Source organism: Denticeps clupeoides, chromosome 8 (assembly GCF_900700375.1).
Source record: "Denticeps clupeoides chromosome 8, fDenClu1.1, whole genome shotgun sequence".
Taxonomy (NCBI): domain Eukaryota; kingdom Metazoa; phylum Chordata; class Actinopteri; order Clupeiformes; family Denticipitidae; genus Denticeps; species Denticeps clupeoides.
The window spans coordinates 527,225-588,172 of record NC_041714.1 but is presented as its reverse complement, the minus strand read 5'-3'; the positions used below and the strand labels follow the sequence as shown (position 1 = coordinate 588,172).

Sequence of the window (60,948 nt, the reverse complement as noted above, 5' to 3'; positions counted from 1 at the left end):
TGTTTGTTCTCTCTGAGAAACTGAATCAAGCACACAGACTGGCAGAAGAGATCAACAGATAAATCCTGGTTCCTGTCAACTGCTAAATGAGGACTTAGCATGAAACAAACCAGAGGATCACCACAGCCACCACCACCGTAACAACTAAGGGTCAAGTGTGGGGGGTGTCAACTGTAGGGCTTGTCAAAGCCCATTGAGAAATACTGTATGTGATTTTGGGCTATATAAGAAATAAATGTTGTTGACGTGAACTACAACACTGTACACATTAGCAGGCCTACACTTTAGTAGACATAATTTACTTCTGACTCAGAAAAATTAATGAGAGATCCATTCACAACTGAGGGTCAGTTCAAAGGTATCCAAAATCTGTACATTTATTAATGAGCATTACTGTTCAAGAATAAATCCAATGGTAGGATTTGTAATTTTGCCTAACATAAGTATTGCGTTGGTGTTTCGTTCAATTATGGCAAAAAAGAAAGGCCTATTCATGGTGACTTTCAAGGGAATCCTGCCATCCTGGGTCTTGTTTGGCGCTTGGGAGCCTTCTTCAGACATCTCAAAGACCACCTTATTGAATACCTGTAGAAATTGATTTATGATCAGAGGTGTACCTGTTGCATTAGCATGCATTACAAAGGGAATTTGCAGGTCGCTATGGAAGGAGACAGGGACAAATTAATAAACCACCCAACTGGCCTACTAATGCTTACCTTATCTACAGTAATGTTTTCCTTGCTGGTGAGTCTCTGGAACTTGGCGTCTGCTCCAAGCAAGATATTTTCAACCCGCATGTCAGAGAGAACAGCCTTCAGGTCATTCACGGCTGTCAGTGAAAACTTAGGCAGGGAAAGTTCCAAGACCCTGTACACAACAACCAGACACACAGAACACGTGGAAGCATACGTCCAGGGACGTAACACGACACACAGTTGTATCTATCAGCTACTTGTATCTATAAGCTACTTTTAGGTCATGTTCTCCCATATTCAGTTAGCCAGTAATTCTAGCACCTTATACAAGCAACTTCTGCAGTTCCATGTAGATGTCATATGAAAATACATGTTTAATTTGGGTTCCTTTCACCTTCCTTTGGACTTACCTTTCATGCAGATTCTGGTACCAGTTTGAGATGACTGAATTCAAGAGCTGACTTTCTACCTTGTGGAGACTGGATCCTTTGTCAGGAAGCACAAGCAGCATGTAGAAGTGTTTGCTCAGGTCAAGTTTGACCACAGTGCACCTCATTGCCTTGTCATTGAGGTACTTGTATTCTCCTGTGTGAGTCATCATGGGCACTGAGACTGTTGCATTCTCATCAAGCCAAAACTGCTGCAAGTAACTTTCATCTGGCTGAAAAGCTGTCCTCCAGTTACCTGGAAAAGGGTTAGCATCAGTGTCAGTGAAGAACCATGTTATTACCAGCTAAGCTGACCACGCAAATGGGTAAATCTGTTCAGACCTTTAAAATGAACTGAACTGGCAAACAAGAAATCGGTTGATGAATTCAAGCTCTTGAATATTTCTTTATTGCTGCCATCTGATGTTTCCTGGATAAAAGAGTTCACTTGTGCTTCTGCATCTTTTGGCTTGGAGAAGTCCACTGCTCTGACATAGACTGCATCAGAGAATTCCTGTGTCCCACGGACAAAATTCTTGGAAATGTCAATGTTCTGGCTAATGAAGCTCCACACCAGAGTCCTCAGTTCATCTTGTGGCCCTGGCCCATCAAGAGTTATAGAGTTGATTTCCCAGAGGGTCCGGAGCACCTTATGTCCATCGATGAGGTAGACACAGTCCTCTCTCTCAGTGTCTTTATTCAGCCCCAGTAGTCTCTGGTACTGGACTGCCGTTTTCTTAGAGGTGCCGAGGTAGAGGGTTGTAAGAGTACCAAAGATGTTGATAGGGGAGAATAGTGTGTTGGTATCCTTCTGTTTCAGTGTCAGAAATCTGTACATGTGCAGTCCCAGGGAGTTCTGAAGCACAGCCAAAACCTGTGTATGTTCCGTGCTGTTCACAAGGCCTTCGCTCACAATGATGTCACGTGTGTCAGGCTCGGTGGATTCCCGGATCCCAACAGGTGTGACCACCTCAAGCTTTTGCGACTCTGTCGATTGGATTGCTTCACAGCTTACATTCTCTGCAGCAAAGAGGTTAAATGGGTGCACGTACACCCGATTTGCCCTGGAAATTGCAAACCAGGAACTCAAAAGAAGGACGAGGGACAACTCACGCATCTTCAGGAACACTCTGCACATATCTTCTACTGCAAAAACCTAGCATTAGTTCAGGGGAAAAAGCATAGTTACTTTGTGGCCCTTTATCTATGGCTTGTTATGAAATGATATTCAGATATGAACAATACTTTCAGATTGAGGATTAATTTCAAATGAGAGTGTATATTAACATGCAATTCCCAGATTACACTGGTCGTTTTGAGTCCTAAGATTATTATGTTGCTATATGGAGTTGTTGTCATGTGACAATGATGAGGGGGTTGAAATGTACTTTATCCCTCGTATTGAACATTGACCACTGGATGTGGGTTCTGCAAACATTTCAAGTTTCCTTAAATGAATCTGTTTAATGATTACAGATTGGTCATTGTCGATGTTTTCCAGTTATGTCTGGGATTTTAAAACTGACCCACTGAGAAGGTGTTTAATTTATGGTAAAAAATATAATCTGGTTTGATTTTAATGGTAATGTCAAGCAGAATGATCATTTACTGCTTTGTTTTCTTTTTTTATTACTTTACTTTTGAGTCTGTCTCCACCACGAATTCTGAGCATTTGACAAACAATTTCACAAATAAAATATTTATTAGAATTTACCATACTATTAAAGTATATTTCCTGCCTAAGCTGGATGAGAAGAACAAATAGTAATTAAATTATGGTGCATCTGACTCCTGCACATTCTGAGAGAGAAAACCTCTTTGTAAAATTGTGATTGCAGTATTGATTTGATATTTAGCTTTTTATTATATATGAATTATGTTATATGATAATTGTGCAACACAAGCTATTGTTAACTGTATACAATATACATGCCTATGCACAGTGGAGCCATTTAATTGTATAGATTTATATAAACTATAGTTTCACCACAAAATTTGTATTTGAGAATGAGGATTTTGAATTGACAAAAATAAATAAGTAAAATCTGTCTTGTCAAAATTATACTTTTTCCTCACAGCAGATTTGTAAAAATAATCCCTAATCCTACAGAGGCACAGGGGTGCTTCTTTCAAACCTACCTGCAAGTCAAAGAGTATAAATTCTCATTATCACCTGACTGAGACAGCGCAATGGCCTACTTACCCTGAGGCAAGCCGAATCTACTGGAACTGGTCTTGCAATCTTGTCTTCAGAAATCCAATGGACTCTCACAGGTTACACATTAACACAACATTGATTTTTTTTGTGATGAATGACTTGCCTGCTAATAAACAGATGAGACAGGATGTGTCCAGGAAACAGAGAATTTCCAGATTTATCCAGATGTATGTTGTAACAGAGGACAGTGCTCTTTATAGTGGTGTGTTTGTCTCAGGGAGCGTGAGGAGTGAGAATGCCAGATATCATCCGTTTATATTCATATATTAAATGTATATTTACTTTATGGCAACAGTTGGGAGCACAAAAGAAATGATCGTAGTTCAACCAAATAATTGCCATAGTTTTTCATGTAAACCTCCAGGGGGCGCACGTTGTAAGTCGCTCTGGATAAGGGCGTTTGCCAAATGCCTTAAATGTAAAATGTAAATGCAAGCAGGTAGAAGGGAAAGGCAGTGTAGTCTACATTTTTGTAGTGGGTATTCTGTGCTTATTTTATTTTTTGCATATTTAACTTTGCAAAAATTCTCAGACGCTTGTATTTGAACTGGATAAATGTACAGCAACCATAATAGAGCTGCAGGAATTGTATTGAAAACATGGATACAGCATATATTCAAAACATGTTCAAATACTAAGACGTAAAGAAGTATATTAATTGTTCAAATACAGATTGAACCAAATGAATGTGTAGATCTATAAAATGTTCCAAAAGCGTTTGTTCTCGGGCTGCTTAGGTTTCACTTGTCGTCTTGTCTGTGTTGCAGAGTGGTGCTTTCATAACCACATTGTTACATATTTCCTATGCTCAAAAATATTAACAGGAAGGCCCATTTATATTTATCATCATGAGATGACTAACATTTGACAGTAACAGAGAAGACCTGCCAATTTGTTGAACGTGAGATCCCACTTCTTGTGCAGCTTCCAGAAGTTCTCTGGAGTTTTTACTGGACTGGCTGTATAGATTGTGAATCTTTTCCATGAAAGCTTTAAAATGATTTACAGACAAAACTTTGTCTACCTTGCAGTCAGCCTGGTTGCAACACCTGAGTTCCTGCCCAACATAACACTAGCTCCATCAGAAACAAATGCAATCCAGTTTTTTTTTTTAGCCACTCTTCACTGAAGCCTGTAGTGTCCAAACAAGTTAGTAAAGCTTTTTCTATACTTTCTGCAGTTTGGCTCTCCAACTCGAACAGCTCCAGGAATACAAATTCAGGTGTGGCTCCATCAATTGAGGCCTTTACACTGACAATCATAGCAGATTTGTGACTGGCAGATGTAGCCTCATCAATAAGAACAGATAGTTTGTTTGAAGAAGACACAATGCTGTTCACAATTTTTGTCTGCATTTCCGTTGCAACATGTTCAACAATTTTTGTGCAACTATACCTGGAGTGTAGACTAGTGCCCAAGTTCACACCATTTTTTTCCTGAAGTTATACGGTCAAATGTCTGCCAAGCATAACTTACTTTACTCAACTTTTAAACTCTCTAACTTCAAAATACTATGTACAAATAATCAAATTTAGTTTTATATAAATTATATAATTCATTAAATCTACACAAAACATCACAGACATGCACTTTTTTTTTTCTTCTAACATCTGCTTTACCTAGCTTTCTTTCCCTCCATCCTAACCAAGGGTGTCTGTTTTGGAACTCTCTAGCCTGACTCTCACTCCACACGGCTGGCCAGGAGCTCACATCTAAAAAAAAAAAAAAATACAATGGTTTTACAATACAGCACACCATTCTGCTTATTGTAATTATTTTTATTTATTATAATTTTTTTCACGTTTAATTTAACGTGCTTCTGCGCTGTTAATCGCCTGCTGATTAGAATCATGTGTGTGGAAACAGGCAAAACATTAAAACATGTAGGATAGCTGCTCTATTTTACAGTCTATGGGCTCTCCGGGACCAGGATTCCCTACCCCTAAGCTAGGCTGTGTGATGACATGCTTGAGCTAGCTTTAACAACTTTGTAAACTATCCACTTAAAAAAAGCCACTTGTACTTACCAGTGGCAGGAGTAACGCTGACGTCAGTTTCATTATGTTTGTGTTGAGCCGTCAAGGTGGTGGTGGGTTCTTCTAAGGCTGTCTCTGTTGCTACAGCTGGAGGAGCCGGTTTATAAAAACAATAAAAAAAAGTGTCGCTTGTTTTCTCTTCATCTTCATCCGCTACTTTCTGCGACGCTTCTCCGTGCTCTCTTCCTGAGTGAATTTCATATGTTCCCGCCCACACCTTTCCAGCCAATTACAAATGAGCCGCTGAATACCAGACCAATCGCAGAGCAGTGCGCTGTAGTGTAAGCTCATTGGCTCAGTCTTGGCAACAGGAGGAGAGGTGACGCAGCAGCACTACATATAAAGTAGTGGTAATGGACTGACAAAATTACCAGAATTGAATTCTATTCAGGCATTGTCGTCGAAAAAAATATAATACTGTATCAATTTAGCACGTATAACTTATTTCATGACAGACTTTCAAAATGTATATGTAGGTATGACCAGCCTTTCTGTGCAAGTACTGATTGATAGTTAAAGTTTAACTCAGCTACCGTGGGTAATTGTGGGCAAATTTACAGGCAAGATAACTTCCTGTCAGCCTTTTGAAAGCAAATGACGCAGGTTTCCGACTGAAGGAGGGTTGTCACCCTCAACCTCACAGTCAGAGTAGCTGCTACTCTAGAGTCATGACGGAGGAGGACACGTTTCCAGACTGTAAAGTTTACAAGCCGCTGTGTCCCTTGCAGCGTGGCCGCTCGCAGAGCGACACGTCGGGCTTCAGGTGCAGAATCATGACGCGACTCCGGGCTGCCTGCTCAGGTACACACACGCACACCCAAACACACACCTTACAGACACAGACCCGCACACACGCAGACACACAACATGCGTTTTGATATTTCACTTTGGAAATTTGTATTTAATAGTTAATTTCAGTAGGTGTTGGTGATTTCTGGGTCAGAACAGTGTTTAGATGGGTAGTATTATTTTTATCTAAAAGGTGTAAAACCCTGACATTTCACCAAATTTACTGGAGACAACACAAACACACCGATTTCTAATCAATTACATTTTTTGCTCAATGTTGATGCTAAATCCACACACACAGAGTTGCACTATATTGTGTTGCACTCTGTGTGTAGTTTAACTTTAGCAGTGAGAATGTAATACCACTAAACCGTCTGTGAAGATTCTGTCATCTAGGTGTCTGAAAGTTGAGTCATGGCAACTGGACTTTCTTTAAGGCAGAGACGTTTCATCCACAGAACTTTGTCAATCTGAGGGATGTTGGCTTGTGCCCACAAATTTATCCTCCAGGTTGGTTTCCCCTCTATCCCGCCTTGAATAGGCTTGTTAAGTGGAAAAAAGGCAGGGGGTGGATGTGACAGCCCTGCCCTGGCAGCTCCTCCTTTATTTATTTATCTATCATTAAGCAGGTCATTAAATGTAACCAACCTGGTGGCATGTGAATTGGGCCTGATTGTCCTGGGCCTTGTCCAATCTATTTTGCTGCCCTTCCATCCCCAGGAAAATCAGGCCCAATTCACACGTCCACCAGGTTGACCACATTTAACAACCCGCTTAATGGGGGTAGGAGGAGCTGCCAAGATGGGGTTGTCACCCCCCACCCCCCACCTTTGTTTTACTTAACAAGCTTATTCAAGGCAGATTGACAAAGTTCTGTGGATGCAGAATGAAACGTCTCTACCTTAAAGAAATTCCAGTTGCCATGACTCAACTTTCAGACATACCACTAAACAGATTTTGAAGTCAAAATGTAACACTAATACTGGTTACAGAACACATACTCATTTGTGAAATTCATAATGGTCATTATCTCTTTATTGTCCTCAAACTGATATTTGGGGACATAACATTATCAGGTAGTCTGAAGTAAAATGTGAAACAAAAGCAGTTTTCATGCAGCCTGATCTGTTGATTGTGTAAAACCACTTCCTGGCAGCTCATGCAAGTCCTGTCCACCGCCAGCTTGGTCTTCTGCATATTTCCTTTTTCATACCCTACATTTAAATTTAAAGTGTGATTATGATGCAGTCGGTCCTAAGGCAGTTATTTGGATTCCAATGTACTTGGTATCCATTCTTTTATATAAAAGTGGTTTGAAAAATTGGACCTGGCACTCCCAGTTTCCCTTTATACATAATTTAAACAAGAAATGCATCTGAAAATGACTGTTTGAAAGTAATCTAGTTTGTTACATTGCACTTTTAATTATTAAGTTTGCTGGCTCCTTAAAATACATACATATTGCAAAACATGACCAGAAGGTGGCGGACATGGCTCTGAGTAGCCAAGGTGTATTCAGTTTTCTTCTGCTTGATAGCACCATGAGCTTGCCAGTACTATATATAGAACATGTATATAGGACACACATGGTTGCCAAAACTGCATCTATATGGACATTACTGTTCATATGTAATAAAAAAAAATTTTTTTTGAAGATTGCACATGTGTGGAAGGGTTGGGGAGTGAATGATACCAGGACACTTTTTTTACTAGCACAAATATGCTTTGTCAACTTACTTGTCAACTTAAAGTCAACATATGCAAATCATTAAACACTAAATATTGCAAACAACTGTTTACTGACCCATAGAGCCATCAGATTTTGAAACGCGACTCTAATTGAAGAAACTTATTAACAGTTCTGGTGCGTGTGGCCAGGCGGGGCATGTATATTGTACATCTGGAAAGTATTTTTTTTTCTTCAGAATTCTACACACAACATCCCATAATTACAAACTTGAGGTTTTGGCCAATTTATTAAAATCCAAAAACAGAGAAAGCAAATGTACATAAATATTCACAGCCTTTGCCATGAAGCTCAAATTGAGCTCAGGTTCATCCTGTTTCTCCTGATCATTTCTGCAACTTAGTTGGACTCCACCTGCGGAAAAAACAGTTGATTTTTCAACTGTAAGTAGGCAAGGGACTACTTACCCTGAGGCAAGCAGAAACTACTGCTGGAACTGGTCTTGCATTCTTGTCTTAAAAAATCCAATGGACTCTCACAGATTACACATTAACACTACATAGTTTTTTGGTGAATTTCCAGATTCATCCCGATGCATGTTGTAACAGCTGTCTATATAAGGCCCCACATTTGATTGTTCAACAACAACATTTATTTCTTATTTAGCCCATAATCACATACAGTATGTCTCAATGGGCTTTGACAGGCCCTACAGTTGACACCCCCCACACTTGACCCTTCTGCATACAAGGAAAAACTCCACTAAAAAAACTCTAGGAGGGAGAAAAATGAATATTAGTGCAAGGTTGGTGATTATTTGTCCAACAAGAGAAACAGTCCTACAATTGGAGAGGTGGAAAAGTACAAAGTGTAGTATAGAGCATCTGTCCATGTTTGGATGTACTGGACAGTGCAAAGTAGGTTTTAGTCCAGTTTCTTGGTGTACATTATGTGTCCATTATAATTTTACTGGTCAATTTGAAGATAAAAAAAAGTTTTTTTATTCAAACTCTATACTTTTATTATATCAAAACTTAAAACCTTTGGGTTACTGGCTCCAGAATTAAGCCCATTTAGTTTCCAGTTGTATCCAGATGAGGTAGGTAGGTGGAATGTTTGTCTTTGTGCAATGTTATATGCAAAATAGAGAGAGAGAATTTGTCTTAGTGCATGTGTGTGCAATACATGTGCATGTCTGCGGTGCTGTGATGTACAACAAATATTATAAACACGCCCAAAAGTAAATATATATGCTAATGAATGTAGATTTGTCCATCTGTTGTATTTATTAGTACTACCTTATGTATGGGGAAGGTGTGTTTTGAGATGTAACCTATCAGTGTGTGTGGCGCGCGTAGGAGGGAGGGATGAGGATGGATGGATTACATGAGATCTTGGTGTATTTGCTCTCTTGCTACTTAGCATGCCTCATCACTCTCTATGCTTAACACAAATAATTACAAATAATGTACGTTCTAATAAACGCTAATGTTAGTTAGCAATCATAAAAATACGATACCTTGTAGGATTTAGGTGCTGTAGTATTGACAAAGTACTTTTATGGTAAGCCAGGTCCGTTTTACAGTGTATATACTGCACTACGTTGTCCACGCAGCATAAAAAGGTCCCCCACTTCAGACATTTTATGCCTTTTACGCACACCGGTATCTTTATTTTCCGCCAATAAATCGCGCATCCTTAAATCTTTGAAATGCGCATCAGTTCAAACAGTCCGTGTAGAACAATGATAACGGTGCTGCGCAGCTCCACACTGTGTAGTTCCGTGGGCATGATAAAACAATAGATGGACTTTGGTGACTAATTAAACAAAGCCTCGAGGCAAAGAATTTTCCTCGAATATTTTTTGTAATCGAATCATTCAAGTTATTCGAATAATCGTTTCAGCCCTAATCCCAACAACATTCTCTAACCTGGCAAGGAGAATAGTGTGATCGATAGTGTCAAATGCTGCACTCAGATCAAGCAGGTCAAGCAGCGAGATGCGTCCCTGATCAGAGGCCAACAGCAGGTCATTAACCACTTTAACCAGCACTGTCTCAGTGCTATGATGAGATTTAAATCCCGATTGATATACTTCATGGATATTGTTGCTGTCTAGGTATACGACGTTTTCTAATATTTTTGACAATCGGAAGGTTGGATATTGGTCTATAATTTGAAAGCTGACTGCGATCAAGATCGGGCTTTTTAATCAGGGGTCTGATGACTGCTGTCTTGAATGAACTTGGTACGTGGCCGGTGATAAGCAACAAGTTAATCATTTTGAGGATAGGATTTAGAATATCGGGTGCTAATTGTTTAAGGAACCTTGTAGGAAGAGGATCCAAAGCGAAATTACATTGATTTGACGACGAGATTAGTTTAATTAGTTCATGCTCTTTAATAAGGTTGAAGCGTTCTAATCGGTGGTCCGCTATTTGAAGATTATTTTCCGTAGAAATATCGACGGAGCTGTTTGTTGTGCTTTTAATTTTCTCTATTCAAAGAAATTCATAAAATCGTTGCTACTATGATGATATTGAGTGGTAGTATCCATTTCTGTCTTATTCCTGGTTAGTTTGGCTATAGTGTTAAAAAGGAATCTGGGATTAACCACCAGGACTCTTCATAGAGCTGGCTTGGCACCTACACTGAGCAATTGGGGGAGAAGAGACTTAGTCAGGGAGGTGATCAAGAACCTGGTGGTCACTCTGTCAGAGCTCCAGATGTTGTTTGTAGACAAAAGAGAACCTTCTAGAAGGACAACCATTTCGGCAGCATTTCACCAATCAGGCCTGTATGGTAGAGTGGCCAGACGGAAGCCACATGGCAATTTGCTTAAAGCCATCTGAAGGAACTCATAGGCAATGAGAAACAAAATTCTCAGGGCTGATGAGACCAAGAGTGAAACCGTGTGAATGCCAGGCATCGCGTTTGGAGGAAACCAGACACCTCTCATTACCAGGCCAATACTATCCCTACAGTGAAGCACGGTGGTGGCAGCATCATACTGTGGGGATTTTTTTCAGCTGCAGGAACTGGGGGACTGGTCAGGATATAGGGAAAGATGACTGCAGCAGGCACATGTGTGTGTACAGACCCATCCTGGATGAAAGTCTGCTCCATTATTTTCAGAGTAATCTTGAAAGTTCAAACAAAAAAATACATTTGGCCATTATAAAATCCTGTATTAAAGTTCTTGTTTGGAGGCTGATGTGAACACAGGGATGCATAGCTTCGTTAGCAAGCTTAGCCTAGCTTAGCTAAGGTTAAGACTTACAAAACAGGATTTTATAATGGGCAAATATATTCAAAACAATTCTCCAGCCTTACCTATGAAATGTAATCCCCCGGGATCTGGTTTGGAGCGTACAGCGGTTTGTACAGCCCCAAGCAGCACAAGAGTGAGGCATTTTTATGCACTTCTCTCCATAGACATGTAGATGCTTCACTCCACAGCAGAGCCTATCACAATATGGCAGCGACGTTGACGTACGATGCAGCTCGTCATGCGGCATCTACCCAAATGTCTATGTGAGTCACGAATCTGAGGTCTCCATTGAATCGAATCGAAAGTCATGTGACCAAACACGTCACATTCAACTGAAGTGAGACTTCAGTCAGCTCGCAAACTTTGAGAGAATGAGTGATATGTTGCCGATTCAATCAATGTACTAATCATTTAAATCGCAGTTTTTTCATTCATGTAATCACACAGACTGACATCGCAATTACAATTGCGATTAGATTAATCGTGCAGCTATACATGGAACGGTCTGTTTTATTTTCTGTTCTGTTCAAAAGCATTTTCAATATACAGTTGTCATTTTGCTGAGGTTTGTAGCAGATGTGAAATGCACCCTTAAGACAAGCTGTATTGTGTGGTGGGTAGAACAAATCTCCCTGCACTTGTGTGATTTACTTTAGTTGAGTCATACGCTGCACTGGGACTGGTAGCTTGTATTGAGCTCCACTTGTATTTTGCTTTCACTATTGAACAGTAATAGTAAGGTAGGTGTGACCTCATGTATTATTACTGAACACATTCATTCAACTAGGCATAGCTAAATTACCAGACATTAATACTTTTTTTTTCTTTCAAGATTTGTATTAGTCATGTGCAAAGCTATACCAGTACAACACACAGTGAAATGCTTTAGGACTCTTGCTAGAAATAAAGATGAATTTAATGTATGAAATGTCGTAGGGTTACCAGACATTCCTCTGAATTTTTTTTTATTTTTATTTTTTTAGACCTGGAAATTGTTTCTGGCTGGGTTTTTAGAATTGTCTGGGTTTTCAACATAAATATTCACTTCCACTTGCACTAGTAGATCAGTTTCCCTTCACTTGCGCTAGTTGAAGCATCACTAGCATCTCTAAGTCTGAACATTCTAGAATGCTAAAACAAGGAATGGGCCATGAACTGAAGGGAGCAGGGTGGGGCACATAGTGACAGTAGCACTGAGATCAGACCTGAGGACTGACTTTCAATTTATACAGAAGCGAGGAGAAGAGTTTGAGAAATGCTGATCTATCAAGTTGAGATCAGGTGCTGTCAGGCCAGTCAAGTTCCTACAAACCAAACTTGCTCATCCATGTCATTATGTACCTTTCTTTGTGCAGAGACCAGTGGTGCTTTGCTCCACCGTATCTGCAATTTGCATTACACTTGCTGATGTAAGGCTTGGATGCAGCTGCTTGGCCATGGAAACCCATTCCATAAACACTCTACGCACTGTCCTTGAGTTAATCTGAAGAGTTCTGGAAGTCTGGAACCATTGACTGCTTAAAGTCAGCGACTTATGCTCACTGTGTACCTCAGCATGCCTTGACCCTGCTCTGTGGATTTATATGGCCTACCACTTTGCGGCTGTTGTTCCCAATTACTTGTACTTTATAATACCACTAACGGTTGATGGTAATATGAACTATTGAGGAAAGGACTTACTTCACCTGTCACATTACCCTGATGGAACTCAGTGAGCTCCTGAGAATAACTCATTCTTTCACTATTGTTTGTACAAGCAGGCCGCATGAGCTTTTCTACACCTGATTTGACAGCATTTCAAATCTATTATTTGGAGGTGTGTCCCAATACTTTTGGCAATATAATTGTAACCAAGTAAAGTTTTACTATTAAACATGAAAAAGTTTGAATTATTTGAAATGGTTATATGGTTAAGTCAACAGCAGCTAAATAATAATTCAGAACAAATAATATACATTGAATGAATGCCTTAAAAATAGATATTCAGATGAAATGAAGTAGCCTACTCACATAACAATGTGGACATTAAAGGCGTGAAATAAATGCAGCGTTTTAAGGCAGTCATAAGAAATTATCATGGGAAATTTCTCTATAGACTACAAAAGCTTCCACTGTTATTTGCTTTCTTTGAGTTCTAGATTATAACAAGCCGTATAAATCACATCAGTGTTTTTTAGTCCAGGTCTGAGATTTATATGTGATATTATGTTCTAGATAATCAATTACAACATTAAAAATAATTAGGTAATAAACTTTTTGGGTGGCCCAAACAAATTTTCCTTGTCAGTAGAGAACAAATTTGTTGAATATATGAGAAGCAGATGGTTGAACTGCAACCTGTGAGTAACTGTCAAATTACCAAAGCAACCAGATGGGGCAGTTGTGGCCTAGCGGTTAAGGAATCGGCCCCGTAATCAGAAGGTTGCCGGTTCGAATCCCGATCCGCCAAGGTGCCACTGAGGTGCCACTGAGCAAAGCATCGTCCCCACACACTGCTCCCCGGGTGCCTGTCATGGCTGCCCACTGCTCACTCAGGGTGATGGGTTAAATGCAGAGGACAAATTTCACTGTGTGCACCGTGTGCTGTGCTGCTGTGTATCACATGTGACAATCACTTCATTTCATATGGCATACAGGATGTATCCTCTTAACCCTAAAATGCCAGAACCAAGGGTTTTGTTCTGTTTTTTCCATTCTGAGTTACCATCAGGAAATGCCAGTTTGATGTACATATCAAAAACCAGTGATGAAAACTTGGCACTCGTCCCCCACTCTACAAATTGCGTGATTAGGCAGTGCCGACATGCTGAGAACTGGTCGTCTTCTCCAGCAGTGCTCCCAGAATAGAAAGATGTTAAAGCTCTTGCATTGTTATTCTGGAAGGCTTGGTTTGGAATAGTGATGGTTTAAATGGTGCTTGTGTGGTTGGTGTCTAATTACCATTGGCTGTCTAATGACATGAGCCCTGCAGCACAGCTATTTGTAAACTGTTACACTTTCATAACAGCAGCATTGTTCACCTTTTTCCACATTTGAAATATTTCTAATTTGCATTGGAATGCAGGCCCTGTCTGTATAGCAGCTCTTTAATATCTTTGAAGGCAAACAGTGGACTTCTCGACTGGTCACTACATCAGGATTCATCCATCAATAGTGTGGAAACCAGCTGTTGCAGAGGAAGCCACATGATCATACAATTGCAATACAGAGAACAGAGGGCTGGAACAGGATAATCACACAAACCCACCTCACCCACAACCACAGTCCCATTTGCTATTTAGCCCAAAAACAAATGGTGTGTGTAAACTGGTGATTCTAAACTAGCTCTAGGGCATGTATGTGTAAGAGAACTTTGTGTGAGTTTTTCTCTATGACTGACAGGGATAGGGGTTGTTCCTGCCTCAAACCCTGCCTGCTCAAGGAATATGGCTAGTTTAGTAATTATGCAGTAGACATCAACACTATTTAGTTTAAATGCCAGTCTTTATATGAAAACAATGTATAGAATAGTTCAGCTTACATCATTGCAATGAGGACATGCTATATGGTGTAATACAACACCTTTTCTTTTAAATCTCTCTGTTTTTGACTCATTTGATTTGTGCCATGAGAGCTGGCTATTTTCAGCTAAACATCAATATGGTGTGGATGACAGTTTCCAGAATAATGTAATAAATCAATAAGCCTGTATTGAGTGTTGTATTACTATTTCCAAATATTATACATTTTTATGAATCCATTAAAACAGAATGCTTTCTCTGGGGGCTTCACATCAGTTGCCCCTACAGCAGGAAATGAAAGAAAAGTACAGAATGTTAGGTGAAGTGCAGTTAGCTGAACACTTTGAGATTCTAAATGCTGCCCTGTTTGGTTGTTTTGTGGTCAGTGGACTGAACGTTACTTCTCCTCTTTCTCCTGTGTTTATTTTAATGTCAGATGAGAGGCTGACAGAGGTTGGTGTTGTCACCATAGAAATGTGGAGGCAGGGGCTGGAACCACAGAGAAGAGCCATGTGCTCCGGTTTCACCTCCGAGCAGTAAGAAGCATCTCTTCTGAATCAGATGGGAGGCGTCGAGTGTGGGTGCAGACATTTAGAAGAGGAGTCTTATTCTTTGATCCCTGATTACCCCTCCTTAGCCTACACTAACAGGGAGGACATGCTGTTTTTCCCCCTTTTCATGCTTGAGTTTTTATATAAGATTGAGGTTTATATAAGATGCTGTTTTTTTGTTGCCTTCAGAAATGCCTCTGATGACTCATTGGTTGGGTTACAGAGTATATTTTTGCCTCTAAATGTGTTTATTCTCCCCACCCCCAGATCAAATGCTGTCTATGGGGGATGGACGAGCAACATAATAATGCTGTGTTTTTTAAAAGATAAGTGATGCTACCCTGTAATTTTTTAACAATAAGCCATCGTAAATTTAACTGATGTTGTTGTAAAAGCTGTTAAAAGTAGCAGCTCTCATTGCTCCCGGAAATATCAGGTTGACCTTTTCTTTTTTGTTAACCTAATAGTCAAATGGTAAACCATCTCTGTTAAACAGTTCCATCTGTGCTCTTCAGTGTGGCTCCAATGGCCCTGTTTTGGCAATCAGTGTTGCTCTCAGACATGAATGCTGGACTTTGGTGCCTTTTTTCATGAGCCCAGTGGAAAAACTGCTGTCCAGTCTGCATGTTAAAATCCCACTTCTAAATGGAGCACATGACCTCTGATAAATTCAACCAATTATGAGTGTTCCAATATATAAGATGGATCTATGCAGGTATTTTTTGGTGAAGAGCAGGTCTGGCTAGTCACATTGAAGTGATGTGAAAGTAAACATGAAGTTATCGTCATTGTGAAACACTGCAGCACAGCACATGGTGACCCAATGAAATGTGTCCTCTACTTTTAACAGGCAACCTTCCGATTATGGGTCTGCTTCCTTACCCGCTAGGCCACCACAGCCACTTCTTTGTAATGTTTTTAATATGACCATAAAACATCTCACTAATGTGATAGAGAACTGCAGGAGGTTCTTGACCCTAAACAAAGTTTGTTGTTGCTGGAAGGTTGTCATACTTACAATAATTATATGGAACGTTAAGTATAATCACCTGGAGTTAAATTTGAGGTTTAGACCTCAAATTTAACTCTAGGTTGTATGAGTTAAATAAACTAATATTCCACTTCTTTTCAACTTAACATTGAATATATTTGCAGCAATGGGTTCAGGCGAAGAAGTGGTGCTAAATGCACTGGACAGGACTAACTGCTTTCTCTTAGCAGCAGCCATTTATCCAAGGATCTTGGGTAATGCCTGGCAGGAAGTGGTGAAGGACGTTTTGTATATGTATAAAGTATTTGGTTTTGCTGCACATTGCATGTGATATGAAATGTTTGTCCAACGTCTCATCATATATCTTGTTCATAGCTTGCAGCCTCATTTTACTTCCACCCTTTAGCTATTGCAACAGGAAATAAAATTATCTGTGGCAGTGATTCATCCATCTTGATCCTTGGCCAGTTTTAACATCAAGCCTCAGACTGAAAATAAACCAGAACTGTCAGAGAATTTCACCCACGACAAAAGCACCCATCAAAGCCCCATGTTTGTGTCTTTGCCCACAATTAATTTGGTGAATTTTTGATGTGCTGCTTATCTGCACTCACTGTTCAGTCCAGGCAAACTTGGTTTTGCATTTTGATGACTTTTTACAAAATATTAGCTGTATTTACTGTATTCAAACATTTGTAAAAGCTTTAAAGGTTATGGGCCCTACCAAACTGTATATTGTTTGGCGTATGCTCTCGTCTTCTGACTCTGCAGCCTCAGGCTGGAGTGAGGAATGGTTAAAAGCCCCAGTGGACTGGGAGGATCCACTTGATGGGCTCTTGTTGGCTCAATCAGCTACGCTAATGGATGTAATGGTTGTTTGTCAGCCCTGGGATCTGTTGGGCTTCCTGGTGCGGTTTGATGCAGCAAAAAGGAAAGGAATGCTGTCAGAGAAATCTTTCCATGTGGGAGGGCCTAAGAGCTGAGAACGAGAGTGTTAGAGAGCAGGAGGGAGAGAGTGAGAGAGAAAGGAGGGGACCTACTCACTGAAGCTTTTCTTCTCTTTCCTTCAAGTCATGGAACATGCACGTGAGTGTCTCTATTTATGTTTTTGACACTATTTAAGATTGGTGACTTGCTGGCACTTTGGCATGAGCTTTTGTGTCACCAGTAGGCTGGTGAGGTACAGTGTGTGCATGTAATGGTAGGAAGTCACTGTGAAAGTCACTTGGACACAGCTCAGCTGGCTCATGTGTGTTGGTGCTGTCAGATCGAATTGTATTTCTAATGGAAACAGTTTCATCTGCTAAATAAACAACCAACCTGGAAGTGATTCTTCTGGATTATAGTCTGGCTATATTTAGTCCATGTCATGAGATGTGTTCAGTTAAGGTTGCTCTGCTTTCTGGATTTCTCTTTACAGTTTGAAAGATTGCAATAATACATGTTCACTTTGAAAAAAATCAAGCAGAGCCGGTTTCAAATGTGGTTAGTTTATCTGTACGTGCTGACGTGACCTGGACATTAAGATCAGGTTTAGTTATCATGAGTAGATTTAGTTCCATAATAGACAGTGGTTTCTCTATGTTCCTGCATTTGTTTTGAATAGAAACGCAGTATTTGGTTTATTTGCTTAACCGTTGACCACAGGGACCATCATATCTGAAGAGTGTCTTTCCATTTCCTTGTGATGCGCCACATTGATTTGAACTTCATTCAACATCTTGTGCACTTGAACCAGGATGATATTTATATTTTAATCATGTACAGCACTACTTGTAAAATGAAAGCGGTCTAGTGACATTTTTCATTTCTGAAGCATTAAATGACACGTCTAGTGTGCCGGACATTGGTCTGTGGGTGCTTTCAGTGAGCAGAAGCTTGTTCTTAGCGTGGGATGTGAGGCTGTTTCTCTTTCTTTCTCTCTGTCACCAGACTTAGAACCATCAGTCACTGCTTCCCCACACTGTGAAACATAATGCTCTCAATTCTCCCTGCAATGCTCTATTATTAAATGTCCTACATCTCCAAATGAGAGCCATACTGGCCGGGGAGAATACTCCCGCTTCCTGACAGGATGTCAAGTATTGATCGACAAGGTCTTCAATACCTTGCTTTGAGCCATTAGTAGACAATCAGCCCAGCAATTGCAAAAGGATTTTGTCTTAAAACGGGGAAGAGACCAGTTCAGTGTGCCCTGGCCTCATTAGTGCTCTTAAGAATTAAGTTTCTCCACTGTTCATTTTTTTATTAAGTTGACAAGCCTTGCAGTTGTTAGTGGAGTTGTAGGTGGGACCAAAAAAGCCTAAACCTAAATGTTAATTTTTTTGGTAAATAAATTCTGTTTTAATCTCTCAAATTTCTATTTGTAAGCATAAAAAAGAACTGTCTATTTTTATCAGCACATAAGGATTTTGCTATAGGCTTTTGGGGTTAATAAATAAATCAGTAAAGTGAAAGAAGAGCTAAAATGCAAAACTAAAACAATAATTACCTAGCATTTTGTGCTGAGTCGGCCAGTTAATATAATATTATCAAGTCGTGCCCCATGGGACTGAGCGGTATTTGTATTTTGAGAACATCTCAGACTGCTTCCCTTTAGATTATTGTTTGTGTTCTTCAAGTGTAGCAGGCTTGTTGTGGTGTTGTGTTGCTGCCTACCTCCCTGGGATGAGTCACTTTGCAGTGCGGAAAATGCCAAGGCATACTAATGCTGAACTAAAAGTATTTATGACCAAGCTGGGAAATGTTGACTATGTTGGGGTTGAGAGATGTTTCATTTGTGTGTATGTCTTCAGAAAACAGCAAGAATATGGTAGATTTTGAAGAATGTTATTTAAGCTTATTGCACTCGGCTGCAATCAGACGAACAAATTGAAATCATGCTATTTTCTGACCTTTTTAAAAATACTGTTATTGTATTAAAATGTTTTTTTTTAGTAATTGATCCTTGCCCTCAAACCAACCAAAACATTACAATCACCAAAACAACTCTGACCAACTGAGGCTGGGCACCTTTGAAAGTGTCCTGTGGTATCTGGTACTAAGATCATTTTAGATCTAAATTGCGCAGTGGTCCCTCCATGGAAAACACTTCCATTTTAGGTGCACACAACAGATGCTTAATCTGATATTATTCATTAGAAAATGAGACCATCTTCCTTTATTCTGTATAAAATAATGGTCTGACAAAGATTTCAAAGCAGACTGGGGGTTTCAAGATGTGGTGTTTAAGCTCCATCTATCTGGAGACATCTGGCCAGAATCATGGAAGAGTCTTCATGGAAGAGTTGCAGGCAAAAAGCCCCACCTCAAACACTGAAACAAGCAACACAACTTGTGTGCAGAAACATTTCAGCGGGTGCTCTGGACAGGCCTGGAGAGTGGTACAGTAATGAGTGTCTAGAGGCAATAGTGTCTGAAGACAGTAAATGGTAATACTTCCACTTAAGTACATATTTGCCTTCAAATGTACAGTGATTTATTGTGGCTCTTATTTACTGATTAAATCAATCCATTTAGGTGAACGAAATTTGTCAATTCTGATATAGATTTTTTTAATGGAATGCAATTAATTACTCTGCCACTGATAATTATTAAAATGATCATATATGTACATTTACAACATTTATCAGACAACCTAATACAGAACAACTTACAATCATTAGTGACAGGTACAGTCACCCTGGAGACACTCCCGGTTAAGTGTCTTAGGGACTGTGGCTTCAGACCACTTTTATATTTTTAGATCAGATAGTCTTTAGAATCTGAACCTGTAATACTGAGAACTTATGTAAAATACAGGTACAATAGCAGTTAAAATGGAAATGTTTTTTCATCTACTACAGTATTCACAATTGTTTTTGGTTATCATTATATCGTATAATTACTTTAATTGTATATTATGCCATAATTTACAGACTATGCTGTACTTGTCTATAAGCTACAGGTGTCCCTTATGAAACATGAGATATTAATGGAGCAAGATGTTACAGGAAAGATTTTTATAAACATAAAAAAATGCCAGTAATGTCCACAAGAACAGTGCTTTTAACATAACAAAAGTTGTATTCTTCAGTATTGGAACTGAACAGCCTGAAGGTATGCAATTACTTCCTCTCACACTTTCTCTGTAAAAAGACAGGAAAAGCAAAAGTCATTGATACTGTCGCGATCGTCCTCCTGTGCAATCGAGCTTATGTCACATCATATGCTTTTCTTTGTGTCTTTTCCATGATGAGGGTCTTAGAGCACAAAGCACAAAATTGCTGATATGAATTAAGAGTGAGTAAATTTCCCGAAACAGTTTCATTGGTGGATTGTGACCTGTTCTGTAATTTAATTGATCTGATATGACGAGGTTAAATGTGTTGGCAGCATGAAGCTAGTTAGCCTATAAAAATCCATACATCCATTAGCATCATTGTAAAACCTACAGTTCTCAAAGTGGCTTATATGCTGGAATTTGTGTATAAATTTCTACAGTGTGGTCAGGAGAAGAATTATTATATGTATTCCACTGATAATTAAAATGGAATGACAGGTTTTGCATAAAGTATTAGAATAGTCATGTGCCCATATGTGTTGATTAATTTTTCATTTGTACAGCATTGCCATAGGCCTGTTGGTCAGGGATGTGACTAAAGATTTGGGTGAGCCATAGAAGATTGATTGATAAGACCCTTTATTGATGGGGAGTGGGGGGTGGAGAGATCAGGAAGATAGGGGAACAGGTCAGAAACAAAGCAGGGTTCACATTAGGATAGAGGAGAGGGATAAAAAAAAAAGAGATGAATAAAGTGGCTGGTTTCTTCTGAAGAGATTTAAGTTTACCAATAAGATGCATTACTTTTTTTGTACATACCATGTGGTATTTCCTAAATGGAATAAGCTGCAAATATTAATACTTAATATTGATATTAATTCACAGGTTTAAGTATTAATATTAGCACCACCTTCTTCTGCAGTAACAGCTTTAAGCCTTTAGGGGTAGGTATGTCCTTTGCAGGATGTTTGGGCCCATTTTTCAGGGTTTGTTGCCTCGGGTTAGTTGAAATTTCACATTATGTCTTTGCACTGCACATTTTGTAAAAATTAGAGTTACTGTTAATGCAAACCATTGTATTATTGGTGTCCTGATTTCTCACATTGGGAATACAGTGCACAGTAAATGTGCAGGAAAGGGGCACATTCATTCACAGAAATATCTCAAACCACTTGTTTGCATTGGTTTGCAATTGGTTTGCAAAGGCCAGGCAGCTATGAGCAGAAGAGGAAGGGGTGGGGAGATGGGCCTTGTTGAGAACTTGCAGCGCAGCCATAAGGAGAACAATGCCTGAGGTCTCCCGAACAGCTGTTTCCAGCAACTTGCAAAGCCCTTCCTGCCTGAACCCCACCCACCTTTCCTCTGGCGGTGAGGAACCAAACCCTTCATTCTATGAAGTCCAGTTCTGGTGCTTTCCAAGCAGCAAATCACATTCCCACTGTTTCAAGAGGAACAGGAACTGAACCCACATCTCTTTCCTGTAAACTGCTCAGACTGGATGAATAGCACATTTTGTTTTTATGCTTTCCCACGTGTTCGTGATGTATGCTGCTTTTAGTTGAAGTACGAATACGGGTCTGGCGTCGGTGAGACGGTGAGCTCGCGCTGCTGCGTCTGCCGCCGCTGCCGGGGGGAGGAGCTAGAGGCGCTTCCTCTCGTGACCCCTGACTGCAGTCATCTGCATATCGGAATGAGCGGCATCTCCGCGAAACCCCAGCAGAGCTGCTGAGGACGAGGCTCGGCAGCTGAAATGAGCCCGCGGTCGAGCGCATTTGTTGGATCTGGGAAGGAAAGTTGCTCCGTGGGCGCGTGATTGTGGGTTCGGGGGGAAAGGAAATGGGCCAGACGTCCGTCTCCACCTTATCTCAGAACGCGAGCGGTGAGTTCCGACGTTTTTTTTTTTTTAACAGTAATCCATGAAAATCACAAATCACTCGCGAGGCGACCTCTGTTTCCATTTTACTTTGATAAAAAGTTCTGAGGTTTGTCAACTTTTCCACGCGACGCCCTTTTCCCTTTTTTAAATGCTCGCAAATCACTTTTCCCAACTGCATGTATGCCTATAGGTTCAAATATGATGAACTCCCACTCTTCCTTTGCTTATATAACTGTAGTTTCCCCTTTAGGTATAATTTGAATATTGTTCTCAGACCTTCATCACAGCTTTTTCTTGTGCTGTCTAGAGTTGAGGCTGAGGTGACACTTAAGTCAAGTTCAAGTCTCTGTAAACCCATTTCACTGCTTTTCTCATTTATCACTTCTTCAAAATGTATTAACATACGCTGCTCCGCCATGTTCCTGAAGTGGGGAACAGGGCCAAGACAAGCCAAGTCAAATATTTACTTCTTTATTTTAAACAAGCATGCAAGACATATCCGACTTTTGTGTCAGAGAATGTTTGGTAAGTGTCACTTTCTACTTGTGTCTCAAATCATATAATCTTAGGTTTTTCTTATTTATTGCATATTCAATGCAGTATTTTAGAGTACAATGCCTATCTGAATTGGCACATACACATGGCATTAAAACAGGGACCTTAAAACTATGGCCCTGAATTGTTGAACTCTCCCATATCATTATTATTAAATTTATGTCATGGGAGTTCTGTCACTTGCCACATGAAGCAGACATGATTCATAGTTTATAGGCAGACATATTTTTTGGGGTCTCAGGGGAAATACGTTTCTTTCTAGGTAAATGAAACTTTATTAGCAAGTTCGATTGAGTTTCTGAATTCCAGGAGTATTTGAAGCGATTCGCACAACCTTACCAGCAGCACCCCCACCGAAACATTGTGTTGATAATGCATGAAAAGAGACGATGAGAACATCTGGGCAGTATGAGTCATGGATGTCTGTCAGTGGCCCAGGGCAGTTTGTTCAGTGGACCTGGTGTGTACCGAGGTGTGTATTGGCATATGCGTGCATATGCTGCATATGTGTGACATGGGAACAGGTTTTGTTTTGTTAGGGCTGTCACTTGACCCTTAATTGATAATTGTTTTTTTAAGAGTAAGCCCAAACATTGTTTAATGACTGCCTACTCATATATACCTTATGTATTCTGCCAAATACTTGGTGAATCTAAATAGCATACAAATTAGATTATTCAAATGATGTATCTTGTTTTTCATGCGCAGGTATATGTAGAGGTGGGTTGTGTGCATAACCACAGCTGACCACATTCTGCCTATGAGTTTATTTAGCAGAAAAACATCAACATCCAATTGCTGGGATGAAACTGCGGCATATTGTGTGGGGTGATGGTTACACAGGTAGTTTTGGTAAATTTGGTAAATGTTCCACTTGTGGGACTAATAAAGGATCATATTATCTTATCAAACAGTTAAATAGAGGAAGAGGTGCAAACTTTGCACTAGTCATTGTATTAGTGATAAAATCTTATATTACTATTTACGGTGATGAACAGAAACAATGCTAACATTTATGCAAAGATATTCACAGTCAGTTGAAAATGGAATCAGGCAATTATGTAACCATATGAGTGGCCATTTGCTGTTGATATATATCAATCAAAAAGTGAAAACACTACTGTTACTTCTGTAGCTATGTTTGGAATCCATTGTAGTTATTTGGTTCACTGAGCCTGGCATGGAACTGATACTCCCTAGCTGTTTATACAGTTTTAATTTCAGAATCAACTGGCTGAATTTTCTTGTAGTGCTAGTCAGGCTTGTGTTTTGATATATAAACTCTGTGATATATATATAAAGCTGTGTTAAGTATTTTAAATTTAAACTCCTTTAGCTGTTTTTTTTCCGTTGTCTTCTAGTCCTAGGAAGGGTGTTCTAGTTTCCTGTGGCCCAGTGATTTCCTTTATTCTGTGCTGCTTTCTTCACCACCACAGCAGTTCCTGTTGAAGATCTCCTACTGCATTTGTTTCATGCTGTCTTTGTGAGCATTCTCTGCTGTCAGATGGGTTCTGACAGCTCTGAGTTGTACATTGTCGTTCTAACGTCAGAACAACGTTTTTCAAACAGGCCTTCTTTCCTTTGCTTGTGTGAGGTGTTCTGGATTTGCTCAACAGATGTCAGTGCGACTGTCAGGCTCATTCACATTTGGAGCTCTAATTCAAGTTGTCAGTGAATTCATAAGTGCAGGCTGTAGTGGGTGATTTCATTTGTGGTACTCAGGGCTGCCATTTTCTGCTGTTCTAGAGTTCTTGTGTATGCTGCACGTTTTCCTGCTTTTAGCTAATCAACTATCAAGTGTGTATAATATAAGGAAGTGAAAGTGTGCGATGAGAACTTAGACGTGCAGATAGTAGATGATCATCGATAACAAGACTCCTCATTACAATAACAAAGATATTATTTGTATTTTACAAACCGTATGCATTATTTACTGATTTACGGTTTACCAGCTAGCAGGGGACTGTCTTGTCACACCACTGTTTACCTCAAGAGGCGAAGATCTTTTTGCTTTCTTTTGCAATTACAGGGAATAGTGGAGTTTTCCTTGTTTCTTATTATGAGGGTGGGTACTCCAGTCAAATACTCAGTTTTGGCATATAGGTTTAGTATATATTTTATTGTAACAAATCTAACACTGTACCACTTTTAATTATCTGAGTTGTGAAAGATTATTAGTTTTCAGATATATTTAATGTATTACCACTTCATTTAACGTAAATGCATAAATTGATTGTCAGGTGAGCTTAAAATTGGCCTGCTGATCCTCGTTACATTTAGAGCATTTATGAGACACCCTTATCAAATCAACAGATGCCCTTGCCACTTATAAATCAGTAGTGGGACAGGGACAGTCCCCCTGGAGTGTCTGGCTCAGGGACACAATGGTAGTCAGTGGAGTTTGAACCTTGGACTTTGTGGTCCTCTGTTTCACAGGCGAGTGTGTTACCCACTAGGCTACTACCACTAGACAATGATACATTATTTTTTTGCACTAGTGCAACTATTATGTATCTAATTAAAATTTTAATACAAAGATATCACTGAAATAAACAAATCACAATTTTATGGTGTACCTAATCACTTAGTGCTGTAATCTTATTTCGATTTTTTTACATCTGAGGCCCATTAATAAATTGCTTGTGTTAGGTTGTTGTCTTCCTCCCTGCAACCATTTTGCTGGCCATTTTTTTTTTCAGATCAGCCCCAACCCTGCAGAGCATCCTTCTACATGAGGGAAATTTATTTATACATTTGTTCGAAGCCAGTGTGGACAGTCCTATGAAATCATGTGGAAAGTTGGTCATAGTTAGACTGCAGGGCTAATTCTCAGGCCAGTGGTAAGCAGGCCATGGTCTCCAGGTTTGTTCCATAGCATGCAGCCTCTAATGAAATCCATCAAATGACTGCAAGCATGTTTGCCAGATCTTGTTTATTACGTAACTGTGCAACCTTATTTTCCTGTACTCTATATTCACAGTGTTCACTCTACTCGGCTAAATTTGGGAATGTGTTTTTTTTTTTTTTTTTTCGCTGTTGGGAAGTGAAAGTTGCTGGGGCTGTAAAACTGTTGAATTTTATCAATGTGACTTTTTGTATTACAATGTTTCAGGAAGTCAGAGGGAAGTCATTTTGTAGGTGTTGTTCTTAGAAAATCTAAATGAGGGGAAAAATAAACCAGAAAAGATAATGTGAGGAAGAACAGTGTTCTTTGTCTTGTCCACACTCCTACAGAAGGTCTAGACTGAAGCAGACTGAATTCATAACTGAATCAAGCTGAAATAAAATGCCAGGTATGTGGCATGTGGCCAGCCGGACGTTGACAACTGTACATTTAAAAGGTTGTTTTTTATTGCTGTTCTTGTTTCTGAGGTTTTTTTTCTTCTCAAGCTCAAGTAGTAAAATTTCAAATAACTGTAGGGGTAAACATGCTGAGTGTGCGGCCATACCCTTATTAGGTACACAATGTTTGTGTGAAGTTAGACCAGCTACAGTCACATTCAGTCCAAATCCAGTAAAATGTTTTCCAGAATACATTGAATTTGGATTTGTTTGACCAGGTGGAGACCAGCACTAATATCTTCTGGGGGCTCACCATGTCCAAAGAGTTGCTACAGCGGATCCCAAATTTGGTATCCCCTTTTAGCATTTCTGAAACATGTACTATCACTGTGGCAATAACTATGATGAAATTGACCAAATTTGATAATGTGCTGGAAAACATGTATGTTATAGCATGTAATGGGGAAGAAGCTTAGGACATGTACTTTAGTATACTCCTGCATCATGTACAGCATATTTAATGGATATTCTTGAACAGATAAGATGAATATTAACTCGAGGAAATGGGAGGCGACTGACAATATGGCTGTTTAAGGGGTTATCCAACACATAATTCACTGTTAATGTAAATGAAGCCATTGGTGTCCTAAGTGTGGTCTACATACAGTATGATGCTACTGTATGAATTTGAATTCCTGTTGTACATCATAATTTGCTTTGTCTTTTTAGCTTGATAAGCTTTGTCTGTTTAGGGAACTGTTTGAGGAACTCAACATATTTTACATTCCCATTGGTATTCACCCCAAGTTTAGTTTGGTTCAATAGTTATTTTGCCTGTTTTATTGATATCCCAGAGTCACTGATCACTACCTCACTTTCAGTCACTGAAAAAGAGTAGAAGCTGAGTAAGCATGAAACTCAGATTTTTATAGGAATGACCAGAGATTTAACGGCAAGGACAACAGTTAGCCGCATTGAAAGTGAAAAGGTGAACGTAAAGTAACTTTCATTGTACTATACAGCAAGCACAGCACACGGTGACACAATGAAATGTGTCCTCTGCATTTAACAATCACCCTTAGTGATCACTGGCCATGAAAGGCACCTGGGGACCAGTGTGTGGGGACAGTACGTGCTCAGTGGAACATTGTGAACTCTACCACTGAACCACCAATGCTGTTGAGATTCATAATGGAGCGTGGTGCCATAGTAATGGAGTAATGCTATCTACACACAGACACAATGAAGGTGGTTTTAATGTGTTTGTCTGTTGTTCTTTATAGTGGATGGACTGGAAAAATCCTGTCTGGCCAATTGTGATGGAGTTGTGGGGGGAACGCAGGGACCCCAACTGAAACAGAAGGGTAAGCTGTCGACCCTGGGAAAGATCTTCAAGCCCTGGAAATGGCGAAAAAAGAGAACAAGTGACAAATTTCAAGATCTCTCCCGAGGTAAGTATTTTGATAAGGGATCCACTGATTTATCAGATTCTATAAAGATACCAGATACCAGTAGCTGCTGTTTGGTATATATCCAATCCCATACTAGTATTTAATTAATGTTTGTGTAGCAAGCATTAAATTCTTCCATACTGATGACATTTTATCGGTAGCTCCCTCCATGCTCACAATACATGTAATTGCATCTGAGCATAATACATGTAGGCATAATCAAGACCAGGCACAGACACATAAAAACATGAAGATCCAGCAATTTAACAGAATAGATTGGCATCATAGACTGGCACAGTGTTACTGATGCCCAATCCAGGTATTTGAGTCATTGTTTGATCTACGTCCGATACTTGTTTAAGGACAGTGAAAAAATAAAAGTGAATTGATTCCCATTGTGAAACACTGCAGCACAGCACAACAAAATGTGTCCTCTGCTTTTAACCCATCACCCTTGGTGAGCCACGAAAGGCACCCGGGAAGCCATCTGTGGGGACGGTTTGGGGATTCGAGTTATGAATAACCTTGCAATTACTGGTCTTCCTTACCCAATGTACATTTTATGGAAGTGCTGTATAAAGGGGGACATTGGGAAAAGACATACAGTAGGCTATTCTGTAAAGGTTTTAGGCAGGTGTGGATTTTTTCCCCCCAGAAATTACAGTGTTATTTTCATTAATTAACATAATGCAGTGTATGAACAGAAGAGGAATCTAATTCAAATAGATATTTATCTTAAAAGTGCACTTTTGGGGGGCAGGGGAGGGGGGTGACCAATCTCCTGGCCTTCTTAAAAAAAAATTGCCAAATATTTCATATTTGTACTCATCAGTCCAGAGCACATGCTGCTGATTTTCTGTACCCAAGTTCCTATGTTTTCATGAATAGTCAAAGTCACTTTGCTTTGTTTACATGTCAGCTTGATATGTCTTTCATCTGGGCCAGTAGATTTGCTTGGCCTGCCACTGTATGTATAATTTCCAGTATTGCCGTTTTCTTTAAAGGAGATTGAACCGCATATCTTGAAACCCCCCTTTGTCTGGGAAAGATCTTGCTGATGCTATAGATCCACTTTGTTTCTTGCTGCTATGTTTATACCATGCCATGGTGTGTGTACTGTGTCATGAAACTTGTACAGCCCCACCTTGGTAGCAGAGTTTAGCTTTTGAGTTTGAGAAGCCTCCTACACAATTGTGTTTCATCAGATATCTGAAATTGTTGAATATTGTTTGCACTTGTTTGGTATAATTGATTGACCATAATCCTACAAAATCCTGGCATTTGTGCAAGTGTACCTAAGAAATTATGCTATTTGATTTGAATTTTGAAATTTGTGTTATTTCAATTTTTGCAGTCTTTGAAAAAAGTAGATTGCACAGTACTGTATATAATTTTTCTTCTTTAAAATTTTTTAGATTATGTGTTTGTATATTTCTATACACATATTTGGATCTTTGTCCCTTCTTTCTGTTCAGCATGCTCTGTAATTTTGAAAAGGCTTTTGATATATACCCATATATACCCATCAATCTACCCCTGATCCCTAAGTCATGCTTTAGGTAGATAGGACATGTCTGGCACAAAGACAGTATTTGTTTCTTTGTATCTTAGACTGTGTAGTTGCTATTTTTACCCCTGACGTTTTTAATTTAACCTTATTACTTGTATGCAATTTTACATTTGTCTTTGCTATCAATGTGTGTTGTCTTCTGTGAAACAGTTCCATGACTGACAAATACAATTGTTAAATAATTAAGTTTGCTCATTGCAGTAAATAACATTAATCAGAAGCTGGTTCTGCCTTTTTTGAATATGGAAAACATGAATTAGGTATATAAAAATGAAATATGGTCAGTCCAAAAACAAACATTTTGGACATTTTCAACTTAACTGATGTTGTTGGATCTGTATATCTCTGTATAATGGACGTACTCTAAGGTAAATCAGCACCATTAATTTATTTAGGCAGTGATTTGTTAACTGTGGTCTTACTCAGAGGTGGAAAATGTACTGAAAAAATTTAATTAAGTAAAAGTAGCTTTACTTTTACTTGAGTAGAATTTTCCCATCTTAAAATCTACTTGAGTAAAAGTAAAAAAAAACTTAATTTAAAAATTACTTTGAGTACTTTACTTTACTTTACTTTACTTTATTTAGCAGACGCTTTTATCCAAAGCGACTTACAATAGGAAGACACCAGCAATTCTCGTTCGGCCTGAGTAAAAGTTACTTAGTTACTTTCAATTACTAAATGCAGAGGACACATTTCACTGTGTGCTGTGCTGCTGTGTATCACATGTGACAATCACTTCACTTTACTTTATATCAGTTGTCTTTACAGACTGTAAAGCTCTTGTTCAGCTCTTGTTTGAGCAATGTAATGTATGGAATACACAGGCAAAAAGCATATACAGTGCATCCGGAAAGTATTCACGGCACACTTATTCCAAATTGGATTGAATACATTTTTTTCCACAGAATTTTTCACACAACACCCCATAACCACAATGTGAAAAAAAGTTTACTAGGAAAATTCATTAAAAGCCTCATAGTGAGGCTTAAAAAAAACAACAAATTACTCACAAAAAATACTCTATTACAGTAACGTGAGTAAATGTAATTCGTTATTTTCCACCTCTGGTGGTGGTGGGGGACGGGGGCAGTAATTGACAATGAAAAATCCACTAACTCTGGATCTGCTGGAAAACAAGTCTGATCCACCACAGGACTTGAAGGATCTGTTGCTCGTGTCTTGGTGCTGGAAACCACAGCAAACCTTCAGAGGTCTAGTGGAGTCCATGCCTAAATGGGTCAGAATTACACTACACTGTATCAGGAACAGGCTTGAGGTGTGTGTGCGCTTGGTGTGTTTTCCTGTATTGTCATACCCTGTTGCACAGGACAGCAGCAACATGTTCATCAGTGTACTCTAATTTACATTCTGCATTTAGCTATGCATCCATAATGCCTTCGAGCAGCTGCTGCTGGTGCGAGATTGATGTCTTCTGTCCTCTCGAATTGGGGCCTGGGGACAGAGCGAGTGTCTGGTGATTGGGATTAACTGCTGTGTTTCTGCCAATAGTTCTGGAGCGGAAAATTTCCACAAGGCAGAGCCGTGAAGAGTTGATAAGAAAGGGTGTTCTTATTCCAGATCAAGGTTTGTTTTGTTGAACACTATTTGGGTTTTGCTTCACACTATGTGTATTTAAAATGTTATTTTGAAGTGGCCTGGTCATATCCATTCAGAGACAAATTCTGTTCATTTACTGTGTCTTTGTCTACTTAGTGACTGTGGGAATTTGATACTTTTTACACGAGAAAAAAAAAAATCCAAATCAGCAATTTCCCTTCACTTACTAACTGGTTAACCTGAATTTAATAAAGCCTCTAAGGAGATGTGCTGGCAATCACAATACTGACTTTATCATCCCTTTGACAATCAGACAAATTAAGGACATTCTGATAAAAGATTATTGCGCCAACAATGTTACAAAAATTCTCTCTGAGTGAATCTGATGTTCAAACTAGGATCTTGCTTAAATGTTGTCGTGTCAAAAATGTGATGTGTGAAATATTCAGAAAATGTAATCCATAACTTCTTATGGATTTTATTTATTTATTTATTTTGCCTCAGATGATCCAGCAGCCACTGAGATTCTGAATGGCCATGCTGTGCCCAGTATCGTACCAGAGGAAGTCAAAGTGGACATTGAGTCACTAGAGGCGAGTGCTGAGGACAAGAGTGAACAATCAACAGAAAGTGATGACAAAACAAGTAAGTTCCTCTGCTTTTTATTTATTTAAAAAATGTGATTCACAGTACCCCTTAATGTCCTTACTGAATCACTTGTCACATAATGACAGACATATGAAGGCACCCAATTGTAATAAATGCATTTAACCATGCTTCTCATGCTGCTGGTGATGTCAGTGCTGCAACGATGGCGGTTACCATGACCTTGTGACATTCATTTCATGCTCTGTCTAGTCTCCTTAATACATTTTCAGCAGAGGGCCTACAATCATCCACCTCCATCCATACACTGGGATATTAAGAATCTAAATCCCTTTCTCCAAGAGCATTAAACAAGAGGCCATTCCTTTACTTAGCGTTCCCAGACCTCTCAACTCCTGTGTGTCTGGGATCAGCATAAACTTGTCTATTGATGCTTTTTAAAGAGCCAATGTGCTCATCAGAAACCTGCTCACTTCAGAGATGTGAGAGGCTGAAAGCTTTTGTTGGATGGGCTCATGCATCACAGTGGCAGGCTCTTTCAGGCATATCCTGAGGAAGTCTGCATCTTTAATGAAGGCTGCAGGAGGAAATAGAATTGCAACATTCCTTCAATGACTTAGCTGAATCACAGTCCATCTGATGCTTATCTGTTACGGCACCCTCTTTTACCTATTACTGTCTGCTACAGGTTTGATTGGTCTAATAATAGCCTGTTGTTTTCATTCCTAATGACCTGAAAGGGTATTGAAGTTAATCTTATAATCAATGCATTGTGATGCAGAAGTTGATTCTGCATCAATGCAGTGCAGAACCTGATCAATTATATTATAATGATGTTGCTTGGTGATTTTCTGGTGGCGGTATAAAAACCCACATTAAAAAGTAGTACCTGTAGTGACTGTGGTGCCAGCGCCTACGTTACAGTCCCAGTTATCTTGCAATCATTAGGATCAAAGCGAGTGAGTTTTCTTTCTGCCCCTTCTAAACACACATGAAGCGTGAATGGAGGAAAAGTCAATCTTATCAGTCTCTGAGTGTTCAGAGATCTATAACGCGACATTACTTGGAGTATAGAAATCCACGCCTGTTTTTTTAAGAAGACTTGATCCAATGAGCAGAAAAGGGGGCTGTGTTCAGTTGCACTCACCTGACTCCACCAACATCTGAACCAGGTGTTTTTTCTGGTGTTTGTGAAGTCAGGTGAGCATGGACTGAACAACAACAGTTTTTCTGCTTATAGTATAAAATCAAAGCATCCACACAGGTGAACGAGACCTTACACATGTATTTACACATGTATCCACTTGAGAATCTATACTCCAACAAATAGATGGAAGTTTATGGCCATAAATAAATAAATATATGTGTTTCTTCTTAATTCTGTAAGTTGCTCACCTCCCCTGTCTAATTAGCATGTTTCAGGAAATATCTCTGTTATCTCGCATTCTCTTGGTAATTTTTTTTTATTTATATATAAAGTAAATGCTATACATTTTCATGGAAATTATCTGCCATTGCTTTAATTTAGCAGGTATCATGCAGCAGGTATTCCTTTTCCAGGTTTTTTTTTTTTTTAAATAACCTTGCTTTTTGCCTCTTCGCTATGGTTGAGGGTACTCTGCTCACCTATGTACTCCCCATAGAAAAGAATGAGCCTAAACCTGACCCAAAAGGGATCCGACCGAGAGCATGGGAGACTCTCACAGTAAAATGCTCAAATGCTGCTCCTCCCAAATCACCTGGTGGGGCAGTGGGTGCAGCTGGCAAGAAGGATATGCTGTCAGCCACTAAAAAGTTGCCCAAAACCACAAAACAAGCTTCTACCGTTCAACCCAAGCAAAATCCTCGAAACAGTAATGCCCGTGGTAATGGTGAGTACCAGTGGCATTGACTGGACCAGCTTATGGCTGCATGTGGTTGTCAGTGCATGAACCTTGACCGTTAAACCTTCATTTCCTTTTGGTCTTGAGTAGTGGTCTGGATTTTCTTGCCCATAGTTTTAGCAAAACCTGCTTATTATTTATTTGTACATATGGTGCAGTTCAGGCATGACGTTCAAGATTTTCAATTCAATCAGTAAATCATTCAGTGAAAACCTTAATGCATTAATAATGGACATCAGCAAATCGATAATATAACTACCTCTCTGCTTTTGTGAAGGCTTGGTCTGTGCATTCTGCTTTTCCTTTTTACAAATACAACCAATCACTCAATCTTTACCTTCTTGTCTCACTTTATTTTTGCAGAGTTCTTCTTTCATTGTTATGCATGTGTGCGTAGAGAATATTGGCTAAGTGATCTGTTGTGCTGAGAATATAAAGAAATTAGCATCAGCATGTTTCTTTCCACTGTTTTATTTACCTTGTTGTCTTAGCCAAGTCAACCAATCCCAAGAAGACTGTAGGCACATCTCAGTTGTCATCGTCAGCAGTAGCAGTAAAGGCAAGGACTGCAAAAAACGGTGCTGGGGAACACACTGGAACTGAGAGCAAATCGGGCAAGAAAAGAGATCCTTCCAGATCCCCCCGACCTCCCAAGACCTCATACAAAACTGATTGTCCACTCACTGGGGACTCCTCTACTGACAAGAAGGACCAAACACACCTGGAGGTGCCCTGCGGTGGGGAAGAGGGGTCTGGCCTGGATGACACTGCAGTACAAGGCAACCAGTCCAGCCAGCCTGGACTTCCCACATATTTTGAGAAGCAGATGGGCCAAGCCAGTAGCACCGTAGAGAAAAGCAGCTCAGAAAGCAGGAGTTTCCCCCAGCCTTCTGCAGGGGATCACATGCACATGGAAGAGATTTCATCTCCTGAAAAAACACAGTAAGTTCAGGCATTCAAGACCCATTGACAAAATGAGCAAAATGTATATTTCAAATGACAACGCAACATATTTATAGTTATCATGTTAGGTGTAGGGTCATGATAAGTGGCGGCTCGAGCCATGTTCCATAGAATCCTGAACACAATAAAGGTAAATCCACAATTCAGTACTACAGAGTTCACAGTCCTTGCACAGTAGTGCTGCGTGATCAATGAATCACCTGGCTTAATCACCCAGATCCATGAGTCTCAATTCTGAGGTCTCCATTGAACCAAATTGTTTGAGTCCTAACTACACCACGTCTAAATTGTAAAATCAGTCACATAAATGCATATTATAATATTATAAGTATTACAGCTCTATTGCACAGTAAAAGGTTTTAAGAAACAAATATCGGAATTTACATGGATTTTTAACGATTTAATGATACCAACAGACTCATGGATACGATTTTTTTTTCTTCAAACCATATTAACAGTCTCTAGTCAGGATATCAGTACATATTATGTCATATTATGTATATTATTAACGATACTAGTTTTATTCCTCAATCTGGCATTTTGTATTATCAGTATTCAGCATACTATCAGATGTGAAGAACATCTGTTATCACAGTTCAATGCACAATTCAGTCCTAGGTATATACTTTTTGAATGAATTAGTCTTTATATCTGAGAACATCACATGCGTCTCTGTGTTATTGTACACAGGAATTAACAGTGCAGCTCTCCTCCTACCAATCAGTGCAACCAGCTCACTGCTAGCTCTACTGATTGTGTTCACCACAGAATGTTGTGAACCATATGAATAAATAAGGAAATGTATACTTCATGTGGTTTTGGATAAGGCTGTATTGATCAGATGAAGGTTTTACAAGAAAAGCATAATTTCATTCTGTGTTTATCCACAGGTCACCTGATTTGAGTGACCTGTGAAGTGAAGTGCTTGTCATTGTGATACACTGCAGCAAGCACACGGTGCACACATTGAAATGTGTCCTCTGGTTTTAACCCATCACCTTTTAGTGAGCAGCGTGCACCCATAACAGGCGCCCGGGGAGCAGTGTGTGGAGACAGTGTTTTGCTCGGTGGCACCTAGGCGGATTGGGATTTGAACCTGCAACTTTCCGATTACAGGGCCGCTTCCTTAACCGCTAGGCCTCCACTGCCCTGACTACTTTAATAATCAGAGTAGATATTTAAGAAGTGCCACAATTTATACATATGTTTGCTTTCATACATCATCTTAATGTCATACACCTTTCCGTCATAACATTATGAATAATGTATATTATAGGTTTATCTGGTTGAGACATGGGCTCCACCACACCTGTGAAGGCAAATGGATTTAGATTTTTTTTTCTCCAGCACGTCCCCCATATGTTCAATTGGATTGAGAGCTGAGAATTTTTTAGATACTGTTAGATTTCGAGAATAGTGCAGTAAAAGTATTTCTTCTGCTAGATCAGATAGCATGGGCAAGCCCACACTGCCCATCCGCATCACTGGTCACATGTGACTGTTATCACATGCATATCACATGCATACCCTGCACATGCATTAATTATACTTCACATAATGAAAGAAATGCACCATGTTTTGTGTTTGATAAGGTCATTCATTATGGAGAAATGAGTGATTATAACAAGATATAAAGGGATTCGTGTGCTTGTTCTAAAGTTTGGAAATCCGAAGAGGTCACATGACAAGATTGATTGATTCTTCACCATATGAAACTGCTCTGAGGAACTATCTGTTTTCCAGTAACACTGAATCTAGCGACGAGCAGCAGGTCCATGCCATCAATGTGGACTCCAAAGTCACAGTCATTCCAGACACCCGCCCAGAAAGTCTGTCTACCGACTCTGACTCTGATGGCCCGATTCTCTATAAAGATGATGAGGAGGATGACGATGAAGAATACATGTCAAGTATGTATTGAGGGTTCAGTTCAGTCTGTTGGGGTTGTGGCTTGATGTCTGTGCTTGCAAATGCTCTGCTCTGTATGGCTTCACAGTGGTGGTGTTACACTGATAAGGACTTTATGATATGTTGAACCGTGACTTAATGTCGACATTTCAAACACGATGCAAGTGTTTTTTCTTCCTGTGGAAAGTCATTTTAACCTACATGCACCAAACCTGGTGCACACCTGGAATTGACCTCCATTAGCTAAAATGCGTTAGAAAACCCAGCTATTTACCAAAACATCTCAAACACCAAAATTGCTCTGCATCATGACAAGTTCAGTATTCCACTTGTCAAATATCTTATTTCTATCTTAGAACATATGGCTGTGAAGATGCTTGAAATTGACCTTTTATTTTCACTTCAGAGGGGGTGTTTGGTGCTTAACTGCATGATATTTATACATCTGAAACTGCCTGCTTGTCACTGATTAGGGTAAAAAAAATCAAAACACCACACAGGCAATTTTATCCTGTATTCCCCTGCAATTCATTCCTGATGTGAAACCTTGAAAAAATTACCATGTGTGAAAATGCCCTGTGGGACCTGATGCGCGTTTCTGCTGCTGCAGCCATGTTCTAATGATCGCATCCCAGGCAGCGCAGTCAAGCAGAGTGAATGCCGCCGGGTTTGTTACATTTGGATCAGTGTCGTCAGATAGCACACCTGTGTGACATCATGGTTCCAAGCCATGAGGACAAAATTTTAGACCTGTGAACAAAAATCTTTTCAAGGCCTTAATTTACAAATACAAAATTTAAAACTTTTTCAAGTTTTTAAGACCCCGCTGGTACCTTGTGCAGGGCACACACACAATTCATTCACACTGTGGTCAATTTAAAGTCAGCAGTCCACCTAGTGTCCACACCTTTACATAGCGAGGAAACCAGAGATCCCGGAGGAAACCCGCACCAACACAGGTAGAGCAGCCATGTAGGTTCCTGTGTAGACAGGGAACTATGGTCATGTTGTGTGATTTTGCTTCATAATTTCTGATTAGCTGTAGAGGTGCTTCTCAGCAGTCTCTGAGCAGCCAACAACAACCATTACAAGCTCTTGGCTATTTACCACAATCCTATCACAGCTTTTTTATGTCAGTGGGAGGAATTGTTTGGTGTGTAGCGGTCTTGGAAGTCTTTGTCTGCTTCCTGTACTCACACTCTCTGTTCCTGCAAAAGAGGCCAGGCTCTTGATACTCACTTCCTGTTTCAGTTGATCACCCATTGTTTGCCCCGTAGATTCCCTTGCCAGCAAAATTCGCCGCAAAGACACCCTGGCCATCAAACTAGGGAACCGACCCAGCAAGAGAGAGCTGGAGGAGAAGAATATTCTGCCCAGGACCTCTGAAATGGAAAGGCAGGAGCTGAGGCAGCAGATTGGGTGCAAGCTGGTGAGGTGAGGTCCCTCAGTGAGCCATGTACCTCTGCCTTTATTTAAAAAAACTTTAATATAATCAAATGTTATTTAAATGTTATTTGCTTAATGCGCTCTAGAATAATTATTTATTCAGTCAAACTAAAGGCACTTCTTTACACGATGCTGATAAGCTTTGCAACTGAGAGTTGAGGTTGCTCAACTTTTTATTTCTTTAAAGTGAAGTGATTGTCACATGTGATACACAGCAGCACAGCACACGATGCACACAGTGAAATTTGCCCTCTGCATTTAACCCATCACCCTGAGTGAGCACTGGGCAGCCATGACAGGCGCCTGGGGAGCAGTGTGTGGGAACGGTGCTTTGCCTTCTGATTACAGGGCCACTTCCTTAACCACTAGGCCACCACTGCCCACCACTTTAATTAGTCATTTAATAAATATGCAAAAAGAAAACCGTTCATTCCATGTGGGTGTAAATTAGTTGCTATTACTGAAAATGGTGGGAAAAGAGAAAATGTATGATTGTCTGAACCTTTTTGAGATAAACACTAGAACCTGGGCTTCTCTTTTTTACCTGCTTTTTACATGTGCTAGGCGCCTGAGCCAGAGACCTACAACAGAAGAGTTGGAGCAGAGGAACATTCTTAAACGTAAGTCTGACTGATCCAGATGCTTGCCTGTTACTTCTATGTTTACTCTGCTTCTATCTCCTCCAGACCTGCTGATCGATGCCGCAGTGGGCAAACATGCACTTAAACTGCGGCTATATGAACACAGGAGAGTCAGGTTTCCAGGCGGCTTGGTAGATGGAAAGTGCAGTTACCAGAATGTAATTAGCCCAAAACATCTATCCTCTCTTTTATCAGGCCTACTTTGACTTTGTATTTTATCTTATTAGAGCCAGGCATATTATCTCTTCAATGCACAGTGTCCTCTTTCCATGCCTTTAGATTTTGGAAAGTTAAATTGGAAATGGGAAAATGGGTTTGAATTGTGGACAATGCCAAAGCCAAAAACATTTCTAAGAGAGAGCTATGCATTCATATGAGTGATTGCATGGTTGCCATTAGCAGATCGATGTCCATCTGCTCTGCTGGTTTATCAGTAGAGGGAATATGTTTAGCATAGATTAAGGATTTAAATGACTACAAAAGCATGCTACAGGGTGGGCCATTTATATGGATACACCTTAATAAAATGGGAATGGTTGGTGATATTAACATCCTGTTAGTGGCACATTAGTATATGTGAGGGGGCAAACTTTTCAAGATGTGTGGTGACCATAGTGGCCATTTTGAAGTTGGCCATGTTGGATCCAACTTTTGTTTTTTTCATGTGACACACATCAAATTTGCTGGTAATTTCACAAGAAAAACAATGGTGTGCTTGATTTTAATGTAACTTTCATGAGTTATTTACAAGTTTCTGACCACTTATAAAATGTATTCAATGTCACCAACCATTCCCATTTTATTAAGGTGCATCCATATAAATGGCCCACCCTGTACAAAACATTTATTTCTCTCTCTCTCTCAATCACAAAGTAAAAAATAAATAGATTCAAGATTGGTTTGCCAGTACAACAGTATACACACTATACAATGTATTGAAAAAATGCTCATATATAAATATGTAAATATATATATATATGAGCATTACACACACACACACACACACACACACTAAACTAGTGGTGGAGATTAAATAATTATTGCTCTTGGCCAGTCAGATATTTTTGGTTGCAAACATTTACGCAATGTTTGCTGCAGTTTCGTGGGTGGTAGTAGCCTAGTGGGTAACACACTCGCCTATGAACCAGAAGACCCAGGTTCAAATCCCACTTACTACTTTTGTGTCCCTGAGCAAGACACTTAACCCTAAATTGCTCCAGGGGGACTGTCCCTGTAACTACTGATTGTAAGTCGCTCTGGATAAGGGCGTCTGATAAATGCTGTAAATGTAAATGTATGTCACTGTATGTCACTAATCCTCATTAGTAGGGATCTGGGGTTTGATGTAGAGACCTTATTTTTCCATGTTCTGTAGAGAATGTCTGCTATGTCATTAGCCAGCCACAAAACACTGGTGCTGTCAGTGTTAAAGGTTGGTCCCCGCATGCATCTTCTGCTGCTAAATGGCAAGATCGCCATTTTTTTTTTTTGAAAAGTGGAATCTCATGAGCAATGCACATTCAGCCACTGAAAATCCTCAATAAAGGAGCAGTGTGAATAATAATGCTAATTGTTTTACAGAGAAAAATGTGGAAGAAGAGCATGAAGCCAAACAAGAGATTAAAAGAAGACTCTCTCGAAAGGTAAGGATTCTAATAAGCCAATCTTTTAGGGAGCAGGGTTGCGTTATGTATGCACGCTGGAACTAGTCTGCCATCTTGTGGTCACTACTGTTATTAGCATATTTTATCTTACTGAATACTACATTTTATTTCAGTAATACAAGTGTAAGAAGGAGGAAGCATTATTTTAGCTGTATATCAATACATTTTTACAAAAACTTGGTTTTAATCAAAGAAATAAAAAAAAATCTATTCCAGATTTTAAATATTTGACATTAGACAATTCAAACCCCCTGTGTGTAGATTTAGCAGAGGCAGACCCTTGACCTCTGATATCATAGGAATGTTTGTCTGGTTTCAGTGGATTCCTTCTTTTTGTCATTCAGGGGTCATTGCAGTCTATTCCCACCTTTTTGTTGTTTTTACCCTTATGTATTATTTCCCTTTAAGTGAAAGGTCTGATCTTGTCAAGTAACTGGCGTGTGTGTGTGTGTGTGTGTACGCAGTTAAGTGTGAGACCCACAGTTGCAGAATTGGTGGCCAGACGCATCCTGCGATTTAACGAATATGTGGAAGTGACTGATGCCAAAGATTATGACCGCCGAGCTGACAAGCCTTGGACCAGACTGACACCAGCTGAAAAAGTGAGCTTGTTTTACAAAACTCTGTTTTTCTTTATGAGAAAACAACTACAGTTATGTAAATAAAACAATTAGTCCACCTTACAGCAGGCTTTTTGTAACATGCTATTTACTACTGCTCCTGCGTGGACGTCATCTTATGATGACCTCATGATGCACACCAGCATGACTTCCTGCTCACGGGCATCAACAACAGAATGCTTGTCTGCCAAGCCTTGTTGCCGCTTCCCAGTTTCCCTCCTCCCTTCAAGTGTGCCGGTGCTGAGAAGAGCAAATGCTGGCCATCTTGTGTTGCTAAGGATCACAGGCAGAATGGCACAGCGCTGTGTTCCGTGATGTAATTTTAACAGCCACCACTCTTCAGAGAACGAGAAACTAATCCAAAAGCTGCGCGTTTAAAACATGCTTTCTCTATTTCACCACAGGCTGCTATTCGCAAAGAGCTGAATGAATTCAAGAGCAAAGAGATGGAGGTGCATGAGGAGAGCAAGCAATTTACCAGGTATGCCCTCGAGACAAGAAAATAAGACCAAGGGTCTATTAACCCAAGTCTAGGCTTATCAACTGTTTTCTCTTTGCCTTGGCAGGTTCCATCGACCCTGAAGAGGCATTTGCTGGTTGGAGTCTGGACTGGTGCCTGGCTGGGCTCTCCAATTCACACGCCCTGTGTTGGGAGTAACAGTTGGGCTCAGTGCCGCTCAGTGGCTGTCCTCTGGCAGAGACCCCAATCGCCCACGGACCAACCTGCCCCTATCAATTGCAATCAAAGCTGCAGGCTGGTCGCCATGCCCACACTGATGAAAACTGGACCTCACATGGCACTGCAGTCTATACAGTTGATCGTGAGACTGTGGGACCTGGATGTTATTTTTTGCACTTTTTTTTAATTTTGGTTTTTCATTTGTGGCCCAGTTCAACAAATGTGATTCCACATTTTGCAATGTTTACCTCTGAATATAAATGACATATACACACACCATATGTACAGATATCTGTATACATTTAGATTCTTTTTATGGCAGTGAAATGTACTGTGTTGTCAGGGTTTTTTTTTTTTTTCTCTATCCCCTCTTGCTGTATGTGACCTAAGAGCATTATAAAATACTCACAGTATTATGATTCCTAGAGGAAGAGCATTTATTTGGGAGGGTGGCCTTTGTAGTTTTTTTTGTGGTTAGGAATAGTCCAGCTGTCACATTCAGCTAAAAACAGGTTCCTGCATCCTCTGTGAGTTTTTAAAATGTTGGGCCTGGCCTCCTCAAACCACTGCAACTGCAACTTAAAACATGCACCGTTACTTCATAGATATAGAACTGTGGAAAACGTTCACCCTGTGAAGTATTGTTTTAATGCAGGTCAAGCTTTTAAATTATTATAAGGTTTTTTTTTGTACAGAATGTGCAGTGTCAATATGTACATGTGAATACAGAAAAACATGCTTCCCACTCTGTCCTATTTTTTTTTTTATTAATGTGGATTGTTTGCTTATCCCTTCAGTCCTTAATTTGATGGTTACATTAGCCTAATTTCCTTATAGTGACCTGATTTCCATGGCCACTAGGTACAAACCACATCCAGTCCATGAAGTCCTGGCAACCCTTATCATCACCCACTACCAGTCAGCTACCATGAACAGGTTCCTGTATTATCATCATTTCCTATAAAACAGCTTTTAGTAATTTACAGACTACAGTTTACAAAATCTACAGAATTCATATGGATTTGTTTGAGTGTGTGTTTTTTACACTAGATAACAAGTGTGGTTGCAAACAGGTGCTGTTACCCATTAAAAGCATTTTTGGTTTTGACGTAATATTGATTATCCACCCAATCCTATTATACATGGCTGTTTCCCACACCTGATATTATTTACTCTGTGGTTATGGTAATACTGTCTAACCAAAGATACTCACACTCTCCAATCTTCATGAAAACCAGAGGTGATTCCACTGACTTTTATTTATTTATTTTTTTTAAATCTAATAATGATACGTGTACGAGACATTCTTCTTTGGCCTCTCTGCCATTCTTGGATGTGAGTAAAATGCTGTGGCCACTAAAGAGGAAAGTGATTTGGTAGGACAAATGACAGGCCTGTGTCCACAGTTCTCTCAGCCATGAAGCTGGCAATATGAGCTGTTAAACCTGAGAGCCGAGGGATCACTCCCAGTGACACCGGGTTCCGGTGTCCTGCATCAGATCACACAGCAGGTCAGAGTGCCATAAGTGTGATATGTAAAACCCCCTTTGGTGCACAGTTCTCTGCTATTGAATGTTGGTGATATAACACACTATATGGTTTTCTCACAGTCAAGGCCTTGTTACAACATAAGAAATAGCTGATCATTTATTACGTATTTTTATTAGAATAACATTGCACATCTTCTACAAAAAAATAGTAATATTTAACAGACTCTTTCAGTACAGTATCAAACATGTTTAGGAACCTGGCCTTGTCACACGGGTTGTTGTCCCTCTCATGCCTATGAAACCCTCTATTGTTGCCTCTGGTCACAGCCTTCTCATCAAATTATACTGCACTAAATTCAGCAGACATCGGTCAGCTTATTGTCATCATAGGCGACTTATCAGATTTCATGCTCACTTCCTGGGGAATGCTAGAAAGCAGTCATTCACACACCATCTATCTGGGTGAAAAGACGCTCTTGCACTTTGTAGAAATCGGGATGCATTGATAAGAAATTCAGTACAGTATATACAATAATTGTAAGACGCTTGGAAATCCACACTATATCAAAGATAGTTTATTTATGTTTTGACCCCTGCTTGAACACATTCTTACATTTACAGCATTTATCAGACAGCCTTATCCAGAGCACCTTAAAGTCAGTAGATTCACAGATGTGTCACAGAAAACAGATTTGTTGTCAGTTTAGATTTAAACACTGAGACTGTGTCTGATTCCTGAACGCTGACTGGCAAGCTGTTCCACAACTGCAGAGGTCTATATGAGAAGGATCTGTTCCCAGCTGTGACCTTCTGTACTTTGGGTACCAGTAGTGACCCCACACCCTTTGATCGCAGAGGGTTTACACCAGTGTTTGAATACAACATTAGTTATATTGGTTGTTCAAGGATGTTTCAAGCTAATATGTCCTTACTGCCACCATACATAGATGAACATAGATTCATTAATTTCCCTCTCAAGGATTTTTGGACAATTATCCTGTAGTTTTAGCTAATTCATATTGAAGTATGTCTTCAAGGTCACATTTAGATTTTAGGAAGCATCCTCTGCGCCGGCTGATTGACCCACTTTACCCTCTAATCTAATTTAGAATGAAATACACTTATTAACTAATGCACCATAGAATCCATTAACTTTACTTAAAATAATTACTTTATTTTAATGAAATTCATGACAGTGTCATACTACTGGTACTCAGAGTTTAAAATGAAAAGGATTAAATCACAGCATGGTATGTTTGGTGTTTATAAGTTTTTATGAAACATACATTCACAGTAAAAAAAACTAACTTTATTGTAGGGATCATTAAATGTGTGCCACTAAATGTAACTTTATTGTAGGGAGGATATAAATGCTTTCATGGCCAGGGTAAATGAGCTGGAATTCCACATTGTGTTCTTATGTGCACCACACCAATGCCACTGTGGACAGAAACAAAACTGTTAAGTTTTGGCAGGCCTGGGATCAGCTCTGCCACTTGTCCATTACAATGTTAGGAGGCCATAAAGACTCTGCTCAAACCAGCCACTAATGGCATAAACTGGGGAGAAATCGTATTTCCCACCTCCCATCTGCTCAGCTATTTGAAATGGTTTGCAGGGAGCAGAGCACTGGAATTGCCACAGTGAGCCGAGGGAGACTGTGCACCAATATCCACAGCCAGCACCAATCCTGTTGCACTAAAGCAATTTTTCATTTGAATGAGGTGACAGTTACGTTTACATTTTTATTTGATGCTCAGCTCTGCATTATTTGATTCCATTTGCTGTAAACAATTCTAATGCAGCTTTCAGTTTTGTTAGCTAGTTACAGAAATTTATCGCTTAGACTAGTCAGCCTTACCTTACTGTAAAATTGGGAGCATTTACTTCTCATTTGCCATGTTCTGAATGCATTGGATTGATTTACTTTTTCAGACAGTCTGAATATTGCCTCCCTTTCATTGTCCCAAACCTTTTAGGCAGATAAGAGAATTTATAGAAAAAACAGGTTATGTCATGAGGGGACATTCTATTAGATGCTTTTAATCTCAATAGGGAGGTCCCCATTAACCTATGAAATTCACCACAATGCAAAATATTTACTGAGTGAAAGAAAACAAATGCAGGCTAAAGGGAGTCCTGGCCAACAGTGAACTATTGTTGATATCCATCTGTTGCCAATGACCAATGAGACCAATTACATTTTTTAGAGAAAGGAAGTCTAGTCATCAGCTGCAAACATCAAAAACCGTGACCCAACTGTCTCGTTCAGCCTCAGGACTAGTACAGAATGCTGCCCAGCTAGTACAGAATGCTGCAGCCAGAGTTCTAATTAGAACTAGGAAATTTGACCACATCACCCCAGTCTTACAATCACTGCACTGGTTACCCATCAAATTTAGGATTGACTACAAAATCCTACTTTTGACCTCTAAAGCTCTAAATGGTCTCGCCCCGCAATACCTGAGTGAACTTTTAGTTCTTTACGACCTGCCACGCCCCCTTCAATCAATGGGTGCAGGGTCCCTACTGATACCAAAAGTACAGAAGGTCACAGCTGGGAGCAGATCCTTCTCCTATAGAGCACCACAGTTGTGGAACGGCTTGCCTGTCAGTATCCGGGACTCAGACACAGTCTCAGTGTTTAAATCCAATCTCTTTTTGTTAAACTCCTAGACACTCATTTCACTTCACTTTGACACAGTGTCAATTATAAAGTCCAGTTTATCACAGAGTCCCCGTTAGACACAGACGAAGTTAAATTCACGCTAGTTAGGCTGTCCTAGACAGGGTACCGGGCCACTGTAGCACCAATAAACTACTATCAACACATATTTCAGTATCAGTCGTACAGTGCCACCGTCTGCCGCTGCTCCTGTTTGTTTTCTCTGAGACACGGAATCAAGTGCCCAGACTACTGGCAGACCCCAGTGAAGAGACAAGCAGATAAATCCTGGTTCCTGACAACTGCTAAACCACCACCGTTACAGCTTCAGGGATCTTCAAGTGGACCAGTAGCATTATTATGGACACGTAATCTAGACCATGACACTGGACTACATTATGGACTTCTCCAACCCTACAACAGTAGGACTTATTATATTGTACAAATCATCACACACCCTGCACTGACACCATTTGCAGGCTCACTCTACCCTGGAAGGGGGTCACTCTCTGTATCACTCCTTCCCAAGGTTTCTTCCTGTCTTTTTTTTTTTCTCTCTCCTGGGGGGTGTCAACTGTAGGGATTGTCAAAGCCCATTGAGACATACTGTATGTGATTTTGGGCTATATAAGAAATAAATGTTGTTGTTGCTGCTGACTTGGCCATTGTGTTTTGCTTTATTTAATCCATGCATTATGTGTCGTCAAACTCGTAACAAAGGCAAAAGTTAAAACCTACTAACAACTGGATAGAATAGAGAAGAAGTTATGAAAATGCTAATAAAAACACAGAATGTTGCTGTTTATGATTACCTGTTCAAGTTACTCTGATAATAATGCACAATAGAGGTTTTAATAAAACTTTATTGAACCAAACCCAACAGGTGGAGCATTCTGGACAGAAATATCAAGGAAGAATCTGTTATAGACAGGATGGTTGAGAATAAAATGTTGTGAATGGTTCACAGATGCATTGTAGGTTAAAAACCAATTTGTGAGGATTGAAAACGTTTTATATGTGCAATGCGCCTGAAGCCCCGCAGGTTATGATGACTTCCTGATCCGAGTGAGGGGCGGAGCTAGGATTCACCATAATGCATGTAGTCGGAGGGGAGTTTTACAAATAATGTTTTAGAACCAATTTTACGACAAGTTGCATTGTTTATTTGTAAAATAATGATAACGGATTATGTTATTAACATTAAATAATTTCACGGTAATTGGTTTGGTATTAAGAGTGAGGTGAGGAAATATTTTTTTATCATGATAAATGGTTGTTCCCAAGGTTGTATGAGCCAAGGGGGATGAGTCGCTTAATTAAGGTAAGTTTGCATGTTTAATGAGACTCTGAAAGCTTGAAAATGAGTGAAATCTATTCATTTACCTTTATAAAATATTGAGCAGCATAGAAATACAGGAGGGACCAACCATGGTCTTTGTTGATTGCATAACTGTTCATGCTCTAAAATGTTTTTTTAAGAGTGATCCAAGCATCTCCCAGTAGGCCTGACTGTCCTGCAGGTGCATCTGACATGGATCCATCCTGCGATGAAACAAGTATCAGACAGAAAATTTGACAGACACTAAGCTGTGTGTAAACTGTCAACTAACAGCAAGAATGAAAATTCATATTTTGGTGTTGCTCCCTGGGCATCTTTCATGGCTTCCCACCTCTCACTAAGGTGATGGACACACATCATTGCATCACTGTGTCACCACAATGACCATGCTATTTGGCTATTTTAATCAAAGCATTTACCTCCATTAGCAATTGCTAATTGCTAGTGCAACGGTAAAGAGCAGAACAAAACTTTCTACAATGTGCCATCATTCTAATCTTTTAGGCAGCAGATGTACAAGAAGGAAAAATGATCATAAGAAGCTAATCTGCCTTTATTAACAAAATCAGACAGGAACAGAAGCAATCATAATTAAAAAAAAAATAAGAAACTGAAAAAAGAGAGGAGGATATGTACAAACTCCAGTCCACTTCATGCCTCATGGATAAATTCCATACACTAAATCATCTGAACAGAAATCCAATTCTACTGCACTCATCGTTTAATGAGGACAGTCTGTCTTAAGCATCATCAGGCTTATCAGCTGGGGGACCGCAGGGCTGCAGCATCTTCTCCATCAGGTTAAAGCGCACTCGGGCCTTGCTCTCATTCTCTGCAACGGAGAAGTAATTGAGCAGGTCAAAGTGACCCATGTAGGAACAATAGGAGTCTCTGTGTTGGTTGACCAGCCACTCCCACTTGGTGGTGTCCGCGTGTCCTGTGCCAATGTACTTGGACTGGAGATGTTCGAGCTGGCTGTGGATGTTGTAGCGATCAGTCATGGCTGATCACAGATCTGGAAAACAAAACCATTCATATTTAGTGACTACACCATATATCTTAATTGCACACATCGAAATGTGTCCTATATAGCACTATCACGAGTCACTTTGTAATTCTGACCCTTATTGTATTTTGTAAATTTCTGTTTTTTGTACTTAAACTATTTGTCTGCACTGAAGGGGTTGCCTTTAATCTCATTGTACATGCATATAGTGACAATAAAAGGCATTCTATTCTATTAGTGATTTGAACTCAATATGTTTGCTTTTGCTGAGTCTGCTTCGTTAGCCACTAGGCGATGACTGGACATTGATATTTATTCACATATATTAACCAAGTAGGTTAATATTCTTGATATTGAAAAGTAATAAGATTTGAACCGATTAAAACAAGGTATAAAATCCGATGTATTATTTCATTCAGTATAAGCACTCCAGGTAAAACTAGTCTTGCCTGTTCACGGCGAATACTACGCGCTGAAGTTTAAACACACAGGATATTTTAAAAAAATTAATCAATAAGAGGACAGATTTTTTTAGCAGCTCGACGGCATCGCTAGTTAAACGAAGCCTTCAGTGGTTTTAGCCAACTTGCTAACCTGTTCTCAAAACAAGTCCTGTTAGCATTTACACCGAATATTTCAACGCAACTATTGGATTTCACCAGACAACATGGGTCGTTCTTCGTTTGGTTCCTAAACGTGGCTAATGAAGTTTAATCAAATTCAATAAATAGTTTTAACATTTAGGAACACATGGCTAGCCTACATGCTAGCTGTCCAGATACTAACACGCTAGACAAACAGCAAAGATACAGACACAAGCAATCAACCTAAACGAATATTTACGGAACTTATGGAAAAAAAACACTTACCCTATGTCAAAGAATAAGATAACTAGGATATACTGTATTTATTTTTCGTCTATTTCAGCGGTCAAACTAGGCTGTGCTCTGCTAGTCCTCAATCGTCTGCAGCACATTGAGATACATTCGAGGGCGGGGCAGCTCAGTACGCATGCGCCAGAACTTGCCAACCACAACGCTACTGTTGTAATAGACTCAATTTATAATATAGTTCATAGTTATAGTTTATAATATTCACATTATAAACTAACGTGGCAACATAACGTGGCAATATGTATAAATAATGTAATAGTATTTTGGGTTCATTCATTTATTTAATGAACCGGGGCAGTGGTGGCCTAGCGGTTAAGGAAGCGGCCATGTAATGTAGACCATTTCACTGGACTACATTCTGGACTTCTCCAACCCTACAACTGTAGGACTTATTATTATTTTTTCGTTCTTTCTTTCCTATTGTACAAATCATCACAAACCCTGCACCGACACCATTTGCAGGCTCATGCTACCCTGGAAGGGGGTCCCTCTATGAATCTACACTACTCACTATAAGTTAGGGATATTGTGAGAGACTTAGTGGATGTAATACATATGGTGTACATATACATATATTTGGGTAAGGGAGGCAATTGTATAATAATTTTGTGTTTAGCATGTAATGATCTCATTATGTACAATTGTGCCTTATATTGGGGCCAATACCAAGAGACAACTTTTCTCAATGAGGCATCAATTTCAACATTCTGTGGGCATAAAAAGCTTTTATTGTCAGTAAATCATTCCAAGTTCATCATTCAAACAGCCATGAACACACAACATCCCTTAACAGATGAGCAGCGTCACCTGGCCATGGCATGCCTTTGGGTCAGTGGCAGTCAGATGTTGCTTGTGAACTTGCTGTGTCTCAAAGTGTCACCAGCAGTCTTGCATCAAGACATAGAACTACTGTCAGAGTTCATGACAAACCCAGGAGTGGAGCCACACAAGTGACAGACCGCAATGATGACCAGTATCTAAGTACCAGTATATGCACTCAGACATTGTTATGCAACTGCCACACAGCTGAGGGCGAGCCGAGATGCAAGGGGTGCTAGGATTTCCAGGCAAACCATTCGCAACTGACTCCACCGCTTTGACTTGAATGCCAGACGACCGTTGCAGGTCACTCCACTGACACCAAGACACCACCATGAATGCTTACAGTGGGCACAAGACCATGTGACCTGGACAATGCAGCCGTGGTCGGGTGTCGGGTCACCTTGCACAGAAGGTGCTGATGGTCAACATGGGCCCCAGAACTGCATGTAGCACTTGTGGAGAGTGGAATGCATTGCCTCAGAACAACAACATATGCAACAGGAAATAATAGCCCTCACACATCTTCGTGTTTTCAAACAGTCTGAAACATTCCCAGAGGCAGCTTGGTTGACATTTAGTGCAGTATGTGAGTGATTCCCCCTGAGTGCCGCGGTTAATGGTGCCCACGGGCACGGTGCCAGAGGGAGGTTCATTTGAGAGCAATCACTGCACACACACACATTCAGTATTTACCCTTCTGACTGGCCCATTTGCCAAGGCCTTGCACATCAGACTTTAGCTTAGAGAGATGACAGGAACTGGTGACCTGTCAATGTAACACATGCCATGTCCATTTTATTCTTGTGTATTTTGTTTTTGTTAATCTATGGCTGCTTAAAGGTAGATTAGGTGAGAGACAGGTGACAATGATGATATTAGTTAAATCCATGTAATTCTTTTGAAAAATGTTTTTTTATAATTCTATTAAGATCAATTAAATTAGTTTCTGCAGATATAGACCTAGTTGAAGTATACCTCCTGTCACGTCCGCGAGCTGAGGTGAAATGAAGCGCAGAGGCGGGACATACTGGAAACAATAATTTATTAGCACAAAGGAAAACGACACAACGTATGCGGACGGCATCGCAAAAATTGGCTGCGCATTTCGCTGCCACACAGAGCATTATCTTGCGCCGCATAGTTTTTTACCAGAGGAGACAGCAACCGGGTGAGTCGGTTCATCACTACTTAGCGGACCTGCGGTGGCTGGTGTGTTTTTGTAAGTCTGGAACAATGGAAGACGAGTTTGTTCGAGATCAATTGGCAGAGTATATGTCAGAGTTTTACCTCGTTCTAACAATTGAAATCATTAGAACAATCCCAGAATCTGTGAAAAGTTATTTATGTCCTCGGAAGACCTCGCGCTCGCCAAAGCTGTGGAACTAGCTTTCCAGATGGAGCCAGCGTCATGCCTAGCACCGGTGCCTCTTCTTCAGCCTGCAGTGCCCACGCTTATTCTCCAGCCGCATGCGCTCCCGGATGACACACCTGACCATGGTCTCCCCGTAAATTATGCCCGTGTGGAAATTGCGGATCCTCCACACATAATACTAGGGCGCCTAACTGCACAGCTAATGGCCAAATCTGCTCACAATGCAGGAAGCATAACCATTTTGCTCGTGTTTGCCGTTCAGCCGCATCTGGTCCTTCACAGAGACCATCTTCTCCAGTGCCACCTGCTGTCATCGCTCTCATTGTCGCACTTATCGTTGTCTGTGTCTTCCCAGTCCACGAGGAGCCTTGCTAGCAGAGCACAGAGTTTCTGACCCAACATGGCAAAGATTGTGGCGGTCGCATCCTCTGTGCTCGCTGCCCACGTCACTTCCTCGTTGCTGTCGACTCCTTTGTCCTCGCTCCGCTCATACCGCAGCGCTCCCTGCCAGGCTCAACCCCCGTATCACTGGGAAGAAACTGCTCAACCAATACTTCGTATCCCGGTCCCGGCACGTCTCGCCGCAGAACTTGTTGACCCCTCGGGCGTTCCCCGCTGGCGACCCTACTCACCACAACTGGCTGAGTTCTTCCTTATGGTTCTCCACTGCCTTTTCGCTCTGCGCTTCTTTTGGTGGCTGCAACATTCTGTCCCGTCCACAAGCTGAAGGGGAAATGAAGCACAGAGGTGGGAAATACTGGAAAAAATGATTAACAACAGAAAGGAAAACGGCGCAAGGGCCAAAAACAGTGGAAACAAAGGGGAGAACAAAAACTAACCCACAGATGTGTGGTGATTGCCAGGAACCGAAAACAGACATAAGATAAGTAACAGGGCATACCTGTCAAGTTTTGGATTTGAATATATGGGCCAAAACGGGATACTTGACAGGTATGCTGCTATAGCACCTGTTGAGTGTCCAGCAATTAGCTAGTAGCCTACAACATGCATGCCAAATGTTAGAATATTCAAACACATGTTGTTTTTGGCACGCAGCATTGCCATTTTTACCTATTACCAATTCGGTGTCCCATTGATCACGGTATTTACACAAGGGTTTTGTTTTTTTGGCAGAAGTGCCTTCCTTCTCTAAGATACTAATACGGGAGGATGGCGGGAAAGAAAGGTAAATTATGGGACTTTTCCGGCCAAAACGGGATACTTGACAGGTATGTAACATAGGGCTGTGATTTTTAATAGACTGTTCCATTATTTTTAACTCTACATTTAGGTCCTGAGCCAATGTGGAGTAGAATTAGGGTAAATTGTCTAAAAATCACTTGTCCTTCATAAATCAACTGCATTCACTGGCCAGTAATATGTGGGGTTTTATTGCTATATAATTTCAGTGGGAGTCCAGCTCCTTGCTCCCTGTCTCCTGCTTGCCTCCTCTATTGAGTGGAATTTCTCATGCCTTTACAGGGTTAAATACCCTCCACGTTATCTTTAATTATAGTGAATTTCACACCACAAGCAGGCAAGGAAAAGATCACATCATAAAGTCTGTGTCACAGTGCAGGTAAATTGGAAGGGCCAAGCCAGACGCAACTCATTACTGTTATCATTCGTGTTTTTCCAAGTCCAGCTGAAATCAATGCAATATTAATTCACACATATATCCATCTAAATAAAACCTGCACAGAACAACAGATAAAAAAAATGCTGCATGTGACCAACCATTAAACTTTCTAAACTTTCCCTGAGGATTTCGAAGGCATGTTCATCTGAGCATGGTATTTTCATCTTTCTTGATTTCCCTAGTGCTATATCCCTTGTTGGAAAGTGAGGCACCAAAACACCATAAAACATTGTATTAATATTTAATATCATCGTGCTACAGGATCTAATTACAGCCTGTCTACTGTGGGCCTGGCGCCCCTTAGGACAAATATTACTTTTCCTTCACAGTTGTGAGCAGAGGTTGTGAGTTTTCTGCACAATGTGATCTCAAGTCAGTAACCGTTTAGAGCCATTCAAACTCTGTAGCAAGCAAAATAACTGGAAAATTATGTATGCTTATTATATTTGTTAATATGTCTAATGTAAAATATTATGTAACCTTGTGTATTACATTCTGCTCTGTATTCTAGTGACCTATCCCTCATGTACCAAGTTTTCAGTGTTAGTGTTAAATTAACCTTAGTTAGGCTGTCCTAGTTAGGGTTCTGGGCAACAAATATACCACTATAACCACATGTTTCAATATCAGTCATACAATGCCATCTGCCGCTGCTTCTGTTTGTTCTCTCTGAGACACTACTGGCAGACTCCAATGTAGTCCAGCACATAAATCCTGGTTCCTGGCAACTGTTAAATGATGACTTAGCATGAAACAATCCAGAGGGTCACCACAGCCACCACCATCGTAACATCTAAAGCTTCAGGGATTTTCAAATCGACCAGTGGCATCATAATGGACATGTAATGTACACCATGACACTGTACTACACTTTGGACATCTCCACCTCTACAACTGTAGGACTTTTTCTCTTATTGGTCAAACCATCACAAACCCTGCACTGACACAATTTGCAGGCTCTCTCTACCTTGGAAGGGGGTCCCTCTCTGTATCAATCCTAGAGTTTGTTTTGTGGAGTTTTTCCTTGTGCGCAGAAGGGTCAAGTGTGGGGGTGTCAACTGTAGGGCCTGTCAAAGGCCATTGAGACATATTGTATGTGATTTTGGGCTATATAAGAAATAAATGTTGTTAATGTAAATGCAAGCCTTTAAACACAATTTAAGTGAATGAAAAATCACAGGTTAATTGAAATATATTAAAAATATTAATCTTAATTAAAGACACTTTATCTTGTTAAAGTTTATCTTTTATCTGCCCATGCCAAAACGATCCCAACATTTCTCCGGACTATATACACTGCTCATAAAATAAAGAGAACAAAAAATAAGACATCCTAGATCTGAATTAATGAAATATTCTTATTAAATACTTTATACAAAATAACACAACAACTCTCATTGTAAATCAAACTTATCAACCAATGGAGGTCTGGATTTGGAGTCACACTCAAAATAAAAGTGGAAAAACACTACTGTCAAGTGTGACGAGATGAGAGAGAGAATGTTGCTGGGGATGTATAACCCCGCTCAGACACATTGTCATGAGGGAACCCCTGCAGATGCACCTCGTGTTGGATGAGTAGGTTGGCAGTGGTGCTGGATGAAGGAAGGCCATGGAGGACCGCCAGGTGGATGGCCTTTGTGAACTGGTCCAGGATGGTCAAGCTGGTGGTCCAAGGGGCAACCAGGAATGGGGGTAGAGGGGAAAGCAGCCCTGGTGGAGAGGTGGGGTTCTTGGTCCTGGCGCAGGTGTCACAGGCATTGACATAGGCCTGAATGTCTTAAGCTTGGGATGGCCACCAGAACTCCCAGTGAATTAATCTGAGTGTTCGTTGGCATCCTGGGTGACCAGAGAGGGTGGTGAAGTGACCCCAGTGCAGGATGTTCGATTGGCAGGGTTCGGAACATAAAGGCACCTGGTAGGAATGGGCCTGGGTCAGTGGCCTATGCTTCCTGGATCCAGGTCTCCAGAGACCACTGGAAAAGCCCCATGACATGGTCTGGAGGGAGGATGGGAAAGAGTCGGAAGTGTGCTGCCAGGAGAGGGCTTTGGGCCTTGGTGTTTTGACTACTGGAAGAGCAGCCATCCACCTGTTGGGGGTTCAACTGCTTGGTCTGGCAGATGGAGATGAGGTTTTGATGATCGGTCCAGACCAGGAAGGGAGTGTCGGAGCCTTGCAACCAGTGTTCCAAAGCCCACTTGACCATTTACATTTACAGCATTTATCAGACACCCTTATCCAGAGCAACTTACAATCAATAGTTACAGGGACAGTGACCCTGGAGCAACTCAGGGTTAAGTGAGTTGCTCAGGGACACAATGGTGGGATTTGAACCTGGGTCTTCTGGATCATAGGCGAGTGTGTTACCCACTAGGCTACTACCACCGCTAACAGCTTAGGTTCCCTCCCTTAGGTCCCCTTTAGGTTCCCTAAGCTGTGTGAAGGATCAGGATGCTGCAGGACAATCATGAGGTGAATCATGGCAAAGTTCTTTGAAGGCTTGGATGACAGCAGGGGTCATGTGGAAAGGGCATGGTGATAGCTTTGTGAGAGCAATGAGTGGTGTAGGCTAAGAATGAAGCAGATGTTGATGGTCCGATGGTGCCGTTCTGTAGGGCCTCTGCCACAAACTTCTCCATGACCTGGTGTTCAGATTTGGACAGAGTAGAAATGACCCAGTAGTGGTATGGAGCCCTGCAGCAAGTCAATAGACATGGTGCTTTGGTGGTACCGAAGAAATTTGTCATGTCTGCATCAAAAGACTGGGGTGAAACTGGTGGTGGTGATGTTGCTGAAGGAGGTGCCTGTGGTTGGAGACACTGATGGAGGCAGAGAGGACCCCATTCCAACACCAGACCAGAGGACCAGGAGAGGTGCGGCTTGTGGGTGGCCAGCCGGACATGAGCGGAGTCCATGAAGCAAACAATGATTGAGTAGCTATCAGGATGTTCAATACAGGAAGTGCAGAATTATTAGGCAAATGAGTATTTTGTCCACATCATCCTCTTCATGCATGTTGTCTTACTCCAAGCAGTATAGGCTTGAAAGCCTACTACCAATTAAGCATATTAGGTGATGTGCATCTCTGTAATGAGAAGGGGTGTGGTCTAATGACACCCTATATCAGGTGTGCATAATTATTAGGCCTTTCCTTTGGCAAAATGGGTCAAAAGAAGGACATGACAGGCTCAGAAATGTCAAAAATAGTGAGATATCTTGCAGAGGGATGCAGCACTCTTAAAATTGCAAAGCTTCTGAAGCGTGATCATCGAACAATCAAGCGTTTCATTCAAAATAGTCAACAGTGTCGCAAGAAGCGTGTGGAAAAACCAAGGCGCAAAATAACTGCCCATGAACTGAGAAAAGTAAAGCGTGCAGCTGCCAAGATGCCACTTGCCACCAGTTTGGCCATATTTCAGAGCTGCAACATCACTGGAGTGCCCAAAAGCACAAGGTGTGCAATACTCAGAGACATGGCCAAGGCAAGAAAGGCTGAAAGACGACCACCACTGAACAAGACACACAAGCTGAAACGTCAAGACTGGGCCAAGAAAGGTTTTATGGACTGATGAAATGAGAGTGAGTCTTGATGGGCCAGATGGATGGGCCCGTGGCTGGATTGGTAAAGGGCAGAGAGCTCCAGTCGGACTCAGACGCCAGCAAGGTGGAGGTGGAGTACTAGTTTGGGCTGGTATCATCAAAGATGAGCTTGTGGGGCCTTTTCGGGTTGAGGATGGAGTCAAGCTCAACTCCCAGTCCTACTGCCAGTTTCTGCAAGACACCTTCTTCAAGCAGTGGTACAGGAAGAAGTCTGCATCCTTCAAGAAAAACATGATTTTCATGCAGGACAATGCTCCATCACATGCGTCCAAGTACTTCACAGCGTGGCTGGCAAGAAAGGGTATAAAAGAAGAAAAACTAATGGCATGGCCTCCTTGTTCACCTGATCTGAACCCCATTGAGAACCTGTGGTCCATCATCAAATGTGAGATTTACAAAGAGTGAAAACAGTACACCTCTCTGAACAGTGTCTGGGAGGCTGTGGTTGCTGCTGCACGCAATGTTGATGGTGAACAGATCAAAACACTGACAGAATCCATGGATGGCAGGCTTTTGACTTTCCTTGCAAAGAAAGGTGGCTATATTAGTCGCTGATTTGTTTTTGTTTTGTTTTTGAAGTCAGAAATGTATATTTGTGAATGTGGAGATGTTATATTGGTTTCACTGGTAAAAATAAATAATTGAAATGGGTATATATTTGTTTTTTGTTAAGTTGCCTAATAATTATGCACAGTAATAGTCACCTGCACACACAGATATCCCCCTAAAGTAGCTAAAAATAAAAACAAACTAAAAACTACTTCCAAAAACATTCAGCTTTGATATTAATGAGTTTTTTGGGTTCATTGAGAACATGGTTGTTGTTCAATAATAAAATTATTCCTCAGAAATACAACTTGCCTAATAATTCTGCACTCCCTGTATATTGGAAATGTGTCAGCCGGTTCTGCGTTCCTGATGCCACAAAGTCACGTGACACAACAGGCTGATTCAACTTTGATGTAATGTCCTTAAAACAAGTCAAAATGAGGCTCAGTAGTGTGTGTATGTGGTAGTGTGTGTGGTCTCCATGTATGACCTCCCTTCAATGCATGGTCTCCTGAGGGATCTTGAAAGCAACGGCAGTATTCAAAATCAGCTGGCAAGAGAGGAACCGGAAATGCTGTAGGTGACATCTGATGCTGGAGACCTGACAGAATTTTTTTAACAAATTGCGAAGACAATTTTGAAACTCTTCAGGAATACATTGACTTGTATTTTGACAATGAGGTAACAGTTTCTACAGTATTAAATTACTGCTTCAGCAGCCAAAAACATGATGCCTTCCTCCAAAAGAAGCGGATCAACATTGCTGACTGGTAAACACTTCACTATCATTGTGGATTGACAAGCAATCCACGATGACCAGCTTCGATACAAAGTTGGCGCTGGTTGAGATTCTATACCGAAAAGTTCAGCCATGGAACTGTCAAGTCTACACCAGATAATTCAACTCATCTAAGTGAAGAAAATAAAAAAATTAAGAAGACTATAATCGATCTCCAGGCCTGCAGCATAAGAGATAACCTTGTGTTTTCAGGCATCTTAGAAACAGTGGATGAAGATGCCAAAATTACTGTAAAAACATTCAAGACCAATCTGAAGCTTCCTAAGGACAGTATGAAAAATATCTGCTTTGAAACCAAAGAGGCCGGGCAGCTCCACTGCGACCCAAACCACCCCCTGGTTGTATTAATGTCACTCCGGATAAGATCCCAAGTTCTTCTATTCACTCCTCTTCTTTCATTAATGTTTATCTAGCTCATTTAATTTTTATGTCATACTGATGCTGTAACGTACTGTAACGTCAGGCTCCATAGCATTTCAGTATTCACAGGAATGTTCGTTAATCTCTCCTACATCCCACCCCAATTACCCTGTTGTATGCTTTCTTCACTTCTCCCTTTTCCTATCCCAATCAACTGCTTTTCTACTCACTCCATATCAACACCCTCGATTTTTACACATCTGCACAACACATCCATGCACGTTCAGTGTTACCACATTAAGTACATCTTCACAGCACGTACAGACATATATGAAATACCCAATCATGTACACACTCACTCATATCTCACTCATTTAAGAGTTACATGCAGGGTACAATATTAGCAACAAACACACATCTATGACTGTCATGGCCAACGCGCCTCCAGCCCGCTAGAGGGCGCCTCACCAGCCTGGGAGACGACGACCCGGAAGAGGAAATGGAAGCGGGCGGTGGCAAGTATAAAAGTGAGGTAACCCCAAGGAGACATGCCTGCTCTTTGCATGAGTTTACTCGCCAGAGACGCTAGCTCTCTCACCCCCGATCTAAGATAATTGTGATTCCTGAAATACGACCTTCGCCTGCCCACGACTTCAAGAATTGCCTGATCCCCTGGAAACCACGAAAAGAACCCTGAGCGGAACTTCCTGGCTACAACCTCTACCTGCCCCTGACCTTGAACCTACCTGACCCATCGGTTAGGATGGGATTCCATGCTCCCCTACCTTCCTGCCGCCCAAGACCTACTCCCGTCCAGTCCAAGGTCCCGGACCATCCTGAAACCCGCCGTCTTCCGGTTCTCCTCTGCCCCTGTCCTTCCCAAAGATCCCGAACTGACTCCCCGCTGCGTTGCAGCGCATCCATTGCTTCCTCATTCCTCGCCGGCCAGGCGCCCCCGGTCCTCCTGCCCCGCTCGCCCAGTGTCATCTACCGGTACGACGGCTTATCCCCACGCCGAAAGTATGTCTGCAAGTACGTCATCGAATTCCCCCTGTGACAATGACCACACTAAGGTTTGTCACATGCTGGCTCCAGAGAGAAAATGTTAAAATTGTTTAGCCAACTTCGAAAAGTTTTTTTCAAGAAACTCATAGACCTGCCATAGCCACTTAAAAACACCTGAGTTTCCTAATGTGTTCTGTGCCTGCTCTAGAAGTAGCAATTTTAATACATAATTAATACATAATGTTAATTTCACAGTTCTCCAGATCCAGATGGTAGATTTCTAATCATTAAATTATGATTAATTTTTTGTCATGTATTGTCAGTAAATATGGTTCAAATGTTGATGACCCCTCATTTTTCTACACTTTTTAACACACTCTCTGAACGCTTGGATTGTGCACTTGTCCTTGGGTGGCAACTTCAAGTTTGGACTAAATATATAAATGGACAGGCTTAGTACAGCTGGAACTCGGCGTAATTGGGAATCTATAAATCTAATATTCTTCTCACATGTCCATCATTCATATTCTTCTCTGAATTATTACCTAATCAGCATCTCACTGACGAGTGATATTTGAGACACTGAGATACACCCCATAACTGTCAGCGATCATGCATCTGTCTTTAACTCTAATACATAAGAAACATTTACATTTTTACATTTACAGCATTTATCAGACGCCCTTATCCAGAGCGACTTACAATCAGTATTTACAGGGACAGTCTCCCTGGAGCAACTTAAGGTTAAGTGTCTTGCTCAGGGACACAATGGTAGTAAGTGGGATTTGAACCTGGGTCTTCTGGTTCACAGGCGAGTGTCTTACCCACTAGGCTACTACCACCTTAAGAAGGTCATTCCACCAAGTAAATCTGAGATTTAACACATCATTACTTAAAAATTTGATTTTAAGTTGTTCTCTGGGAAGCAGGCAAAGCTGTGATGAGAGGTAAAATAATTTAATTCTCATCTCCAAAAAAGAGAAAACACATGTTTTCAGGAAAGTCGACTCAACTATATGTGCAACAACATAAAGCATAAAGACTTAAATGGACACACAGTATATGACTGATAAACCAAAATTGATCATTTTCTTGAAAACATAACCCTCCCAAAATTATAAAAGGAAGCCCTACAGTATTCCCAATAAAATGGCCCCAGGTCCAGATGGATTTCTAGCTGAATTCTATAAAGAATTCTGGACAATTCTGGCACCAACTTTTTTTTAGAATGTTACAGGAAAGTGAGGAAAAAAGTAGACCTCCATCTCATTTGAACACTGCCAACTTTAGTCTATTGCTAAAACCAGGCAGGGACCCTACATTTCCTTCCAAATATAGCCTGATATCCCTTATTAACATTGACCTTAAAATAATTTGATATAATACAGAAGATTTCATAATACATCCTGACCAAACTGGTTTCATAAAAGGGAGGCACTCATCAACAAATACACAGAGATTATAAAATCTGACTATTCATGCAACAAATAATTTATAATATTGTCCCTAGATGCAGAAAAGGCATTTGAATGAGTTAACTGGCAATTTCTATTTGCTACTTTACATAAATTTGGTTTTGGACACTCTTTCATTAACTAGTTATAACTATTATATAGTTGCCCAACAGCATCTGTCAAGACAACTGACCAAACGTCCTCCAGCTTCTGTCTGAATAGGGACACCAGGGATGTCCATTCTCCCCCTCACTTTTTGCAATTTTTATTGAACCGCTAGCAGCAGCAGTTATACAGGCATAAAAGGCATTAAATGCAGAAATGTAGAACATAATCAGCCTTTATGCAGATGATGTGTTACTTTTTCTCCAGAATTCACAAATCAACCTCACTGAGGTAATTACATTAATAAAAACGTATTAGCCTAAAAACGCTGCAAGGAAGCAAGAAAGCAAGGAAGCATGAACTTCTTAAATTGGAGCTGTAAAGGCATTAAATACTTGGACCACATATTCGAAGGAAAATACTTTATTCCCTTCAATATATTAGTTAAACAATATGGTACACACAAGAAAAGTTTCATAGAATATCAACACGTTAAATCATTAGTAAAAATGAAATTCAAGTCTAATTAAATCAACTTGCAAATACCACCAAGTGTGGTACAATTCTTTATTCTAAAAACTCCCAAATTACTAAATATACACAAGACTTTTTCCAAAATAGACGAGTCAGTCTCCCATCTTATTGCTAAATGGGAGCAGGACTTATCAGCTTAGACCACAATTTCTGGTCTTAGTTTTGTTTAAAAACATTTAGATTGACTAGAAATACCAATCTACAATTAATAAAATATAAAATTGTAAAGTCCACTTTACAGGCCAGAGGATTTTCAGAATGGGTTTTAAGTCTTCCAACAGCTGCTCACACTGTCAAGGCAACAAACCAGACAATTACATCCACGCTCTTTGGTTCTGTGGGCGGTAGTGGCCTAGTGGGTTAGACACTCGCCTATGAACCAGAAGACCCAGGTTCAAATTCC

The 60,948-nt window shown here is 40.4% G+C and overlaps 3 protein-coding genes across 6 annotated transcripts; 1 reads left to right on the top strand and 2 right to left on the bottom strand.

Annotated features, from left to right (window-relative positions):
- Positions 1–390: 390 nt before the first annotated feature.
- On the bottom strand, positions 391–3,360 carry agt (angiotensinogen). The gene is made up of 4 exons (XM_028989127.1): positions 1,466–3,360; positions 1,106–1,379; positions 717–867; positions 391–585 (listed from the first exon to the last, which is right to left on the bottom strand). The coding sequence occupies exons 1-4, from the start codon at positions 2,259–2,261 to the stop codon at positions 391–393; spliced, it is 1,416 nt and encodes a 471-aa protein (XP_028844960.1). The 5' UTR covers positions 2,262–3,360.
- Positions 3,361–6,035: 2,675 nt separating this feature from the next.
- On the top strand, positions 6,036–42,025 carry phactr2 (phosphatase and actin regulator 2). 4 transcript variants are annotated; one of them, XM_028989940.1, is made up of 13 exons: positions 6,036–6,178; positions 27,205–27,372; positions 30,455–30,529; positions 31,007–31,147; positions 32,752–32,979; positions 33,483–33,933; positions 35,698–35,864; positions 37,140–37,296; positions 37,873–37,928; positions 39,531–39,592; positions 40,078–40,215; positions 40,638–40,714; positions 40,800–42,025. In XM_028989940.1, the coding sequence occupies exons 1-13, from the start codon at positions 6,046–6,048 to the stop codon at positions 40,813–40,815; spliced, it is 1,869 nt and encodes a 622-aa protein (XP_028845773.1). In that variant the 5' UTR covers positions 6,036–6,045; the 3' UTR covers positions 40,816–42,025. The 4 variants fall into 4 exon arrangements, with proteins under 4 accessions (XP_028845773.1, XP_028845776.1, XP_028845775.1 ...); XM_028989942.1 differs by lacking the exon at positions 6,036–6,178 and adding an exon at positions 17,038–17,252; XM_028989941.1 differs by lacking the exon at positions 6,036–6,178 and adding an exon at positions 21,737–22,087.
- A 4,916-nt stretch (positions 42,026–46,941) lies between these two features.
- Positions 46,942–48,418, bottom strand: sf3b5 (splicing factor 3b, subunit 5). The gene is made up of 2 exons (XM_028989784.1): positions 48,282–48,418; positions 46,942–47,421 (listed from the first exon to the last, which is right to left on the bottom strand). Exon 2 carries the CDS (start codon positions 47,405–47,407, stop codon positions 47,147–47,149), a length of 261 nt encoding a protein of 86 aa, XP_028845617.1. The 5' UTR covers positions 47,408–47,421; positions 48,282–48,418; the 3' UTR covers positions 46,942–47,146.
- Between the last annotated feature and the right edge of the window lie 12,530 nt (positions 48,419–60,948).

What these genes read in the sequence shown, in the direction of transcription:
- agt (XM_028989127.1), bottom strand. Translation starts at nt 2,261, where the DNA reads ATGTGCAGAGTGTTCCTGAAGATGCGTGAGTTGTCCCTCGTCCTTCTT. An exon ending in CAGTTCAGTTCATTTTAAAG is followed by an intron (nt 1,380 to 1,465) that starts GTCTGAACAGAT and finishes ACCCTTTTCCAG; the next exon opens with GTAACTGGAGGACAGCTTTT. An exon ending in AAAACATTACTGTAGATAAG is followed by an intron (nt 586 to 716) that starts GTAAGCATTAGT and finishes CAATTTCTACAG; the next exon opens with GTATTCAATAAGGTGGTCTT.
- phactr2 (XM_028989940.1), top strand. Translation starts at nt 6,046, where the DNA reads ATGACGGAGGAGGACACGTTTCCAGACTGTAAAGTTTACAAGCCGCTG. An exon ending in ACTCCGGGCTGCCTGCTCAG is followed by an intron (nt 6,179 to 27,204) that starts GTACACACACGC and finishes TGTTCTTTATAG; the next exon opens with TGGATGGACTGGAAAAATCC. An exon ending in TGTTCTTATTCCAGATCAAG is followed by an intron (nt 30,530 to 31,006) that starts GTTTGTTTTGTT and finishes ATTTTGCCTCAG; the next exon opens with ATGATCCAGCAGCCACTGAG.
- sf3b5 (XM_028989784.1), bottom strand. Translation starts at nt 47,407, where the DNA reads ATGACTGATCGCTACAACATCCACAGCCAGCTCGAACATCTCCAGTCC.